The sequence below is a fragment of the Gordionus sp. m RMFG-2023 genome, chromosome 1 (assembly GCF_954871325.1).
Source record: "Gordionus sp. m RMFG-2023 chromosome 1, tfGorSpeb1-WG-v2, whole genome shotgun sequence".
NCBI lineage: Eukaryota > Metazoa > Nematomorpha > Gordioida > Chordodea > Parachordodidae > Gordionus > Gordionus sp. m RMFG-2023.
The window spans coordinates 76,306,850-76,365,952 of NC_088775.1; the positions used below are offsets into that span (position 1 = coordinate 76,306,850).

General features: G+C 27.7%; 3 protein-coding genes across 3 annotated transcripts; 1 reads left to right on the forward strand and 2 right to left on the reverse strand.

The window, feature by feature from the left end:
- Window positions 1-9,022: 9,022 nt before the first annotated feature.
- LOC135931046 (uncharacterized) lies at window positions 9,023-17,415 on the reverse strand. Its single transcript, XM_065467904.1, has 5 exons — window positions 17,259-17,415; window positions 17,101-17,217; window positions 16,966-17,056; window positions 12,440-12,624; window positions 9,023-9,263 (listed from the first exon to the last, which is right to left on the reverse strand). The coding sequence occupies exons 1-5, from the start codon at window positions 17,343-17,345 to the stop codon at window positions 9,129-9,131; spliced, it is 615 nt and encodes a 204-aa protein (XP_065323976.1). The 5' UTR covers window positions 17,346-17,415; the 3' UTR covers window positions 9,023-9,128.
- Window positions 17,416-21,834: 4,419 nt separating this feature from the next.
- LOC135930457 (uncharacterized) lies at window positions 21,835-23,168 on the reverse strand. Its single transcript, XM_065467258.1, has 4 exons — window positions 23,114-23,168; window positions 22,851-22,934; window positions 22,629-22,810; window positions 21,835-22,546 (listed from the first exon to the last, which is right to left on the reverse strand). Exons 3-4 carry the CDS (start codon window positions 22,715-22,717, stop codon window positions 21,835-21,837), a joined length of 801 nt encoding a protein of 266 aa, XP_065323330.1. The 5' UTR covers window positions 22,718-22,810; window positions 22,851-22,934; window positions 23,114-23,168.
- An 11,357-nt stretch (window positions 23,169-34,525) lies between these two features.
- Window positions 34,526-35,311, forward strand: LOC135930464 (GATA zinc finger domain-containing protein 14-like). The gene has a single exon (XM_065467269.1). It carries the CDS (start codon window positions 34,526-34,528, stop codon window positions 35,309-35,311), a length of 786 nt encoding a protein of 261 aa, XP_065323341.1.
- Window positions 35,312-59,103: the final 23,792 nt, after the last annotated feature.

A 59,103-nucleotide genomic window follows, 5' to 3' on the forward strand; every position in this document is an offset into this window, starting at 1 on the left:
TTACCAAATCTGGTCACTTTTATCGGACATTTATATTTTATAATATTAATTAACAGGCGAAGGAATAAGGTAAGTTGAGCTTGGCTTATTTATAATAGAATATAGTAGTCCCATTTAACACAACTATTCGTAATTAAACCAATCGAATAAGAATAGTTTATCTTGCTTCATAATAATGTCATTGTAAAGAAAATATCAAATTCCAAAATTAGATGATTTAAATTACTATATAGGATATTTGTTTTAAAAATTTTCAGCTGACATGCAAGAATGCTTAGTAGTTCAAAGAATTTGCTACATTAACTAGTCCAAAATATATTTGGCGAATCATTTTATTTCAAGAAATTTTTAGAAAATATACAATTTTTTATCTATTATATGGAAAAATTACGATAAAAAATATCCTTTCGATAATTGTCCACTAACACATCGTCGAAAAAATAAAGATATTTCAAAGTCCTGAGGCTTATTCTTTTCTATATTTTTCTGCAAGTTTATTTAAATAGGATATTTTTTTTATTTTGATCCATAAGTGGCTACTAATATATAAATAGGAGATTTTCTTTAATTTGAGTAATATTATTTCTATTTCAAACAAATGCTTATTATCTTCTTTATAAAATTGAAATGCAGTGGTTTTGGGCTTCATATTCTATAGCAGCAGGGATCCAACCCAGAATCTTAACCGTTAAAAATTTTGTGAAACCCAGAACCTTAACCGTTAAAAATTTTATGATCTGAACCGAACCTCTAAAAAGAGGTTTCTGTAAATATATTAATAATTGATTTTGATTGAATGCTAATAAATATTTTGTATATTGTGATTTGTCCCTGTCGACTACAATTACCTAATATAAGTGACTCAACAATCTGGGAATACCGATTAAATTTTAAAAGATATGGTATTATAAAAAAGTTCAAAATAGTTTTAATGGTTCATCTCCACTCTAATTATTAATTCCTAAGAACCGAAACGTTGTTCTGTCTGTACCGATATTAGTTACGATTCGGATCTATATATTGCAAATCAAACAAAAATTGTTATGATGAAAAATATTGGGAAACAAATAATTTTAAAAATACTTGGAAATATTAATGGTATGGCAATATAATGTGAGAGTATTAATGCGTAATAATATTATAAACTTAAAATTAATAATATGGCTTCACTTTATTTTATAAAGTAAAGCTAATATGCATTCGGGCTATTTGATGCTGACAAATAGCAATAATAATTATAGTTAAATTAAAGAAAATTATCTGTTTTGGGAGATAAGGTGTCCACAAAATGCAACTATTATACTATTTAAAGCTAGAAAGAAAGAAAGAAGTCTCAGAACAAAATGTCTTCTAAAAGTTATTTTTTGATAAATTAGTGGAAAATTTAGGAACGAATAGTTTATCATATTTTTTTTTACAAACAAATTTTAAAATAAACGAAAGTTTCACATTTTACTAATTCCCATTTTAAAAAGAGTAAGTTGCGATTTGTGATTTCTAAGATGTGGGGTCAAAATAATTTTTACTTGACATTATTTTATTACCTCAATGTTTTTTTCCGTGAATATTTTTAATCACGTTGTACGTATATTGAAAAATATGTGATAAGTAGTGCTAAAAAGTACCTCAAACAAGTAACGTCGTTACCATTTTTGAAAGGAAAGCCATTAGAGGTAACGAGTAATGCGTTTCTTTTATTTGAGTATAAAATTATTATTTATTTTTTATATTTTATAAATAATTTAAGCCGAGCATTTAAGTCAAATCAACCACCAAATTCCTTTATTTTTGTTGAATATGTTGATCGATGTTATTTTATTATTTATTTTGGCAATTGATTTATTTTATATTATATGTTATATCAATTTATATTTAAATTTAATCGGTGAAAATTTTATATTAACATTTTTATATACATCAATTTGTATTAGTTATTTTTTTTATTATTGTTTAAAAAAAAAGATATATAAAGAGATAAAAAAATGTAATTGTGGTGGGAAAAAATAAAAATGTAATTTATCATATAATAAAATTTAAATTATGACAAAAATAAAATATATAAATCATGATATTATTAATGGAAAACTCTATTTAATTCCAACATGGAGACCAATCTATGTCTGAACTCTGCGTAAGTATTATCTCAAAATTTGAACTTGATTTTGCAATGTATCACTCCTTTATCGATTATAATTCTCTTATGATGGATGCTTTGAACAATTCCACATATATGACTGAATTTGTCAAGGATTTCCCCAAATTTAGTAGCAATGACAGCGCATAGATAGGGAAATTGCTAAATTTCTTCAACACCAGCAAGATCTCCAAAAGGATTCTTTATTTCTCCGAAGTCTTCCTGATGACGAATTCAATAATATTGGGGCAATTTGCACTGAGGAAGACTTCCAAGACCCAATCGCCCGGCTTGGCAAATTCAAGTTGCAACATCCATCGAAGACCGAGAACCCTAAACTATCATTATTTTATGCTGCAACTCAAGGCAAGGATGAGACATTCTCGTCTTGGGTCACGCGTGTAGCACGACTCAACAAAGAATGTAAATTTAATGGCATTCAGAGAATTATTGAGAAAGTGAGAGTATCTTCGTATTCCAAAGATGTCAGAAAGCGGCCAAGAGCTCTATGACCATAGAAGACATTTACCATCTAGGTCTAGAGGAAGACATCGCGGACCCAAGTGGCATCAAGGGCGAGATAAAATTGTTACATTTGAATGAATCATGGTGTACAAGAGGTTAATCACATGAGCAGAGTCAAAAATAGTTACGTAACAACAAAACCCCTTCAGGACTCTCATGCACATGGTAAATCTCTTATCAAGCAACCCCAGTTCATCAATAACAATCGCCCCGCACAGCATTGTTCGAGACTCGTCTTGGCCACCATGTTGGAATTAAATAGTTTTCCATTAAGCAATAATATCATGATTTATATATTTTATTTTTGTCATAATTTAAATTTTATTATATGATAAATTACATTTTTATTTTTTCCCACCACAATTACATTTTTTATCTCTTTATATATCTTTTTTTTTAAACAATAATAAAAAAAATAACTAATACAAATTGATGTATATAAAAATATTAATATAAAATTTTCACCGATTAAATTTAAATACAAATTGATATAATATAAAATAAATCAATTGCCAAAATAAATAATAAAATAACATCGATCAACATATTCAACAATTTTTATTTTAAATCTTCGTTACATTTTTAGTCAAATTGAAATCTAAATATTAATTAATCAAGATATCGTCGCATGTCGCATGAGAATTAGGTTATTTTATATCCACTTTCGTAAATGACTTTTTTACATAAATAATTTTTTATAATTATATCATTCTATTTATATAATAAAAAATCCGAAATATTTATAAAATAACTCAAATTAAATCCGATACTAGAGTTTAACCATCCTACTGCAAATATTAGAAAATTAATTTAATTTCTTTCCTGCATAACTATAAAAAGTGGAGATAGAATATTCTAATTCTTAGGCAACGATATGTTCTTTATATACTTATTCGTTAATATAATTTATTTTATACAGAATATTATGTCAATTTGACATATTTCTTTTGGTGAAGATGATCTAACCTGCCCTGGCCCCAATATGAAATATTTTTTACATATTTTTTACACCAATAAAGAAAATTAAGGGTACAAAATATACACTTTGTAAAATTGTGCCTCAACTTAAATATTTCCTCAATTGGAATAAACATGGGTAGTCTCGAAAGTGGAGCCATTTTTAGGTAAAAAATAAGAAGATATCTGATTAAACCGATTATAAAAGATGGAACTCTTTTTATAACTCCATGAAATTAAGTCTTATTAAGGAGAAGGGCCAATTTGACGAACATAAGTACGAATTATAGAGATTTTTAAATAATGACAAGTCGTTAATAGATATGTTGTATGGTTAGTGTTAAATATATGTATGGAAACTGTTGCTACGGCTCTTTCGATTTTAGAACATTTAGGCTATCTCACTCCCACGATAACTATTATCATTAAAACTTTAAAAAAATTGCTTTAAATAATTTCAAGTTTTTTAGTAACTTACTAATATAATCCTGAAAGATATAGATAAAAGGTTTACAGTGAAATATTGTTTAAATTTATATTTTGATTATATTTATTTTCAATAGATTTAAACACGTCTATAAAGATAAATATTACTATCACCAATAATTCACTCGCTATTTAAATTAGATTGTGTCTGGATAAAATTATAGATCAACTTAGATAGAAAGCTTGAACTTGTTTCCAGTTCGAGAAAATACCTTCGCTAAGAAAAAGCAGACTTACAATACACATACTAGATTATTTTCTGATAAAGATAAAAAAATTGATGAGGATCTGAAAGAAGATTCTTTTGAAGATGATCTATTAATTTTTTTAAAAAAATAAGGATTATTCATTAATTTTTAATAAATTCTCCCAATTAGAATTTTTATTTATATAATATAACTCTGCCATCCTCTGCACAAGTTGAACGTGTTTAGCACGGCGAAAGATGTGTTGCACTCTTAAATTTTGAAAATCAATTGTTAAAAATAAATAACATTATTATATATTATTAAAATATCGTATCTTATAATATGTTACTTTTGTAAAATTTTATTTAGATTTTAGATTTTTGAGGTCTTAGCGAATTTAAGCATTTAAATAATGTTATTGAGGATTTCATATTGTCATAATCAAGATTAATATGAATTTTAAAAAAAATAACTTCACTAAATGTTAACTACTATTATGCGTTAAAAATTATTATTAATATTTACCAGAGTTGGGCAATACCGCAAATACTTGTATCTAAGGTACAAGATATAAGATCCTTTTGTATCTTGTACTCAATATCTTTTTAACATTTTTAAAAAGATACTAGTATCTGTATCTAAGATCCTTTATTCTGAAATTAATATTGTAATATATATTTTCTTGACAAAAGATACAGATATAGGTTCTTCTTAATATTCTTGTTTAAACAATTTACATATCACAGATTATAACCTTATTTTTTTCGACAACCAAAATTAGGTAGAAAATTTACAACTCCTTAAAGATAGATAGATAAAAATTAACAATATCAAAATGAAATAAGTAAAGAATATATTTTATATAAATTAAATGTAACTCGAATGAGTATAATTATCAATTTTATGTAATATTTTTCAATTTGTAGGATGTTTAACACTCATGGTAGTGAAAATAAAATTATGGAAATAAGTTCCCCTGAAAATCCCAATCTTAAAATTTAGATGTCAAATTTTTTAAATAATTTAAGCCAGAAAGGATAATATGAGGCTAAATTCAAACCTGTACAAACAAAAAAATGATAAAAGGTTCAACAAACTATAAAAATTTTGTTAAACATATTAGTATATTATTTATATGATAATTTTATGTTACAATATAATTATATATTATTATTTTTTTAAATTAGCCATTTAGGCATCTACACCCAATATAAATTGTATCTAAAAGAGCAAAGAAAAAAACTAGCTAAATCTACTACCATGAAAAAAATTTCAGCCGGTTCACTTAATACCATTAATAAAATAAAACCAATAATTACACAAAATAAAATTGATATGGCGTAATGGGAAAATGTACAAAATTATGGAATACAAGTGGAAGCCGAAATTTTCTTAAAAGATAAGGGAGATAACAGATGGGAATCAGCTAGAATTTCCGGCATAATCAGATGGAATAGCCTATACGATAGTGTAACTTCACTGTTTAAATATAAATCACATTTTAATTTTTGTTATATTATTGTTGTTTTTTTAAAAGAGGGTAATATTTTATTTTAAAAAAAAAATTTTCACAAATTTTTCATTTACAAATTATAATTAAAAATATTATTAAAAAACAAATAATATATTAAAAATGAATTAAAAAATATATATGTATAAAAGAGAAATGAGATAAAAAAAATAAAATTTAAAAATAAGGGTACAAATCACCTTAGAGAAGAGTGAATGCTTAAAAAATTGGACCGGCAGATTTACCTGGCGAAGGTAATATCCTTCATTGGGGTCCTCTGAGATCTGCCTCATTTTTTTCCCTATAGTTTTGATGAAATTGAGAGCATCACTTCCGAACATGCCTAGGGTATTGGTAACGATTGGGATAAACACGGGATTGGTGAGGCAAGCATATTTGTTTTTTTAGGATTTTTGCCTTTCGATTGCAGAAAATGAGAGGTTGGACTTGGCGACAAAATCGACACAGGTATAGTCCCAAGCTAGTGGGAGACCATTGGTCCAGGGAATGAGAGATATGCCATCGGAACGTATGGCGTTTTCGTTTGAGAGGCCCACTGGTTCGAGGGTGGATGGAATATTAACTTTTTTAAGAGCAGCTAGGAAGATGTTGTTAATAGATTTATGACGCGGTTGTCGTCCATGGGAGAACTTGCAGTACAAGGGATAGTAGGCTTTCGATTCGATGGGATGGCCACAGTCGATGCAAATTGAGGGAACCACGGCATTACAGCCAAGGCGGAGGGCTATGGAAATGTGTAGCTGTTCGCCGGTCAAGAGGAGGCCAAGATTGGAACTGGGGATGGCTTCCAACCATTGGTAACCTGAGTTTGCATATAATACTAAATTATTGGATTGTCCTCAAAGGGCCTGTTCGAAGGTATTTAACGGAACGGGCGATCAGAAAAGCATCCCAGTCTTTCTGAATGCTGGAAGCCGGACGACAGAGGGTGAGTGAGCAGTTACTGTCCCAAAAGGTGAAGGCCTGCAAGAGGTCAGTATCTGAAGGAGTGGATCCATTATCGATGATAGGTTGTGCAGCAAGACGAGATGAGATAAAGGCTGAGAGGGAAAGATGTATAGGGGATCGGATACCAATACCACCAGACTTGCAGGAAAGGGTGGCCTGAAGCCAAGATGAATTGGAAAATTTAAGGTTTAATATGTTTTTAAAAAGACCCTTAATTTGGGTTTCACATGAGAAACGAGCAAGTCGCGGCATTTAAAGATAGGAGAGGATCTCAGGGCGTAAAGGACTTTAGGTATGTTGAAATAAATAATATCTTATTCCTGTTTCAATAATATTATTTTCGATTGGTATTTTAATGTTTACTGTATAAGGCTATATTTTTAGATTGTGATATGTAAATTGGACATTAGTTTTAATTTACTTTGAAAGAAATTTAATTTTGTAAAACTAATTACATACACATATATAGTATATATGAATTGGATGAAAAATGAAATTTTTTTAAATAAAATTTATTTTGAATAAAGTTGAATTTACAGAACCTTTTAATCTCAATTTGCAACAAATTTATAATTTAAAACAATTTGTCCGACAAACTACAAGGGCAGTTAAGAAATTAGTGCCCATATGGTATTTGTGATTTAAAGGGACTTATGTAAACATTAAAATTTAATTGCAATATTGTCTACCTAAGATGGTATGGGCAAAAGATTTGGGAAATATCTTTTCTTATGATGAATATAATGAGGCTTTTTTGGCATTATTATCACATCTATAAGAACTTATGAATTATCCCAATGATAAAAATAAAATTCTTTTATATAATTAAAAGAAGTCCTAAATGTAGTACGAGTATTATATAATTAAGCTCAAACTATACCACCAGGATTTAATATCTAATATTGAAAATGATGATTATTTTTCTTTTGGTGAAACACATGTTGCTGAGCTCTCCGAGTTCAATACATAACATAGAGCTGGAGGTTTTAAATTATTTAAAGACCGTCGAAATACATTAGTTATGCTTAATATCCTTTCATTATGGAAATTTTTAAAAAAATATAATACTATCTTAATCAGCTCCAGTTGAAAGGATATTTAGTTTTGGCACAATGTTAAATGTGCCGAAACGGCCAAGGCTTTAAATTATATAAAAATAATGATTTAATTAATCTACTTTAAATTCTTTTGCAAATTAATATTTCAACTCACCTTAAAAATACTAGCCTCCCTTCCTGACTATGCTATTATAATTAACTCATTATTTATTCTATTAATATTGTAAATATTTATTCTTATGTTATGTTCTTCATCAATGTATTTTATATACTATTCTAAATTGTTAATGATAATTTTATAAAGCATCTTGAATGTAAGATACTCTCATTTGGAAAAAATTTTGAATATGATACTAATATCTGTATCCAAGATTCATTATTTTTATAAAGAATCTGTATGTAGATTCTCTTTCCTGAGGACCTGCCTAACTATGATATTTACTATCATTCTTGACTGCCCTAACTAGTTTAGTTTATAACTATTATAATATTTCATTTATTTGCTTAAAACTTGTTTTAAAAAAATTGTAGACAAGCTATTATCACAGGTAGTGAAGATTTGAGTTTTAAATGTAATCAAGATTAGTCAAGATATATTTTTCTATTTAAATTTATAAATTATATGTGAAATCATCGTATGTTTTGATTTATGAAGTTAAATTTTTATATTTAGATTTATAAATTCTATTTTTGTGAAATCATTCTGCATTTTGATTTTTGAGTCATTTTTAATTTACATAGTTTTATTATTAGTGATAAATATGATTCTTGGTTTTTAATTTTAAAGAAATGTATTTATAAATTGTTATTTTTTTACAATTAGAAGTTCCCCTATAGATAATAATTCATGTTTTTGGTTTAAGTCCTTGTAAAATTTATAATTATTTTTTTTTGGATTCATATTTGGAAATAAAGTATTGGAATTAATTTTGCGTTGAAATTTGATTGGTATTCATTCTCAGAGGTCACAACCAATAGCTAGATTATAAAATTTTATTATACCATTTATATCTTGGATATTTTTTCAGATAGCTACACCATATCGTACCCATACAAATCTCTCATAATATTTTAATTATATACAAAGAATTTCTAGATATGAATAAAAAAAGGAAAGAATAACTTCGAATTATTATTTTTGTTTTCTTTGAAAATCAATCTATCTTAATAAATAATCTCATAAAAAAATTCCATATTTTTTTCAAAATTCATTTTTATTTTGCGCAAAAAATTAGACAATCAATTATTTCTATAAATTTTAAAGAATGTATCAAAAAAAATATTCTTTTTTAAAAATATTTTTATTCTGAAGGATATTCTATATTCGTCATCTCTCCTTTCTCGAGTACTTTGATCTTTATATCCATAATAGTGACGGGTACCTTTGGTTTATCCTCGGGGGTAGTTGGAACGGATTCGATTTTTTTCAGAGTTTCCTTTTTTTGTTTAAATATGGATGAATGATTTAAACATGAATTTTGTGATTATTATATTTATAAAGATTAATACTCTCCTCGAGTATTTATGGCCAGCTAGCTACCTACTAAATCAATATTGAATTTGTTAAAGGAAATTAAAGATAAAAAAAACTATTATCTACCTTCATTTTTATATAACTCATGGTTTAATTATAATCAATGGTATGAATGAAGGTTTTATTTTGATTTAAAAATGATTAATAAAAGATATAAGCTTAAAGCTACTGAAAAATCCAGATTATAAAAATTAACTCATAATTCCAATTTCTTGACTCAATGCATCCATCGATTTCTCCCACTTCTACATTGATCACTTTATTACTCTAACATATGAAGCCATCTATTATTAAAATTGATGTCATTATAATAATGTTTTTTTCTTCTCTTTTTTCAATAAAACTACATTTCCTCTCCTCTTTATCTTTGTTTTTCCAAAAAAATATTTTTTTTCTATATATTCGCATTTCTAAAAAAACCATTTTTCCTCCTCTATATAATATATTCGTTTTTAAAGAAAATCATTTTTTCTTCTATATTCGTTTTTCAAAAAAACTTTATTATCTCTTCTAAATATTCGTTTTTCAAAATAAAAAACATTTTTTCTCTTCTATATATTCGTTTTTCAAATAAAACTTTTTTCTCCTTATTCTTTGATGGTAAATTGACCACATATTTCATATCTCACAACCCTTAGCTATTTACTCAAATTCCATATTCATCTTTGGACACCACATATATTCTCTTGCTTTATTCTTCATTCTTCCTAAATCTTGATGTCGACATTGCTGTTAAAATATCTTTTCTTAAAGACTTCGACATAATTAATCTATCCTCTCATTAAACAATTATCTACTATATCACTTCTTATAATTTTCAAAGTTTTTTCTTCACTCTTCCATTCTTCATCTCCTTTCATATATTCTAAAATTCTCGTAATTTCATTATCTTGCAACGATGTTTTGCCTACTGTTACTAGATATCCTAGTTAGTAATATATTGTTTTGTTTATATGAATATATTTATGTAATGTCAATCATTTGTTAATGACATTTCATGATTATTGTTTTTTGTAAAAGGAATTTTTTAATTCATTATTAGTGATTAAAATTCAAAAACAATTAATTTTTTTTTCTCTAAAAATTTAAATAAATGATAAATTTTTGATGATGTTTTACTATTTAATAAAAAATGATTAATTTTTATATTTTTACTATTTAATAAAGATATAGTTTTGAAATTGTTGCATTATTTTGATTCTTTTTGTCCCCTCATTTGGGTTCCTTTGATAATTTTTAGAGGTAAAGTTGTACGATAATTTTTAAAAGTACTTTTATTATTAGATTTTTGAAAGTAAGTTAGTTTTTTTCTTATTTCTGTTAGTTATTTTCCATTTTTTGTTACTAGAGTAGCTGGGTTTTCTCGTATAACTACTCTCAAGGCTCGTATCATCATGCTATTTATTTCTTTTTCTTCCTCTACTTGATCTATTCTATTAATTTTGTTTTATAATTAGTTGTCTTCTATTTTTTTTAATAGTTTGTATAATTTATTCGGATTCTCTGCTCTTTATCTTATTTCGAAATCAAAACCACCTACTAATAATAACCTATTTGTAATCTAGGTGATAACATTAATTATTTATTATCTTTCTTAAATAAATATACTAACGGCTGACGATCCGTATACACGATAAACTTCTTCCCAACCATGTATTCTCTAAACTTAGTTAGCCCAAACTTAACCTTTGTTATTGTTTTCCTTAGCACTGTTATATTATTTTGATCAGAAAGAAGATAAAACAAACATATAGCAAACAAGATCGAAAAGATGCTGGGTATGTGGAGGAGCGCATTTAAAGAGAGGATGATCAAAAATGACTTTCGCAGTGATAAACGAATCAAACATGATAAGATCCAAAACAACAAGAAAATGATGGAAATACAAGAGAAGTGCATAATGAAAGAAGTAGAGAGCTAAAGGAAAGGGTGTAGAACTAGATTGAAAGAAAATAAGTTTTTGTGAAATTGAGACAATTAATTAGAATATTATATTTGTAAAGATTATTTGAAATGTTTGAATTTTCAACTATACAAGATCGAAATTTGTTGTTAATTAATTATTATTAGAGTTTTTCTGATTTTTGTGATAAAATTAACAATAAATTAGTTTTGTTAATTCTGTTCGTTTTTAATATATTAAAGTTTTGTGTGATTTTCATTAAAAGTTAATTATAACTCTTTAATTTCTTTATAAGGAACATGTGTCATATATTAAACATTCCAGTTATTTTCAAACTCAATATCGGTTCGTTCCAGTTTTCATAAGTTTTGGATTTTTAAATCGGAATGTATTATTTTATTTTAAATAGTCTGGCAAAATTATATTTAATACTTTTAATAATAAAAACCAAAAAATCTTGGAAAATATGTTTGATTTTTTTTATTTTATTACAAAACAGGTATAGGAAATAACAAATTAAGTAATAAAACATAACCACATATAAATTTGTGCTAATTTATTTTTAATAATATATTTTAAATTATGCCAAATTTTTTAAAGAAATAATTATAATTTTAAATGCCGTTATATATAGGGTTAAAAATATTTAAAATTTCTCTATCTCAGTTTTATCAGTAACAATTATGGTTGAGAAATATCAACTGTGATTCAGCCCGACACTAAATTATTATATAATGCAATTAATAATATATTTTCAAAAAATCGCATAAAACTAACAAAAGAATTCAGGTTGGTTTATCTTATTTGACTTTTTAGAAAAAATATATATCTAGAAATTCTGCATTTCCGATATAAAATCCAAATATTAAAATAATATATGGTTAACAATTATGACATGAAACAAACGTTAAACAACTTAATCGTATGACGATGTGAAAATGGAGATTGGGAAAAAAATCTTAAATATTTTATTTTTTTATATTTCATAAAATAAATTCTGTGGTGTCAGCCACAGCAAAAAAATAGTGATACTTGTAGATTCTGGTTAAAATCCTAACAATAAAGAAGGTAAATGACTAGGTTAATATTATAATTATTAATAATATAATTAAAGATATTACTATGATATAATTATTATTCACAGTTAATGAAATTTTTATGAATTATAAATATACCATGCCACCAATAAGGGCCCCGAAAACGACGTGTTTGTTGTCCAACCACGAGGTTTTCGCGGTTGTTATAAAAAATTGAGCTCCATTAGTGTTTGGACCAGAATTGGCCATCGAAAGTACACCTGGCCCATAATGAGGTATTTTAAAATTCTCATCATTGAACTTGGGAGCGTTCCAGGCTTTGCCTATTTTATAAAAAAAATATATTAATTATTTTATAAATATTAATTTGGGATGGAAAATAGTGTGATATAGTCAGATTTTGGCAATACCGCGATAATTTTATCTAAGATACAAGATCGTTTTGTATCTTGTACTCAGTATCTTTTTGACATTTTTAATAATACTAGTATCTGTATCTAAGATCTTTATTCTGAAAAGAATCTTGTATCTTTTGCATTTTCTTGACAAAAGATACAGATTCTTTTTAATTAAAGATGCACCGATATTTTTTATCGGATCGAATCCGGCTGATATTTCACCCATTTTAAAATATCGGTTATCTACCAATATTATAAAATTTTCCGATCCGATCCAATATAAAATGGCGTCTTTAACAAAAATAAAATGTTATAAAATTTAAAAAAAAGTTATATCTAAAATAATTTATTTATATAAATAAATCGAAATCCATTTTTATGTATATTTTTTTAATAATAATAATTAATAAACATTCTGCCATATTGTTATTTTTTTGAGTATTCTGCTTATAAAAGTGTGCGATAATCTCTTCAGAATCTGTTTTAGTGAAGCTGGTGATATTGACAGACCATCGCCTTAGGCTGACCTCTGATAAATTGAAAATTTTGGTATTTCTAAAAAGAAATCTTCGATATATTAATGTAAATATTATTTTAAATATTTATTTCAAATTATAATATATTTGTTTATTACTTATTATGTATATAGATTCATGACTTATTATATAAAAGTGATTTAACAATAAAAATATATTATATACTTTTAGAATTGCAATTGAATTGAATATAAAATATAACTGATCATTATAATATATTTAAATATCATAAGTTATAGTATAGTTAAATTATAAATGTTATAATAGTATATTAAAAATTAAAACCATTGGTATCTTTACAGAATACAAAATTAGATATGATATAGGATCGGTAATCGGCCGATATCAATTTAATATCGGGAATATCGGATCGGCCTCCAAAAAGTGGTATCGGATGTTAAAAAAATTTACATATCAGATTAACCTTAATTTTTTGATAATCAAAATTAGTTGGAAAACTTACAACTCTCATAGATAAAAATTAACAACATCAAAATGAAATAAGTACAGAATATATTTTATATATAAATTAAATGTAACTCGAAAGAATATAATTAGCAATTTTATGTAATATTTTTTAATTTGTATGATAATTAAAACTCATGGTAGCGAAAAAAGTGAAAGGAAAATTATGGAAATAAGTTCCCCTGAATCAAATATCAATATATGTAAAAATTTTTAAATAATTCAAGTCAAAAGAAAATGTATAAGCTGTTAAACCTGTAAACACAAAAAATGATAAAGGGTTCAACATACGTTACTACAAATTTTGCTAAACATATTATAGTTAATTATTTATATGATAATTTTAAGTTATAATGTAATTATATGTATACACTTTTTAAATTATAAATACTATTTAAGAATTTCCCAAAATAAAGCAAATTCTACCAAAATAAAAAAAATAATTCAACCCAGTATATCTTCATTTAATGCTATTAATAAAATAAAACAAATAATTACACAAAATTATGGAATGCAAGTGGAAGGCCCAAATCTTCTGTAAAGATAAGGGAGCTAACAGGTGGTAATAAGCGAAAATTTCCATGCATAATCAGTTGGAATAGCCTACACGATAGTATGACCTCACTGTTAAAATATAAATTACATTTTAATTTATTATTTGAAACAAGATATTGTCCTATTATATAGTGGATATTGTTAAGACAAACTACAAGATCGAGTAGTACAGAATTAGTGCACATGCTATTTGTGGTTAAAAGGGACTTAAGTAAACTTTAAAATTTAAGTTTGCAATATTGTCTACATTAAAAGCTGTACAAGATGTTATAAGCTAAAGAATATAATGAGGCTTTTTTGACTTCATTATCACATCCATATTTTAAGAACTAAATGAATTGAGTTGGATGATTAAAAAATATTCTTCAAAATATATCATTAAAAGAATCCCTAAATAGAAGTATATAATCATGCTCCAACTATAACACCAATAGTTAACTTCTAATAAAGAAGATGATGTTTATTTTTCTTTTGGTGAAACAAATGCTGCTGAGTTCAATAATATGGATAACATTGAGCTGGAGGTTTTAAATTATATTAAAGACCTCGAAATACATTAGAAATGCTTAATTATTATCCTTATTAAGGAAACCTTTTTAAAAGTATAATACTGCAATACCTTAATGTGCTCCAGTTGAAAGGCTATTTAGTTTTGGCATAATGTTAAATACGTCAAAACGGCAAAGGCTTAATGATAAATTATTTGAAAAATTGATTATCTTAAAAATTAATGATTTGATTTCTATTTTAAATACTCTTTTGCAAATTAATATTTCAACTCACCTTAAAAATACTAATCTCCCTTCCCTGATTATGCTATGAATGGGCTAATAATAATGATATGCCTGATTATTATAATTAACTAGTCATTAAATATTCTATTATTGTAAATATTCATTCTTATTTTATGCCTGTTATGCCCGCCATCAAAAATTGTATTTTATACTATTCTAAATTGGTAATGATAATTTTATAAAAGTATCTTGTATTTAAGAAGTATTTAGTAGTTATTTTAAAAAAAATTATGTTATCGCCATTATCTCTACTAATAATAAAAAACATATTGTATAAATAATCGGAATTTTCTTCGTAAAAAATAATAAAATCGGGTTTAAACAAACATTCGTATACAAAATTAATTAAAAATATAAAAGGGAATCCTATTTGTTAGGGGTGTACCGATACCACTTGGAGGTCGACCCGATATTCCTGATATTAAATTGATATCTGCAGATTACCAATCCGATATCATATCTAATTTTGTATTCTGTAAAGATACCAATGGTTTTCATTTTTAATATACTTTTTATTAATATAACATCTATAATTTAATTATACCATAACTTATGTCATTTAAATATATTATAATGATCATAGATTAGTTTATATTCAATTCAATTGCAATTATAAAATATTTTTATTGTTAAATCACTTTTAAATAATAAGTAATAACATTAATCTATATACATAATAAGTAATAAATAATAAAATGATATTTTACATTAATATATCGAAGATTTCTTTTTAGAAATATCAAAATTTACAATTTATCAGAGGTCAGTCTGCAGTGATGGGGACTGTCAATATCAGTAGCATCACTAAAAACAGATTCTAAAGAGATTATTGCACACTTTTATAAACAGAATGCGAAAAAAAATAACAATATGACAGAATGTTTTAACTAATTATTACTATTAAAAAAATTAAACATAAAAATGGATTTTGATTTTATTTATAAAAATAAATGGTTTTTTAGATATAACTTTTTTTATTTTTGTTAAAAACGCCATTTTATATCAGATCGGAAAATTTTATAATATTGACTGATAACCGTTATTTTAAAATGGGTGAAATATGGCCCGATCCGATAAAAGATATCGGTATATTCCTAATATTTGTTAAAATTTAATCAATATTCCCTAAAAAAATAATATTGAAACCATATACAAAGATAATTCCAAAAGATTCTATTCTGTCAAATTATATCAATGAGGAGAAAAAATAATATTGAGACACGATATACAAAAATAATTCCAAAAGATTCTATTCTGTCAAATTATATCAATGAGGAGAAAAAATAAATTCTATGGTTAGAAAGGTTTCTATATATTATAGGCTAACTTGTGTAGCTGGCTGACAAGTGTCAAATAACATTATACACACGTATTTTAAATTGACTACTACGAATATTTATCTAATAAAATTGAAAATTATCTTTAAACCTGTTGATATCAAAAGGTTCAAACCAGATCACATGAGTTATAATCCCTGGTTCAAACAGCCAAGCTAGGCCTATTCAAAAACTAATACAAAATGAATTTTTTGTATTCGATTCTTTTAAACAAATTGAAAGATTATTTATTTTGTATTTATACCATCGATAGAATAGTAAAATGTACTATTCATACAAATACAAATTAAATTGTTCAAAAAATGCTTTTGAATGAGCCTAATTCCAACTATTAATTATGATAAAATATTTGTTTGAGAAGTTTGAATTAAGGCATTTGCCCAAATAAAAAATTAATTAAGCAAGTTTTCAAAAGTGAGGAAAAAAATTAATTTATATAAGGTTTTACATCCAAAAATTGTTTGCAAACTTTAAAAAAGAATTGCATTATAATTTAAAAAAAATTTGGTGTATAAATTTTTTTATTACTTAAAGATAATATACTATTTAAAAAATTATAAACAAAATATTATTATTTACCGCCTGTACCATCTCCCCTCTCATAATCACCACCTTGAATCATGAAATTTTTAATTACACGATGAAAGCTAGAATTAATATATTTTGGCTCCTTTATAAGTGTATTAATTATATGTTAATAAAATGTAATATTACATGATCAAATCCAGAAAGTTTGAGAAAATTTTCAACAGTTTTTGGGGTAGTTTTACCGAACAGCCCTATAACCATTGGTGGAAGTATTTCATCACCCATTTTAACATAAAATTCTACCTATATTCCAATTCATATATATATATAATATTCGTTATAACTTCATGGGTAATCAGCGGTCCTTTTTTAGCAGTAACTAGGCCATTATTATATATAAAAAGAAATATTGCAAAGGAAAGTGCTAACATAATAAATAAAAAATGTGTCAACTTAACGTGGTTAAAAATGATTGATTTATGAATATATGAAATTCTAAATCATAATGATATAATAATACTTCGTGCTAAATGGTAGCGTAACAATATCAAATTAAGTTTGGTCCATTAAGCTAAAAGTAACTTATTTGTAATAAATATATAATATAATACTAAATATTAATTTTTTTTTCTGCTAAAAACATTGAGTTACGTTTGGGTATTTTATATTGATAAAAGGTGTTAGTAATTGATAAAATTTAATTATATCTTTATCAAGATTTAAAAAACATTTGAGGATTCTTCGTGAATTATATTCGTAAGTGTTGCCTTATTAATCAACAACCTTATATCTATTTGAGTTCTAAAAACATCCAAAAGAAGGATAAAGAAATTTATTTTATTAATAAAATGATATAAATTAGCTATTTAGAAAACTACTGTGGATTAAATTATATATTTAATTATCAAATCACATTTATTAATTAAATTAGAATATAGTATTCTTTTTTATAAATATATAATGAAAAACAATTAGTTACATTTAAATAATAAATACAAATTTATTACATATCCTCCAAAAAATTTTAAGTTAAATCTAACCTCTTAACTGCATGTATAAATGGGTTAGATGTTGAATTTAATTTTTACACTGGTGCACAGCGTCATTGATCGTAATTGATATATGGAGAAGAATAAGACGACCAAAAATTAGGCCAACTAGTCCATTGACTTCATATGGTGATCATCCATTATACGTTAAAGGCGAGACCCAAGTCTAGGTTAGGACTGGATCACGGACAAGCCCTATTTGTGGTAATTATGAACATAACTGGGGTGCCTCTTTTCGGATTATCTTACTAGTAGAAAGCCCGTCAAAAATGACGGGGAATGAGATTTTTATTCATTTTTTACGATAGATGTCATGCCAGGTTCACGCTCACAATATTAAGAAGCATCCAAGATCTTATAATTTTAAAAAGGTTTATCAAGCCCAGCTCAACCCTTGATAATTTGTAAAAGATATTACCAAGTCAGGTGCAAGCTAATATTAATTTTGATGTTCCAAGCCCGGTCCTACCCATTATAATTTTGAAAATTTTTTCCCGCCTCGGAGATAGTTTAATTTTTAATATCATCACATGAACGGGGAATATCTGATTTACCAATTAGTCTAATATGGTAAAAAAACATGTAAATTCCGTATTAAGGGAAACTGGGAAGGCCTGGGAACCACTTATTAGAGAATCATGACAAATAAAATAAAAATAACCGACTATTATACTTTTTTTAATATGATCAATTAAAATTATATCTAAAAAATATGTTGTTTATTATATAAAGTTATTGTTGTTTTTCAGATAAATTTAATATATGTCTTCCATTTCTGAAATTATTTGTCAAAGAATTTGATAAGGGATATATATTTTTTTATGTTAAGTGTTATGTTCTACCTCCCCTCCCCCTTTGTCCCGTACAACTTATATCTTTTGTTTTCCCAACTTCCTTTATTTTGTTATGAAATTGATATATTTTACCTTATTTTTATATTGCATTTGAAACTGGTTCTTACCAGTTTCATGAATGATTGTATCGCGATTAAATAACAACTTTTTTTTTCCTTTTTGTTTTAAAAATTATAAAGGTTGAAAACAAAACACCTTTTTGGATCATTAATTATTTTCGTTCGTTTTGTAATTTGAAATTTTTTTGTAATTTTACTTTGTTGAATAAACTTTGAAAATATTATTTTAACTAAGTTGTCCAAGTGATTCCAGGACTAAATCGATAAAACCCGGCCCCCTGGATCCCGTCATCGACCATCCCGGACCCCCGATCACGGACTGTATTTTTCCCATTCAGACTGGGGGCCCATCGGTCCAAATAATACATTAAGTAAAAAAAAATGCTGTCTATTTAAATTACAAAAATGCCCTTAGATACTAATGAAACTTATATGCAAATTATATATATATATTTTTTAAGAAAATATTTTTTATTGACATATAAATTTAGGCTAATTTTTTTTTAAAATAATGAGGAATAATTATTATGTTGTGTATTTGATAAAATTAAAAAAATCCTTGTTGACATTTTAATTTTTGATGGAAAAAGCGACAAAATAAATCTGGGCGGTCATCTGGAGAGGAAATAATTAATATATAATTTTATATCATTTAGGGTTGTAGATGAATGTGATGTCGGATTAACAAAGTGTACAAAACACATTACGTCCTGATAAAGATGATATGCCTATGCCTTGGGATACTGGTAAAAGAAGAACGCAAAACGATATTTCTGTCAATGTCAGCATTGGTATCCCCCTCTAAAATAGAATCATGAACGACAATGTTAACTCAACCATAAAACGGTCGTAAGTATTGTTATAAAGGCCACGACAGAACTACTGCATATATTTCCATTAATAAAGTTGATGAAATTTGCCGTACTGTACATTCAAGTTTGAACACGCAAAACGATATTTCTGTCAATGTCAGCATTGGTATTCCCTTCTAAAATAGAATCATGAACGACAATGTTAACTCAAACATAAAACGGTCGTAGTTTTGTTTTAAATGCCACGACAGAACTCTGCATATTTTTCCATTAATAAAGTTGATGAAATTGGCCGTACTGTACATTCAAGTTTGAACATTCCTCTAAATATTCATGAAAGTTTCTCAGAGAATCGGATAAAGTAATATTTATATTAACTCCTAGTAAAGTGAATGATAGTACAGAATTAAATGTTTATATTTGTTAAAAAATAGGCGGAGGCAGCGTCTACATGGCAGAAAATTTGATGGAGGCAAACCCCTTCAAAATCTACCCATACCCACCTAAAAAAAATCCTGCGGCCTTCGGCCGCTAAATTTACAGACCTACGATGGTATAGGGATTTTATTTAAAAAATCTTATCTGCCACCATTTATAACCTTATAACATAATTCTATTTACAATCTTTCAAGCCTATTTAGGGAAAAAAAATTTAAAAATTTGTAAGTGATAATGAACTTTATTTAAATAATGCAATCTTTTCATAATTTGGTATTCACTTTATTTTCATAAAATATATATAAGTGAATTAAATGAGATAACATATTAATATTTTTATGAAAAAGATCTAAAATATTGTAAAAAATATAAGACGAATAAATTTAAAGAGGTATATTTAGCTTGATTCCACATAATTAAAAACATGTATTGTAAATAGAGCTATTATATAAAATATTAGAATAAAATGAATTATAGTATATTTTGCATTGAAATTATAAAATCTTAAATTAAATATACACTATTTAAAAGCCTATATATTCGCTGTGAAAAAGATACATTAATTATTTTATTAATAATTTGAATAACCTTATTGATGTTAAAGCAAATTGTGTTATAATATCATCAATTGTAAATTTTTCAAAAACATCAATTTCGCTGGATATTAACAGTAAATTTTCCAAAAATGGGTCCGAAATTTTATTCCGCATTCGAGTTTTGTTAATTTTTACTTTACTCATGGCTCTTTCGGCTGAACAGGAAGTTGTAGGAAGGGTTAATAAATATTTATATAATAAATTTAAATTTGAATAAGAATTTAATTGATTTAAAAGTCGGTATGGTAATATAATAGAAAATTTTATCCATTTTTTTATTTTGGTCATGATTTCGCTGTTGATATTTTCTTTGGTAATTTGATCGTTTGCAATACCTTTAATTATATACAATTACAAATAAAATATCAATAAATTACTTTCATCAATATATAACGCGTCATTCTTTTTAACTTTTAAAAGATCTTCGCAAAAAATGATTGATTGAGACTCCAAATATAAAGAGCGAAAATCATTATAATAATCAACAATGTTTTGGACATCCAATTGATAAGTATTACAAATTTCGGATATTTGCCATCCTTCTATTTTTTCATTATCCATAATTCCAGCGGGAGTAAAAATGGATATCTGTGATAAAAAATTTAAACAATCATAATTAAATCGATCATTTAGGTGATTAATTATTGCATTTAGAATAGGGAAAAATATTTCCGTTCTATATTTATAATAAAAAATAATAATTTAAATTTTTTTAATTTATTCAACTTGTTTTTTTTTGTTCAACATAATTATTGAATTCTGTTTGATCCAATTTGAATATTGATTTCATATTATACAAATCAGTTATTCATAAAATTATATAACTCATCTAATATTCCCATTGCCTTTTTCATTTCAATTTTGCATCCACAAACATGAGCAACTACTAAATTTAGCCGATGTGCATGGCACCAAATATAGATGGCTTTTGGAGCCTCTTTCAATATTAAAGCCTGCATTCCTTTGTATACTCCTCTCATATTCCCTGCACCATCCATACTTTGTCCAACCAAATAATCAAGAGGAAGACCAAGATCATTAAACTTAGAAAAAACATGTTTCTTTATATTTTCCCCAGTAGTTTCTGATGTTGTAAAAACATGTATGATCCTTTATACAGGATGTGGATGCAGATCATCTTCTATATACCGTACAAGCAAAGCTATGCATTCTTTTTTAGACACATCATATGTTCCATCTAATATGATGCTATAGGCACGATTCTCTTTAATTGTTTGAATAATGCTTTTTGTTATTTTTATCTTAATAATTTCAGTTATTTTTTTCACGTGGCCATATGACAGTAAATTTATATAAGGTCTCGAAATTTTATCTGATTTTTTTCTCCGCAATTTTTCGTTGTTATCCATGTATGCACGTAAAGTTGGAACCGTTTTTGCCATTAATTTTATGAGACACATAAAATTACCTTCATTCGAATTAGAACCCCAAAAGGCTATATTACATTTTATAAGGTACATAATGGCATTGATAATATTATGAACTATATTACGATTTTCCATGATTATATCAAGCTTATTTGATAGCAAATGATCTTGAATGCGTTTATTTGCAAGCCAAGTCATGTTTGCATATTCACAATCTTTATGAAGAGAAGATGCTTCGTGTCTCTCTAAGTCACGCTTTATGTTTTTCCAATTATTTACCCCATGTTGAGTCCAAAAAGTATTGGACTTAGGGCCACCAAACATAATACAATATAGACAAAAGACTTTGTCTAAAGTAGTGCTATAAGATAGCCAATTTCTGGGGTTGAGGGAACCATCTATATTAACCTTTCTATAATAGGTTATATTCATGCTCCTGTTTAAAAAGTAAAAAAAAATATATTGGTATAGAAATAATGGATGGGTAAAAATTAATAAAAATAAATATTATTTAAAACCTCTTGTTAGTAACAGGATATTGAAATTTATTTGTACATGGCTGACAAGGGCCTACAGCAATTATGAAATTTATCAAAATATTTGTCATCCTAAATAATATAAAGTGAAAAGGGTCATTTGGTTCCTTTTTTTTGTATAGCTGAATAAGACTTGGACTTTGAATATCCTCATAATTTATTCCCTTCAAAAGTCATTATATAAATTTTATTTAAATATAATGCCTCATGCAAAGTAAGTGCCTCACTAGAACCGGGGATTGGATGAGGAGATAATACAATTTGTGAATCTTCAATATTGGAGATTTGCTATAAATAAAGAGTATAATTTGTTTACTTATGAAAATCTATTTTTAATATAATTTCAGCCAAATGGTCATTTTATTCTTAGCTACATTATAATTAAGTTAATCAATAAATGTTGGAAATATTTAAATGTCCTAATTTATTTTCTTCAAAAGTTATCATATCGTATTTAAATTAAATACCTCATCATGCAAAGTAAGCGCCTCACTGGAACTGGGGATTGGATGAGAAGATAATACAATTCAATATTGGAGATTTGCTATAAAGAGTATAATTTGTTTACTTATGAAAAACTATATTTTTAATAAAATTTTAGTCAAATGGTCATTTTATTCTTAACTACATTATAATTAAGTTTTTAATAAAGGTTGGAAATATTTAATTAACCTCATAATCATAATTTCTTTCTTTCAAAAGTTATCATATAATTCGTATTTAAATTAAATACCTCATCATACAAAGTAAACACCTCACTGGAACTGGGGATTGGATGAGGAGATAATACAATTTGTGAATCTTCAATAACTGAGATTTTCTATAAATAAAGAGGAGTTTAATTTCTTTCCTTATGATAACTATATTTTTAATAAATTTTTAGGCAAATGATAATTTTTTTAACTACATTATAATTAAGTTTTTAATAAATGTTTTAATTCTACATGAATACATGATTGAGAAAACAGGTATTAAAATTATTATGAAGTCTAACATAAAGTTATCAGGTTACAATGGAAAGATGATACAAGTAATAGGTAAAGCACAAGTGAATGTAGAATACAAAGGGAATTCACATATTTTGAACGCAATAATCATAAACATCAATATGACTTTGTTAGATCATGTAAAAACATTTTTAAAATATACTTGAAAGATTCATAGGCATGATAGATGCAGATTAATATAAAACTGCGATCACATGAAGAAATCATAAAACAATATTATAATGACTATAAAAATAAAAACAATATTAAGTATAAATAAAATTGTGAAATTCATGATGAAAGTATATTATCTAAAGAAATTCTAATAGCTAAATAAAACAATGATAATAAACATACCTAATATAACACATAATGTAAATAAAGGGCATGAAACTCACACAGATAACATTTTGAAAATAGTTGATTCCAAATCATATTTTATAAGATTTATATTTAAAAAAAGTAAAAGAATTTGAAGTCTTAATTCAATTAAAGATGAAAAGATTTAAATTTAAAAATTCCTAGAAATTAACATTACCTTATTTTACTACATTATATTAACTTAATAAGTTTTTTTAATACTTTGGTTTTAAATTATTATTATTAACTTATTAAACATATTGTTAAATTGAACTTTATAAAGTATATATAGATATAAAAATAGTGTGATAAACAGTTAAAAAACATTAAATAATAATATATATAATTTATTTTCTCTATACCCTGACTACTTTAATATTAATATTATTCTGGTAAAATTTTAAATCAGTTTCTATAAATTCACAAATTTATAGTTACAATAATAAATAAAAATATTACTTTTTGGAAGTAAGATGTTATTGTCTTTTTTTTGCAACTGGGTTTCAACTCCATTTGTGATATTATATGGAATATCACAATTTAAAGATACCCAATTATTATTATCTCTTTTGATGGCTACCTTTGTAAATTTCATATCAGCTGGCTTGACATGAGGATGTTTATGTTTATAATGTTCATGTATCTTGTCACTTCTTATTTTAGAAGTTTTGCAATTTTTAATATTGCACTTAACTTTAAATATGGTTTTGTTACTTGGCATCTAGAAAGAAATAATTATTATAATATAATTTTTTACATATTATGTTTTTTATTATTCTTTGCTTGCTGATATATGTTTTTATGCATGACTCAAAAAATTAAATAAAATTTATCCTGCTAAAATCTATAAATTTATTAAAAAACATAATATAAATATATTAACCTCTAAGAAAAGTACCAAATAGGAAATGTGTAAATATTAACTTGATAAAATGCTAAATGAAAATCGTTGACAAAGAAAATTTATATTATTTATTAATTGACAAATATCTTTACTTTAACTGACATTTTTCAGAAAATCAAACGATAACCATCATAATCGTATCAATTAATGGATTAAAAAAAGATTATAATTCAAATCAAAAATTACCCACCAAAAATCAATACCTACCCCCAAAAAAATAATGCCTACCCCCAAAAAATTATTATCAACCCCTTAAAATCGATACCTACCCCCAAAAATGCTAATATATTTTGGAGGCATTTGTCTCCTACCCTTCCCCCCCCCCCGGCCATGTAGACGCTGGGCGGAGGCATAGGGATTGTGGTAGTGGTGATAGTATAATTTGGAGAACTGGGTGAAAATAAAATAAACATAGATATAAAACATAATATAAAAAAAAATAAACCTCCAGATGAGTTCATTTCAAACGTAGTTCTTTATTATTTTGCCTACCAGTAACTCTAGAATGGGTAAGGCGATTGTTTAATCATCATTATTTTCTTTGCTTATCTTTAATAATAGATTCATCATGTTTTGTAGCAATGTGAGGGATTAGGGTTAGTCTAGACAAATAAAGAAATCAGGCAAAAATATAAATAAACTATTGTTGAAATTAAACAAACATTAAAATAATGTAAAACCGGTATATGGGTCAATATTAGATGCATATTTCTAGTAGTTGGAGGGCTATCATCAAAAAAAATTTTTGGGGGACTTATCAAGCCTATTACGATATTCTAAACATGATGAATGTAATGTTATTAACATTAAGGTTATTTAATTGTAAGGTAATTAAAAAATAAGATTAAAAAAGGGGGGGATAAAAGAAGGTATAAATTATTATATTATAAAAATTAAATTAAATTAAAGGAATTGATAAGGTTTGGCTATCATCAAAAAAAATTTTTGGGGGACTTATCAAGCCTATTATGATATTCTAAAAGTTAAAAAATAACATGATGAAAGTAATGTTATTAAGATTAAGGTTAATTAATTGTAAGGTAATTAAAAAATAAGATTAAAAAAGGGGGGAAAAAGAAGGTATAAATTATTATATTATAAAAATTAAATTAAATTAAATTAAAGGAATTGATAAGGTTTTGAGAAATAGTGGTTAATAGATAATAGAGATAGAAAGAAAAGAATGAGAAAATAAAATTTAGTGATAAATATAAGAAAGAGTTATTTATAAGGATTGGAGATTATAAATATGTTAGGATAAGAATATTTAAATATTTGAATATACTTGGTTATCTTCTTAATTATTGGTTATGAAAGAAAAATATGAGTATAAAAAATTGTAATGTAAGTACTGACAAAAATTGTGAGTATCTTCAAAATATATATACAAGTTGAGTATCTTGTAGAGATTTCATTAATGTGTAATTGATAATATGAGATGAAAATTGATAAGGTAATCTAAAAAATAAAGAAAGGATTAAGTAAAATAAAAAGTTTCATTCATATTTACGAAGTTAGCGAATATTGTTTTTATCAAATCAAAGACGATTTTTCAAATCTCTCAATCCATGTTAGGTATGTGTACACCATCAATTCTCGAAATTCCATTCATCTGTTTGTAAAAATAAATAAATAAAATCAACGAATAAAAAAACAAAAATAAATACGTATCGATGACATGACGTAGCGATGACATGACGTCACGATGCCGTAGTGAGGACATCGGAAAATTATAATATAGATAGCATACAATTTAGGAATGCCTCGTCAAGTTAAGATTATACAAGTGCTCAATTCAGTCAACGCTATTGACCAAAGAAAAAATGTTGCATAGCAGTAGATTCAAGAATTCTAGATTTGGTTAATAAACATCAAGCAATTTTTGATGATAAAATAGGACATATACGTGATTTTTCAGTGTGATAAAATTTAAAAGATACCGCTGTACCAAGATTAATGTATCATTTCCATTAAGCAAATCAATTGAAATGGAATTAGACAAATAGTGGCTGCGGGAATTATAGAAAAGATTGACTCGACTATAACTAACTAGGATACAGTGCAAAGCCAACCAATGGCAAGAATAATGGCTATACTCGAATTTGCGCTGATTTTAAAGTTACGCTTAATTCTGTTTATTGTATCACCATCATATTATTCCTACCTTAGACGATTTGTTAGAGAAAATCTAAGGTGGTGATTAATATGCCGAAAGATCTGAAAGATGCTTATTTACAGATGGAATAAAATCGGAATCATAGGAATTGCTAACGATAAGGAATCATAAAGTGTATTTCAGTTAATGATGATTGCCTAATAGATTGGCAAGTGTACCTTAATATTCCAGAGATATATGGATGAGTTGCTAAAAGATTGCCAATTGACTGGTGCCTACTTAGATGACGTAGTCAAAACGATTAGAGCACATAGAAAATTTGCGAATCATGTTAGACAGATTACAGATGTCTGGTCTTAAGGCTAAATTGAAAAAAGTTAGATTTTTATAAAAATCTATTTTTAATAGTGATAACTGTTAAATTTGATATACATCCTAATCCAGAAAAGGTGAATTCTATTCGATAAGCATAACAATGTACAACAATTTTGATTTTTTCTGAATCTCGTTAATCATCATGAACGTTTTATTCGTAATCTACATAGTAAAGCGGGGCGATTATATAGATTAACGAGCGTGAAAGTACCTTAGCGGTGATTGAAAAGATGAACAAAATTTCTTCGATGAGGTTATTGTCTTCCCAGGATACCATAATTCCTTATAAAGCGTCGTTGCTTATAATTTTGGAATGCGACGCATCTGGTTCAGGATTAGGGGCTGGGTTGTTACATCAATTAGTAGACAGAAAAACACAACCTATTTCGTTCGAGGCACGTACTTTAATAGAATAAGAGAAACATTACTCTCCGATTGATTAAGAATCGAGGACTTTTATTTGGTATTAAAAATTTCATTTATTTATTTATGGTAGAAAAATTTCACTTCAAACTGATCAAACCATTAGAACGATTATTTAGGGAGAAACGTGATCTACTGACACGTTGGCCCTGGAATATGGCTTCTTATGATTTTATAATAGAATTTAGACCTGGTTGTAAAAATGTAATCGCCGACGTTTTATCAAGGCTTCCGATATTAGACATGGAAGAGAATTATGATTGTAAACATGCTTTGGAGATTCGAAGTAAAAAGGTTGACATGCAAAGATAAAATATTATTAAATTCTATAATCGACGGGAAGAGGTGTTTGTCGATGATATTATAGAATAGAATGGGAGATTTGTTATTACTATTAAATTAAGAAATGCAGTGTTTGGAATGATTCACCGGAGACATCCTGGGGAAAATATAAATAAATATATTTTTAGATAGTTTTGTTGGTCAGATGCATTGTCTACATGACAGGATTTTCATTGGATGCAAACCCCCCCCCCCAATACCTATGCCTACCCTTTTAAAATATTTTTCACCTTCTACACAGATCCTATTATTAATTACACCTTTTTAATTATAATGATATTTCTTTCAGAAATTTTAAAAGAATAACTTAAATTATTTTATCTACCAACTAGTGTTGTTAAATGGCTCGTTTTGGCCTATTTTAAAAACGGCTAACTCATTATCCAGAATAATATTACGCAAGCCTGAAGATTTTGTTTATAGAAGGAACAAAGGTTTGGATATCTAAGCGAAACCTCTAGGCTTATGCAATATTTTTCTGGCTAAAGTATTAAGTTAACCGTTTTTAAAAATCGGCTCAAAATGAGCCGTTCAACATTACTATCAACTATCAAAATTTTGTAAATATAAAGGATTCTTTTTTAGATAATGAATTCAATTAAAAACCCCTTCATTTACAATGAATGCATTATTATAGCCTGCTAAGAATCTCTAAAACTTTTAAATTACATTTTAAAGGATAGCAGAAAGTTTTATTTGAAAAATAATGTATATGATTGTTTGCAATATATAGATTAGGTCGATGATCAGCAATATCATTGTATTATAGTAGGTCTATAATAAAAGTATTAATTTTTACAGCAATATATTTTGTCATATTTCATCTCAAAATTTAATAGATAACCCCCCCCCCCCCAAAAAAAAAAAAATTATCCTACCCCATCAAAGGCGCCTATCCCCTACCCCCATCAAGAAAAATTGGATGCAAACATGTAATATTTTATAGAAAAGATAATAATAAATGGATACAAAATATTATACACCTTTTAATTTACCTAAGCTTATTGGACCACTGACTGAGGTTTACATAGAGAGAGTACTTGACTACATTTTGACCAACACATCATCGGACTCCGTTAAAGTAAATACTTTACTTGCTAATTTATCTGATGATGTGTTTGACAATATTAAATCAATTTGCTCAAATACTGAGATTTTAGACCTTAATATAGTGATTAAAAAATTAGGATACCTTTTACCAATACAGGATAAAAATATTTCAATTAACAAATTTAGCATGCCAAAATCCTAACGAAATTTATTTAGGATGGTATGTTAGGCTATCCAAATTAAATAAAAATGTTATTTTTTTGATGAAAGTAGGAAAAAAGAAAAGTTAAGAACATCTACCTTAAACGACAAAATAAAATATAAATTAAGTGAAAATATTAATTTAACCTTATATGAAATGGTGGAGATAGGAAGTAGATTAGATTGCATTAATAATAGATCAGATACTTATAATATAAGTTATGTTAATTACAGTGGCGTATCCAAAATTTTCTTATGGGGGGGGGGGGGGAAATTTTTGGGCCGGGTCTTATGTTTTAGCTATTCCATTTAATTATTTATAATTTAATAATAATTATATTTCTATTTGTAACTATTATTTACTAATTCGTGCTAATGGATATTACAAGCCTATTTTTTATTATTTTTAGTTAGGTATGTTATATTTAATAAAGTTTTTTAAATGTAAAGTTGAAATAAAGTTTAATGTCATTTTTTTTATTACATTTGCTTTAAAAACTAGCCTCAGCTTAAACATACAATATAAGTATAATATAATTTTTTTATTGAAAATACTAATAGTAGTGTGTATAAAATATTAATGTTGTTAAACGGCTCGTTTTGAGCCGATTTTTAAAAACGGCTAACTCAATATTTTCTCCAGAAAAATATTAACTAAGCCTCGAAATTTCGATACTATATGTCTAGACCTTTGCTCCTTCTATGAGCAAAATTTTCAGGCTTGCATAATATTTTTCTGGATAAATAACTGAGTTAGCCGTTTTTAAAAATCGGCTCAAAAACGAGGCGTTCAACAACACTATAAAATATTGACTAGAAAATAATTTAAACAACAAGTTTTTTTAAACTTCTTATCAAATACAATATTATACAAATTTTTTTATTAAATACTATAATTATAATGTGATTTTTAATTTTCGTGGGAATTTTGCCAATTCATCAAGAATTTTGTTTGTCTTTGGAATCAAATCTTTGTGGATATTTAACAGAGCTAACCCATTTAGCCGAGATTCGGAAGTAGTACTTCATAAATATGTTTTCAACCTTCTTAAGTTGGAAAGTACTTTCATTCGTACATGTTATAATAGGCAAACATGGTAGAATGTAAAACAACTTCAAAATATTAGGAATTTGAGCCAAGGTTTCTTTACACCGATTGAGCGCATCAATAGCATGCTCAGGTAAAATAGCTAAACGTAGTAAATATTTATACCACAATTCGAATTCACTGATTAAATTTATTTCAGTATATCATAGGAATAAAATTTTGCTAAATATTTAATTTTACCAATAGTGGCATTAGAAAACGAAGATGGATCTTTGGGTATTAAAACTTGAAGATTGCTAAGCAATTGTTTTTTATCTAAAAACCGTACTTTTATTTGCGATAAAAAAGTATCTAAAAATGGGATGAAAGTGGATATTTTATAATATTCTTCAGTGCCAATATTTATTTAACATCTCAATAATTGCCCAGGTGCTAGACGAGGTTTAATTAGTGTTATATCATAAAATTTAGCCTTCGATTCAACGTCTATATAAATATTATGAAAATATTCATATATTTTCCGCCAAATCAATAACCTGAACCAAATCTAAATTTTGTAAATTTCTACAAAGTAGTGAGCTATAGGAAAATAATTTATTGATGCAACTAGCAGCAATGATAAACTCTGATTGATCAATTGAATTCAATAATGATATCGCTTCTGATGACATATTACTTTTTTTCATGCTCAGCCTTATTTAACTTCTGTATTTCTATTTCTTCTGTTCTACAAAATCGAAGTAAAATTAAAATATTTAAAAAATTATAGATATTTATTAATAATTAATATTAAAAAAACAAATGATCCTTTATTTTCAATTTTCAAATAATAAATAATATAAAGTAATAAAAAAAACGAAAATATAATATTTTATGTTTTAATATATTTAAAAATGTTTGAAAAATATATGATAATACTATAAAAAAAGAATGAACGGAGATGGTGTGACGCAGGGAAACAAAAATGAAAAAGGGACGTAAGTGCTGTCTAGGATAGCTATTTGGCTAGAAGACTACCATTGAAACTGATATAATTAGCTTTGAGAATCGCTATGGATAATCGTTGACGAAGAAAAAAACCCTCTCGAGGTTCTTCTGAGAGTTTGCTGATTTGTGATCCTAAGTTTTTGAAAAATGCTAAGGCGAGTTTGCCGAAGGTGCCAAGAGTGGTTGATATGATTGGGATGAAGCAATGATCGTTCATTATTTCTGTGTATTTAGAGGTTTTAAGTTGTTCCTTCTAGTCAAGGATGTTGATGGCGTGGTTGGATGGGTCCAAGGGGTCAATACAGGAATAGTCCCATACCAAAAGTTGGCCTCCATGGGATTTGAGAGATCCCGTCAGGACGTTTACCGTCAGATCTAAAAAGACCTTGTGGTTCTAGAGTGGAAGGAATTTGGGCGGATTTCAGTGCATGTTGGATGATTGTGTTACATTGCTTGTGTCTGATGAATCGTCCAAATGTAAACTATGTCTACCCTTCGAGTCAACTGGCGAGTTGCACCCTGAGCAGATGTGAGGGTGAGTGATGGAACAATTTAGACGAATGCCGATGGCGTGGGTTAATTCATGGTTGGATAGTTGAAGCTGAAGATTGATAGATGGGATGGCCTCCAGAAACTCATGTCCCGTGCCATTGAGCAGGGAAGAGAATAGGGTGCGGTCGGTAGATTGCATGCTAGATAAGAGAGTTTCAACGCAGCGAGAAACCACTGGTGCATCCCAGTCTTTCTGTCTATGGGTTGTGGGGGGATGAGAATCAGCATTGATCCAGGTTTTCCAAATATCCATAGCCACGATTAAGGAAAGGTCTTCTTTAGAATTATGGGCGGTGGTTATTGGCTTTGTCAAGAGACTACTCGATATGAAAGTAGTTTTTGCTAAGTCATGTGGAGATCTGATGCCGAGACCACCAGATTTGGTTGGAAGAGTTGCTTGGGCCCAAGCGGTTTCGTTGAATCTGATATTTACTATTTTTTCGGTTAAGTCCTTTATTCCTTTTTCGTAAGTTTGGAGAGGAATAGGATATTTAATAATTGGTGTTGATCGAAGTGCGTAAAGAATCCTTGGTATAAAAAAGAAATTTTTTAGCACAAAAAAGGACTTGTGTGATGGAAGAAGTGTAAAGATATCCTCCAGTTTAAGGAGTATGTCGAGTGTGGAATGAAGAAAGGTGCTTATTGCCTCGTGTCCTCCTACAGGCGATCCTAGATGTGTTAATTCAACGCTTGATGTGAATTTGAAATCGTGAGTGTTGGGAGCATTAGAATTTAAATGTGAGAATTCAGATTTGCTCTGGTTAAGCGAAAGTCCAATGGCTGTGCCCATTTCTTTAATTATGTTGACTGCTTTGGCGATTTCACTAGAGGGACCACTCAAGATTCCATCATCAATATACCAAGCGTGGAGCGATAGAATACATGAAGAGTTTATTGATTTTATCATGTCATTGATTCCAAGACTAAAGAGAAGGGATCCGAGAGGGTCACCCTGTTGGATACCCTCGACAGAAAGTATCTTTTCTTTGTTGAATTGTAAGATTGTTGGTGATTGGTAGCAAGAGAAAAGAAATTTGGTGTAAGCGGGGAAATGGAAGCAAGTTGAATGTAGGAACGTGTTGCGCGAAAGAGTGTTGTAGGCGTTAGAGAAGTCAATTTTTATTAGGGATTCGTTTTTTGGGTTATTTTCAAGGTGAATTCTTGTTAAGTGCACAGCAGCTTCACACCCACCAGGTATCCCTACACCAAGTTGGTAGGGGCTTAGAATGTGTGCGGCATCGTGTTTGATTTTAGATGCGATTAATTTAGCTACCAATCTACGGTAAGTTGAACCAATAACGATGGGCCGAATGTCCTTGTTTAGTTTTTGGAGTGCGATGAGTTTGGCACCGAAAAGTAAGGGGGTAATAAAGCTGGGTACGTCTCCATTTAGGATTTTGTTGACTAAGTTTGTGATTTTAGTGAGAATTGAAACCTGAGTACAGATCACAGGAGAGGTAATGTCCTGTAAAAAAATTGGTCTAATCCCATCTAGACCATGAGCCGAATCTCGATGAAAAGATAGGATTGCTTTCCTTACTTCTTCCTGTGTGAAGTCTGCTGCACAATGGGAGTAGGGTTGGGGCAATATTGGCATAAATGTTGTTGTGGGATGCTTTGATCGAAGCTTAATTAAGGTATCTAAATTGGATTCCGCCAGAGTGTCATTGGTTGAAATGAGTTTGAGGGTTCCATATTAAGACTGTCGATTTTCTTCTTTTTGTTGAAGTGGGGTTATTTTATTTTTTTTTGGATGTCTGGTGATTTGGGACTCATGAAGATGAGTGTTGATGTTTAAACAGGCATCTTTTATTTGTTGAGTTAAGGATTTTTGGAGTGATATGTTAGGTATTTTGAAAGTATTGTACCCGAAGTTTAGAAATTTTAACCATTCTTCTTCATTGTTAAAATTTTGCAAAAGAGAAGATATGCAGTTGCTGAGAGATTTAGCTACTTGTATTCTCGCTCCTTTGGGTATTCTCGTTATGATAATTGGTTTTGTGGAGTTAAGAAAAATATCTGAGAATGAGGCACCAATTACTTGGTTTAGGGGGGGATCTATGAGAGGGAGGGGAAGCGAGTAAGTGATCTGAGAAAGAGGCATGTGTTTTGAATGCTGACACCTGTTAGAGATTGGTCCATGAACAAAAAATTCTCCATCATTTGTTAAATGTATTGGTTTCAGGCAGGATGGGCAGATTTTGCGTTCATGGGGGATGGCCATAGGTAAAAAAAAATGCTGCCAATAATAAAGCAAAAGCGTACTTATTAATTCTAACTTACTAATAATTTTGAATTTAATATAATAATTATATATAATAATAAAATAAATTACCATTTGATTTCAATCTCTTTGACTTAAAATTTTTCCATTTTATTAATATTTTTGAATAATGTTAATGTACTCACAAGGAAAGGAAATTTTAATAAAATTTATTTATAAAAAATCAATTTTATGTTGGAAAATTGATATTCAAATATTTATAAAATTTTGATTGAGGGGGGGGGGGAGGGTAAAATTTTTATTAGCTTAAAATGATATTTATGAAAACAGTCAAATTTGGCGCCTGGACGATAAAGTATGATAAAGATCGAAACTTTAATATTAAAAACAATGAGCACAAAGATTTAGTTAACCAAAGCTCTTCCGATAACACTTTTCCTAGATATAATTGCAGGAATGATAATAATAATTATTTCAGACCTAATAATAATTTTAGAAATAATTTTAGACAAAATTATGATAATAGAGATAATAATTATAATAGGAATAGAAATAGGAATTACGATAATAATAATTTTAGATGCTATGATAGGAATTACTGTAATAATAATTTTAGATATCATTATAATTATAATAACTATAACTACAACAATTATCGCTACAACAATAATAACCAATCTAATTACGGTAGAAATAATACATGGCATGATAATAATCAGAGGAAACATATCCAATATGGTGATCAAAATCGCAATAATTATCAATCCTATAGTAACAATTCAAATAATTATAGAGGTAGCGACAACTATCAGAGAAAGCAAATACAATATAACAACAACGACCATAATATGAATATTGAAAAAATTGTTAAAGAGAAAGTCGATTCTACAAAAAACAAAGATGATAACAATTTTAACATTAACAATTTATCTGGGGACATGCTTAATGATAAAGATAAGGCATTTATGACTACTTTAAAAGTGAATGATATTATAACAACTATGCAAGTTGACAAGGGTTCCAAATACACCATTATACTTCATGAACAGGGTTGCCATGTCTCCCCCCATCAGCGAGAGACTTCCGTAATTTATTAGTTTACACGCAGACATCTCTCTCCCGCAAAACTACCGCAATTGGAAATCTCCCGCATAAATCTACCGCAATTTTTTAATTTCTCCCTCAATTTTTTTAAATAGTATTTTAACGTTTTTAACATATAAATAATAATTTTGAGAGACGTTAATTGATTATTTTTATATTTTTAAAATATTAAATATTTATTCGAAAAACATGTCTAGTTTGTAAATTTCTTTCTATCCTGTTTTATTTTTAACCAATGATAAATCTTTCATTCATATAAGTCAGTACAGGGGAGTATATCAACATCGATTGCAATACAAAATTATTCCCAAAAATAATAAATAATAAAGATGCAACTACATTTGAGGAAATCGTATACATCTATCATGTAGTTCAACATTCACAGAGCTAATCATCACAATGTGGGTCGAATCTTTTTCTCATGATATATAACGACTCCATATAAGTGCAAACCTTACTTGTGGCAGAACAAAAATGAGCAAGGGTTTCACAAGTGTTTTAGTATCTGAATCCTAGAGGTCAATTCTAGCGTCTACATGACAAGATTTTTACTGGATGAAAACCCCCTTCAAAAACCTTTGCCTACCCCCCTATTATTATTTTCACCTATTTATTTATTGATACTCTTTTCAAAGAATTTATAAAGGATAACTTAAATTAATGTATCTCTACTACCAACTATCGATATTTTGTGAATATAAAGAATATATTTTTTAGATAATAAATTCAATTAAAACCTCCATTATTTACAATGAATTAATTATTATAGCATTATGAGCTTGCTGAAATATCTAAACCTTTTAAATTACATTTAAAAGGATAGTTTATTTGGAAAACAATGTGTATGAATTGTTTGCAATATATAGATTTGGTCGATGAATTGTATTATAATAATACTAATAGTATTAATTTTTACAGCATTAAATTTTGTCCTATTTCATCTCAAAATTTAATAGATAACACGCCAAAAAATTTATCCTACCCCCATTAAAGCAGCTTACCCCCTACCCCCTCCAAAAAATATGATGCGAACTGTTCCTACGTTGCCAGGTCAAAATTTTCAAATTGCGGGAGAAATTTGATATTTTGCGGGAGAAATATGGAAATTGCGGGAGAAATATAAAAATTACGGTAGAAATAAAAAATTTGCTAAAAAAGGCCCGCAAGATCCCGGCTGGGCCGGGATTTTGAATTGACTTAATTATCCACCTATTGTTTTTTATAATTAGTTTATGTTGTAATTGTGGTAACATGCAAATTTTCTAGATTAAGAAAAACGCCAGACAGGCAAATTACTTTTAAACAAAATTACGAAGCCGAAAGATATTCAAATCTACTCAAGAAAAAAGAATTAAATTTCGATACAAATTGAGACTATGCAAATGTTGATTAAAGAAAAAAGGATATATAATGGAAAAATTATGATGCGAAAGACAAAGATTAAATTATGATTTTACGAACTTAATTTTTTTAATCTTTAATTTTAATTTATATTAATTTATTTTATTATGATTATGTTTTTATCTTATTATTCAATAAAGATTTAGTATCATTTTAATTCTAACCTTTCTTTATTTGACGAATATTATAGAAAAGTATATATAATCGAGGATATTTGTCTGATTTAGTATCATTTTAGTTCTAACCTTTCTTTATTTAACAACGGTTCTAATCACCCAATCCTTCTAAATTCTTCAAAATGTTACATTGGTGTTGGAGAGCGGAGGAGACCGGGCCATTACAATAATTCAGTCTAATTAACTCTGAAAAGAGATTCTAAATAAAGGGGGAAGGGGATGTATGAAATGACTATCGACACAAAGACAAAATATGAGGTCAATGAAACATGGTGTCAATATCAATGGTCGTAATTCGAAAAAGAATAGAATTAGTCGTTTAATTAAAAGGAATTCGTCACAAGAGATCGTTATACGTACAAATGATCGATGTAGCTAAAAGAAATTCGTTATAAATTGTTATTTAAGTTGATAATATTTAGCAAAATATCAGGTTGTTGATTAACCAAAATCTTCATAAAGAGAAACGGCTTTTCGTCATTAGAAAATTTATGCCGCAATCGAGCTCAATTAGAGATCGGATTTTTTATTTTGGATCAAAAGATACAAGAAATCATTATCGTATAAGAGATCTTAAGAAAACGTGGATATCTTGACAAGCGACTAGGTAGAACAAGTGGTCAAGACCAGGATGCTATCGTTAATCGTTGACAAATTATCGCCAGTTGCTTATCAAAACTTTAGTATAGGATAAAAAATCGATGATCTTAGAAACAAGAAGTCGTGGAAACCATCGTTACTCGCAGACAAATTATCGGCAGTCGTTTACCGTCATTAGTTACTAGAAATCGTTAGAAACAAGCAAAGACTAGGATAATTTGGGATTAAAACGAAATATAATTAAAAGAGCTAGAAGAATGTATCGGGAATCATGATAACAGATTCGTCAATGGCCTATAAAGATCAAGAGATATTACAAGGGGCTGACAAGAAACAGAAGGAATCAAGAATTTCAGAGTGTAATCTGATACAAACAGTCCTTAGAAGTGAAGAATATTAGACAATAGACCGCCGTCGTTAGAAACTAGAAGACATTAAAGATTAAGACGAATAGATTTGGTGGAGAAACAAGATCAGTAAAGTCAAAATCGGAAGAAAGGAGATCATTCGCAGAATGGTGGGACTAATCTAAGTGAAAAGGTGTTGTAATTGTGGTAACATGCAAATTTACTAGATTAAGAAAAACGCCAGACAGGCAAATTACTTTTAAACAAAATTACGAAGCCGAAAGATATTCAAATCTACTCAAGAAAAAAGAATTAAATTTCGATACAAATTGAGACTATGCAAATGTTGATTAAAGAAAAAGGATATATAATGGAAAATTATGATGCGAAAAACAATGATTAAATTATGATTTTACGAACTTAATTTTTTTAATCTTTAATTTTTAATTTTAATTTATATTAATTTATTTTATGTCACAATGAAGCGATTTGTCATTGTGAATCAAAACCTAAATATAAAAATAGAAAACAAATATATATATATATAAAAGAAATTAATAATAATTAGGAATCACGAAATCAATTTAATGCTTTATTCAAAATTATAACATTATCAAATTAACAAATTATAAAGATAAAAATAAAATACAAAAAGTTAATAATTAAAAAAGATCTTTTTGTATGGTAAAAATTGGCCTTTTTATATTCTTCTCAATCTTCTTAAAACTAATATTCATAACTATTCAAATATAATATTTTTATCACGCGTTATAATAATAAATCCAAAAGAATTCTTTATGCAAATTAAATATAAAGTACAACAAAATCCAAAATAATTCTTTATGCAATGTTGTAAATCTAACATTTACAACATTTTGATTATGTTTTTATCTTATTATTTAATAAAGATTTAGTATCATTTTAGTTTTAACCTTTCTTTATTTGACGAATATTATAGAAAAGTATATATAATCGAGGATATTAGTCTGATTTAGTATCATTTTAGTTCCAACCTTTCTTTATTTGACAACGGTTCTAATCACCCAATCCTTCTAAATTCTTCAAAATGTTACAGTTTAAATAAATACAAATTCGGTAACTATTTTTCAAAATAAAATAACATCTTGATTTATTAAAATATTAATTTATAAAAAATAACCAATGATCCTTTTTAAATATAAAAGAATTAAACAAGATAAAATTTCATAAAAAAAACAAACGATTTTAATTTTACAATGTAAAAAATATATTTTATGCAAATTTCCCGCAAAACATCCGCAATTGGAAATCTACCTTGTGTGTGTGTATAACGTTATACGGATAGGCGCTTAATTATCACGTATCACGTTTAAATACATAATAAAGTAATATTGTACTCATTTTAATGATAATTATTTTCTTTATTTTTGTTCATTCACATATAATCAGTGGAGGAGAGTGTATCTACATCCATTGCAAAACAAAAATATTCTCCAAAAATAAGAAATAATACAGATGCAACTACAGTTGAAGCAATTGTAATCACTTATCTTGTAGTACAACATTCACAGAGCTACTTATCATTACAATGTGGGTAGAATCTTTCCCCATAATATTTAACGACTCCAAGATAAATGAAAACCTTACTTGTAGAACAAAAATGAGCAAGGATATCATCAATGTTTTAGTACCTGAATTCAGGAGGTCAATTCTTGACGATTGAAAGATGGGCATATATATGCAATTCTAACAGATGCATCTAATAAGGGAAATATTAAAATGTTTCTTTTGATCCTTCGCTATTTTAACAAAATTAAGGACGTTTCAAGAAAACTATTAAATTTTTTCCCCTCATATAGTGAAAAATCCAAAGACATAGCTAACCATATAATGGTAAATACAGCAGATTCGTGATTTTCAATAAATTGCATGTTAACTTTCTGATCTGATAATGCCTCAGTGAATTTGGAAAAAACCAGAGTGTATTTACAGAATTGAGTCAGCACAATGTTGGTTGCGATATGTTCCTAATACCCTCCATCTATAGAATTTTAAAATTTTATAAACCTTTAAGTATTTCTTAAATAAAGATTATAAAAGCTGTCCTGACATTTTGAAAATTTTTTTCAGTAATGAATAACAGAGGTATATTTAGGAATGATTTTCCATGTAGGAAATCTACTACATGCTGTTAATGTGTAGTTGCAATCAGAAGAATCTTAACAAAGATTCACAAAATTATGCTGCAGATATGTTCATCTTTACAGTTAATAATTGACAATAAATTTTATGGCGCCATTGCTATAACTTAATTATATTTTATTTGAGATTTTTAAATAATAGAACTAAATGTTTACAGTCGATATAGGGATATTTATAAAATTCCTGGCATGAAATATTATATATTTGTTATTAGCTCGGCCTCTAATGTTTCTAATATGTCATCCTTGCTTATAAATAACTCAAGGCTTTAATTAATTTGCATAATTATTTCTTCCAAAGATTCTTAGTGTTTTTATTTTATCAATTTATCCAACATAATAAATTATGACATTAGTTTACATCGTGAATGTCATGTCTATGACTGCAAATTAACCACCATCTATTATTTGTGTTATGTAATTTAAGATTATTACTATAGCGTTGTGAGCATATTTTATTTAGATAAGCAATAATGTTCAACTGTGTAGTCATTTGTATATCACTAAAGATGGAAGATAATCTTTTAGAAATATATCTCACAATAATTTCCTCGATTACTTATCTAGCTTCCATTATGTCATCATAGAGGAAGCTCTAACCACCATATAGTTTTATGATTTGGATTGGTTTTTTTTATTCTCTTCTTCAAGAATTGTTATTTTGATTAGGCCTATAAATTTTTCCTTATTGATCCATTCTATAAACATTGTGTAAAATAATAATAGAGAGTTATATTAGTTTAATGACCTTTTGTCAATGTAAGTTGCTAAGAATTATATTGCCTTATGTGATTTTATAAAACTATTATCAATTGAGGCATATGTACAGGGTTGCCAGGTCAAAATTTTTAAATTGCGGGAGAAATATGAAAATTGCGGGAGAAATATGAAAATTTGCTAAAAAAGGCCCGGATTTTGAATTGACTTTATCCGCCTATTATTTTTTATAATTAGTTTATGTAAATACAAATTCGGTAACTATTTTTCAAAATAAAATAACATCTTGATTTATTAAAATATATTAATTTATAAAAAAGAATGTAAACAAGATAAAATTTTATAAAAAAAACAAACGATTTTATTTTTACAATGTAAAAAATATATTTTATGCGAATGTCCCGCAAAACACCCGCAATTCAAAATCTACCTTGTGTGTGTGTATAACATTATAGGGATAGGCGCTTAATTATCACGTATCACGTTTAAATATATAATAAAGTAATATTGTACTCATTTCAATGATAATTATTTTATTTATTATTGTTCAATCACATTATTATAATCAGTGCAGGGGAGTGTATCTACATTCATTGCAAAACAAAAATATTCTCCATAAATAAGAAATAATACAGATGCAACTACAGTTGCGGCAATTGTAATCACTTATCTTGTAGTACAACATTCACAGAGATACTTATCATTACAATGTAGGTAGAATCTTTCCCCATAATATTTAACTGCTCCAAGATAAATTAAAACTTTTGTAGAACAAAAATGAGCAAGTGTATCATCAATGTTTTAGAACCTGAATTCAGGAGGTTAATTCTTGACGATTTGAAAGATGGGCATACATATGCAATTCTAACAGATGCATCTAATAAGGGAAATATTAAAATGTTTCTTTTGATCCTTCGCTATTTCAACAAAATTAAGGACGTTTCAAGAAAACTATTAAATTTTTTCCCCTCAAATAGTGAAAATTTCAAAGTCATAGCTAACCATATAATGGTAAATATAGCAGATTAGGGATTATCAATAAATTACATGTCAACTTTATGATCTGATAATGCCTCAGTGAATTTGAAAAAAACCAGAGTGTATTTACAGAATTGAGTCAGCACAATGTTGGTTGCGATATGTTCCTAATACCCGCCATCTATAGAATTTTAAAATTTTATAAACCTATAAATATTTCTTAAATAAAGATTATAAAAGCTGTCCTAACATTTTGAAAATTTTTTTCAGTAATGAATGGCAGAGGTATATTTAGATATGATTTCACATGTAGGAAATCTACTATATACTGTTAATGTGCAGTTGCAATCAGAAACAAAGATTCACAAAATTATGCTGCAGATATGTTATCTCTATTTTTGATTTACAATGTAAAAAATATATTTATTTTATGCGAATGTATAAATAAAAAAATATAATAAAATAATGGAACTAAACGTTTACAGTCGTTATTGAGATATTTATAAAATTTCTGGCATTATTATAAATTTGTTTAACCATTAGCTCGGCCTCTAATGTTGTTAAAGCAATCCTTTTTACAGGCAGTCCTCATCAGGCTAAAAATGCGCTCGGGTGAGGCATTAGAATGAGGTAAAGAAGACGAACTAGCAATTTTTATCCAAGCATGGGGATTTATTGTTATTACGGAAAAATTCTATCCGTTTCTTCTCTGCTTTTAGACAATCTAACTTTAAGTATTCTGGCGAATCATAAAAAATAGAGAGAATTACAATCTCCTCAAACAAGACATCAATGTCTTTCGGTATTTTTATTATATTTATTAAATTACAAAAACTATCAATTGACGGTTTCTGTTCCAAGGTCATAATATTTATACATTTGTAAATAGAGTTATTAAATCAAATTTTGATCGTAAATATTCTAAAATTGTCTTAATAAAAATATCTGCTTCATTTAAAAATGTAATATTTAGAGTATTATTTGAACATTTAATATTTTTAGCAATAGCGTCATAAAATTTATTATCAATTTTTAACTGTAGAGATGAACAGAGCTGTAGCATGATTTTGTGAATCTTTATTAATAAAGAATATTCTGATTGCAACTGAATATTAACTTCATGAAGTAGATTTCCTACATGTGAAACTAATCCCAAATATGCTTCTGTTATTTCATACTTGAAAAAATTTTTCAAAATTTTAGGACAGCTTTTAAAATCTTTATTTAAAAAGTATTTTTTTAAGGGTTTGTAAAATTTAAAAATTCTATCGATGGCATATATATCACCTGATAGGTACATATCGCAACAACTCACATCATTCCAAGTCAAACCACTTCACAAACTCTTTTAATTCATTAACTCTTTTAGTTGATGAACTAAATTCGTTAAAACATTTCATCACAATTATTTCGACATCCACAGATAGTACATTCATTGACTTCTTGCAAGAATTATGTAGTATATGGCATATACAGCCAATTGGTATTAATTCATTATTGTGCTGCCTCAATTCGGTAACTTTGGTTTTTGCCAAAATTTACAGAGGCATTATCAGTGCAAAAAGCTGACATGCAAATCATTGATAATTTTGAATCAGCTATATTTACCATTATGTGCTTATCTACATCGTTGGATTTTTCACTATCCGAGGAAAAAAGTTTTAACAGTTTTATTGAAATGTTCTTATTATTGTTGAAATAGTGAAAGAGAAGAGAAGAGAAGAGAAGAGAAGAGAAGAGAAGAGAAGAAAGAAAGAAAGAAAGAACCTTCCTTCCTTCCTTCCTTCCTTCCTTCCTTCCTTCCTTCCTTCCTTCCTTCCTTCCTTCCTTCCTTCCTTCCTTCCTTCCTTCCTTCCTTCCTTCCTTCCTTCCTTCCTTCCTTCCTTCCTTCCTTCCTTCCTTCCTTCCTTCCTTCCTTCCTTCCTTCCTTCCTTCCTTCCTTCCTTCCTTCCTTCCAAAGAAAGAAAGAAAGAAAGAAAGAAAGAAAGAAAGAAAGAAAGAGAGAAGAGAAGAGAAGAGAAGAGAAGAGAAGAGAAGAGAAGAGAAGAATCAAGGGAAATGTTTAATGGTGTGAGTTGTTGCGATATGTACCTATCAGGTGGTTATCAATAATACCTGCCATCGATATAATTTTAAAATTTTACAAACCCTTAAAAATATACTTCTTAAATAAACATTTTAAAAGCTGTCCTAAAATTTTAAAAAAATTTTTCAAGTATGAAATGGCAGAAGCATATTTGGGATTAGTTTCACATGTAGGAAATTTATGCAGTTAATATTCAGTTGCAATCAGAATATTCTTTATTAATAAAGATTCACATAATCATGCTACAGCTCTTTTCATCTCTACAGTTAAAAATTTATTATAAATTTTATGGCGCTATTGCTTAAAATATTAAATGTTCAAATAATACTCTAATTAATATAAATGAAGCAGATATTTTTATTAAGACAATTTTAGAATATTTAAAAATTTGATTTTAATAACTCTATTTACAAATGTATAAATATGACCTTGGAACAGAAACCGTCAATTGATGGTTTTTGTAATTTAATGAATATATTAAAAATACCGAAAGAAATTGATGTCTTGTTTGAGGAGATTGTGATTCTCTCTATTTTTTATGATTCGCCAGAATACTTAAAGTTATGCTTGGAAAAAAATTGCGAGTATGTCTTCTCCTTAGCTCATTCTAATGCCTCATCCGAGCGTTTTTTTAGCCTGATGAGGACTGTCTGGAAAACGGATTGCTTTAACAACATTAGAGGCCGAGCTAATGGTTAAAAAAATTTATAATATGTCATGCCAGGAATTTTATAAATATCTCAATAACGACGGTAAACGTTTAGTTCCATTATTTAAATCTCAAATAAAATATAATTAACATTATATTTAATTTTCCATAATTTTTAATTTATAAATTGGCATAAAATAAATATATTTTTTACATTGTAAATCAAAAATAGAGAGCATTACAATATCCTCAAACAAGACATCAATGTCTATCGGTATTTTTAAAATATTTGAACATTTTAAGTTTTAGTAATGGCGCCATAAAATTTATTGTCAATTTTTAACTGTAAAGATTAACACATCTGCCATAATTTGGTGAGTCTTTGGTAAGATTCTTCTGATTGCAACTGCACATTAACAGTATGTAGTAGATTTCCTACATGTGAAATCATTCCTAAATATACCTCTGTTATTCATTACTGAAAAAAATTTTCAAAATGTCAGGACAGCTTTTATAATCTTTATTTAAGAAATACTTAAAGGTTTATAAAATTTTAAAATTCTACGATGGCGGGTATTAGGAACATATCGCAACCAACATTGTGCTGACTCAATTCTGTAAATACGATCTGTTTTTACAAAATTCACTGAGGCATTATCAGATCAGAAAACTGACATGCAATTTATTAATAATCTCGAATCTGCTATATTTACCATTATATGGTTAGCTATGTCTTTGGATTTTTCACTATTTGAGGGGAAAAATTTTAATAGTTTTATTGAAACGACCTTAATTTTGTTGAAATAGCGGAGGATGGAAATATTTTAATATTTCCCTTATTAGATGCATCTGTTAGAATTGCATATGTATGCCCATCTTAAATCGTCAAGAATTGACCTCCTATTTAGGTCCTAAAACATTGATGATAGCCTTGCTCATTTTTGTTCTACAAATATAGTTTTCATTTATATTAGAGTTGTTAAATATTATGAAAAAAAGATTCTACCAACATTGTGATGATAAGTATCTCTGTGAAGGTTGTACTACAAGATACAGTGTTGTGATGATTTAATGAAACATATCGACGATTAAATTAAAACCCATCCATATAAAATTATAATCTTTGCAAAAATAATTAAAATATAGACAAAGCATTATTGAAATTTCTTTTATTTATTCCTTTTGTTATTTTAATTATTTTTGCAAAGATTATAATTTTATATGGATGGGTTTTAATTTAATCGTCAATATGTTTCATTAAATCATCACAACACTGTAAGTGATTACAATTGCCGCAACTGTAGTTGCATCTGTATTATTTCTTATTTTTGGAGTACCTTATTATGTATTTAAACGTGATAAGTGATAATTAAGCGCCTATCCCTATAATGTTATACACACACACACGGTAGATTTCGAATTGCGGTAGTTTTGCGGGACATTCACAAATAATATATTTTTAATTGTAAAATTAAAATCGTTTTTTTTATAAAATTGTATCTTGTTTACATTCTTTTATATTTAAAAAAGATCGTTGGTTTTTTTTATAAATTAATATATTTTAATAAATCATTTTGAAAAATAGTTACCGACTTTGTATTTATATAAACTAATTATAAAAAATATTTGGCGGATAGGCCCGCAAAAAATTTTTTTTAGCAATTTTTATATTTCTACCGCAGTTTTCTTATTTCTCCCGCATAATACCAAATTTCTCCCGCAATTTAAAAATTTTGACCTGGCAACCCTGCTCATGAATTGGCTAAAAAACTTTGTATTAGAGATGTTAAAAGATCCGAGTTACAACTTACCGCCTATGACGGAAATTTAATTAAGATCATCGGTATTATGCAAGTTAAAGTGACTTATGTAGGTATCTCAAAATATTTACAAGCGGTAGTCGTTGAGTCAAGAAAAAATGCCTTGTTGGGACGTACATGGATTAACTCCTTCAAAAATATTTTAAATAAAATTATAACAAATATTGACCCAAATTACGAAGATGAAATTAAAAAATTGATTGAAGAGTACGAATCCAAATTGACTAACGGACCAATCAACAAAGCAAACGTTAAACTACATTTAAGAAGAGATACTCAACCTAAAATTATACCACCTATGCGTATATTTTATTCAAAAATTGATCTTGTGAGCAAAAAACTTAAAAAATGGATACTTGAGGAAATTATTGAGCCGGTGGATGATGTTCGGTGGGCAAGTCCTATTACCGCCGTCTACAAAGATGATAGAGCATTAGGCTTTGCGCTGATTTTAAGGACATCGTAAACCCAGCTCTAGAAGATTTCAGATACCCTCTTCCACGAAATAACGATCTAATAGCTAAACTTTCAGAAGTAAAGAAATTTACGAAGATCGATAAAAATGCTTTCTTACAGGTCCCGATTGATAAAGGTTGCAGAAATATTTTAACTATATCTACGCACAAAGGATATTACCGATTTACTAGACTTCCTTTTGGGCTAAAGACCTCATCTGCAATTTTCCAACAGATCATATACCAAATCTTCGGTGACATGAAAGATGTCATATTTTATATTGATGATTTACATATAACCGGAAAAAACGATGAAGCTCACCTAAATAACATAAAAAAAGTGTTTGATAGAATATCATCGTTTGGGCTAATATCTAACTTCAACAAAAGTATGTTCTTTAAAAATAAAGTGAGGTTCCTGGGTCATGATATTGTCGCCAAGGGGATTCATGCTAATCACGACTGTTATATTTATGTGTATTCCATTTTTTTATTTACGCTATAATTTGAATAAGAATTATTTTATTATATAATTAGTGGGTTTTTGAATATTGTTAATCGAGTATCGATGATTGTAAATTAATATTTAGAGATATTTGAATATTTAGTTTTTGTGAAGAGATTATTATTGTTGAACTTTAATGTACTTGGAATTTTTTTTGCATATTAAAAAAATGTATATAAATAGACATAAAACTTTAAAATAAATAAGTTTTTTGTTTTGTGTTTCAGTGTTATTTGTTGAAATACGGAATAGTAACAGTGTGATAAATCGTTCTAGTGAAAAAAAGTCGCAAGAATTATTATTAAATTAATTAATTATATTAATCTTTTTCTTATTATTTATTCCAGGTTTCATTTTGATTTTATTAAAAGTCTCTCCCTTAAAGCCTTGGACAAATATATAACAATTAAAATACGGAATTGTAACAACGACAAAATTAAAGCAATAATTAAAATGCCAGAACCAAAATTAGCTGCTGAATTATCAACATATCTGGGAATGGCTGGCTACTAGAGAAAATTTTTGAACAATTTTGCAGAAATAGCTGATCCTCTATATAAAATCGTCAATAAAGATAAATGGGCTTGGAACTTAGAACACTCTAGAAGTTTTAACGATCTAAAAAAGTTGATTAGTCTTCCTCCTGCCTTGACTTATTTTAACCCTGAATTACCTATAGGAATTGCCACTGACACATCTAAATGTGGTTTAGGAGCTGTATTATAATACTGAAAAAGACGGCAAAGAAAAACCAATAGCTTTCGCTTCGAGAACCTTATTAAAATCCGAAATGAACTATACCAATATTGAGCGTGAGGCTCTCGCTATTATGTTCGCTATAAAGAGGTTCCAGGAATACTTAATCGGCACAAAATTTACAATTATTACGGACCATAAACCTCTTGTTCAAATCTTTACCAAGGGTCTTAAGGACAATAGTACTATGTCCTTAAGGCTCCAGAAATTGAATATAACATTAGGAGGATATGATTTTAATATAAAGTATAAAGCCGGTAAATATAATGTTGTTCCTGATTGTCTCTAGAGATTGCCACAAGAATGTCACGATGAAGTTGTTGAAAATATCACAATTATAAATGACTTTGGGGATTTACCTATCAATTTTAATCCAATACGTAATAAAACTTTCAAAGATATTGAGTTAAAACAAGTCATAAATGATATTAAGAACAACGTGCCTATAAAGAATAATATCTATAAAAATAATGAATTGGAATTAAGTATAATTAAGGATTGTCTTTACAAAAGCAACAAAATCATAATTCCGTCTTCTATGAGAAAAAATGTAGTACAGTCATTACATGAAGGTCATTTGGGAGGAGGAAGAATCAAATCCTTAGCCAAAGATTATATGTGGTGGTCTGGTATAAATAATGACATAGACATGGAAGTGAAAAGTTGTGACGATTGTAACATATATCATGACAATCCTAAAAAGATACAAAAACCATGGGTTTCGGCAACCAAACCATTTGAAAAAATACACATAGATTATGCGGGTCCGTTTTTCACAATAAATTGGTTGATAATAGTCGATGCCTATAGCAAATTTCCAATTACGACCGATATTACTTTAAAAGAAATTTTCAAAACTATTTCGCTATAGGGAATACTGAAACTATAGTTACTGATAACGGCACTAACTTCACAAGTAATGATTTTGAAAAATTTTACAATGATTATGGTATCAAACATGTGCTCACATCCGCATATCACCAGCAATCCAATGGCCAGGTAGAACACATGGTGAGAACGTTCAAAACACATATGAAAAGGAATATCAAAATTGACTTAGACATTGCACTTGACAAATTTTTATTTAATTATAGAAACACGCGTAATGACACTACAGGAGTTACTCCTTCTAAGAGAATGTTCAATCGCGATTAGAGTTAAATGGGATTTATTAAAACCGTTGGAAGAAAACGAGAACAAAATCAACGTTACTTTACCAAAATATAGAACCTTTAACGTAGGAGATTTTGTTTGGTACAAAGTACAAGGTGATGACAAATAGTGTAAAGACATGGTCACACACAAAGAAAGTGACATGATATTCCAAATTAAGACAGATAAAGGTATTTTGAGAAGACACTTAGATCAATTAAGAATGAGAAATTGTTTTAACACACTTATTAATTATGAATCTAATTCTAAGGATTCTTTTAAGGAGGGAAGTGTGGACAGAAATATAAAAACTACTAATAAAAATAATGTTTTTACAATACCGTATTTTAATTGTAATATATTTGTCGAAGGCTTTAAGGGAGAGACTTTTAATAAAATTAAAATGAAACTGGAATAAGAAAAAGATTAATATAATTAATTAATTTAATAATAATTCTTACGACTTTTTTTCACTAGAACGATTTATCACACTGTTACTATTCCATATTTTAACAAATAACACTGAAACTTTAATAAATCACAAAACAAAAATCTTATTTATTTAAAAATTTTATGTCTATTTATATACATTTTTTTAATATGCAAAAAAAATTCAAAGTACATTAAAGTTCATCAAATAATAATCTCTTCCCAAAAACTAAATATTCAAATATCTCTAAATATTAATTTACAATCGTCGATACTCGATTAACAATATTCAAAAACCAATATATAATAAAATAATTCTTATTCAAATTATCGCGTAATTATAGAAAAATGGAATACATAAAAATATAACATCTCCCCCATTGAAAATTAACTTTCTACCGCGTTTTTCGTCTGCTCCTCATTTTCCCACACTGGTAACGTTGCGTTGTTATCTGACGTCTCCACTGCAATGGGACAAAATCTTAACTTGTGCATCCCTCCACAAGACCAACATTCTAAACGGCTTTTCCTTACCCACTATGGTTCAGTCCTACGTTCAAATCGTTGCCTCCTGGGTACCTCCTGCAGTAATTCTCCATATCGTTGTTGGGCCTCTGTTCTTGCAGCCTCAATCCATTTGTTTGACTCTAACGATCCATCCATCTCTCTAATTTCAATCTTTATGATCTTATTTCCTATTCGGAAGTATGAAGCCATCTACAAAAAAATTACTATATAAATATATACATATGCCTCAATCTTCTAATGATCTATAATCCATTGTATTCTATCAACATGATAATTCTCGTAACCGTTTTATTCCTTTATAAATTATGATTCTCATAATTAGGTCTAATCATCAATTTATTCCTTTATAAATAATGATTCTCCTAATTATGTCTATCCATCTTCAAATTCATTTTATCAGAAAATATGAATCTCATAATTTTCTTAATGCCAACGGAATCACTAAACAATATCCTCTCATGATACAATTGTCTTCCATGTTTAATTCATTCTCAACCTTTTTGAATGCTTTATCATCATTTTTCCATTCTATGTCTTCTTTCAAACATACTTTAATTCTTATTAATTCATCTTGTTTAGATACGTTATCTACTAGTTCTAAAGTTATCGGTTTCTCTCTAGTATCTACTTTCAAAGATCTATAATCATATTATTTACTTCCTCTTCTGCAAAAAATCTTTCTAAACTATTAATTTTGGATTCACTTTCTTCCTCTTCTGTTTCTTTTTTGAACAATCTTGATAAAATATGTGGTAAACAATTTAATTTACCTAATCTGTATCTTATTTCAAAATCAAAATTACCTACCAATAACAACCATTTTTGCAGCCTGGGCGATAACATTAACTCCTTATTTTCTTTCTTAAATAAATAAACTAACGGTTTGTGCGTATATAATCCAAACTTTCTTTCAATCAGATATTTTTTGCACTTCGCTAGCCCGAATTTCACAGCCAGAGCCCTTCTCGATCGTGGAGTAGTTTTTCTAAGTGCTACTAAATCGTCTCGATAAAAATAAAATCGGGTTCTCAACATTATCGGTCATCTGTAGTAAAGCTCCTCCTATACCTTCATTAGATGCATTAACTGCTAGTATAATATCTAAATTCTTATTAAAACAATTTAAAATAGGTTTCTCTACCATCTTTATTTTTAATTTTTCAAAACTTTCCTCCTGTGCTTCTCCCCATTCAAACCTTTTATTTTTCTTTAATAAATCATACAAAGGTGTGTCAATTTCTGCAAAATTTTGAACAAACCGATGACAATAATTCGTAGCTCCTAAAAACGCCTGTACTTCAGTTTTATTATTTGATGCTCTCATGTTCATTATCTTATCTATATTCTTTGCAATTGGAGTAATTTCATTTCCCTTTATAATATGTCCTAAATACCTTATTTCTCTTACCCCCAAAACACTCTTATTCATATTAGCTCTTAAACCATTTTCTAATATTATATCTAACAATTTAACTAATCTAGTATTGGGTTTTTCTTCTGTCCTGCCAGATATCAAAACATCGTCTAAATAATACATTATTCCCTTTATTCCTTGAAATAACGCCGCCATAGTTCTTTGAAATATTGGAGCCGATACTTTCAAAACAAATGCAATCGGCAGAATGCAAACAAACCTCTATGCGTTGTATTCGTTAATATCTTACTTGTCTTCTCACTCGCCTTAATTTGCAAGTAAGCTTTAGAAAAATCTATTTTCGAAAAAATTGTTGCTCCTCTTAAATTAGCCAGTAATTGTTCTACTCTAGATAATGAATATTTTTCATTTATTAACCAACCGATATTCTATAGTCTATACATAGTCTTAAACTGTTATCCGGTTTTCTTAGGGATCTAAAAGTGTTGCCCAAACACTATGCACTATTGATCTTATTATTACTTCTTTTAGCCATTTGTCTAATTCTTTATCTATCTCTTCTATCCACGAAAACGGTAATCTTCTTACACCGCAAAATTTAGGTCGATAATTTTCTTCTAATCGAATTCAAAATCTTTAAGAGTACCTAATTCTTCTTTAAAGATTACCTTATACCTATTCAATATAATCTTTATTTCTTTGTTAAAATTATCCTCAACAACATTCAGTTCTACCATATTATTAATTCCTTGTTGTTTGACTTCGACTGAATTTACCTCTATTGTCCTTATATCTCCTGTTTCCTTATTTTCTTCTAAGTTGCTTCTATATCTAATTAAAAATTCTGGTGTTCGATTTTTGAATTCATCGAGAACTACATCCTGTTTGACACTTAAACAAGGTAACTCAGTCTTCTCCTTATCCACACTTCTTATTATCTCTTTAGTTATTTTGTTGTTCTCACGGACATTTTCAAACAAAGACCACCAATTATAATCAAGACCTATCTTCTTAATGTCATTCAACCTAAAATAAGCTTCATTTTTAGTGTCCTAATCCATAACTTTATTTCCTTATTTATATCTAACAATTTTATCACATAAAATCCTAGAAATTTAAACATACTACCGTCTGTCTAACTTTTATTCTCTTTGCAATGAATCTTTCTTTTGAAAAATATTTATTAAATTCTTTTACACTCATTAAACTAATCTCGGCTCCTGTATCCAATAAAAAGCTAATTTTAATTTCACCTATCTTTATTAATCCTAGGGCATTTATTTTTCCTTATTATTTTTTCTAAATCAATTTTACGTACGTTTTCTATTTCAACTTTTTTCTTTATACCAATATTATCATCAACATTATATTTATTCATACCTTTTAAATCATTAACATTATTATCATTTATTCCTAAATTATAACTAAAATTATAAAAATCAAATATACTATTAATATTATAATTTATAACATCATTCTCATCCTTATATAGTCATATATTACATGCTTCTTGAGCATGTCCTCTTAGACCGCATTTTAAACATACTAAATTATTGTCCACGAAACTTTTACAATGGTCACTATGTGGCCTTTACGTCCACATCTCACGCAATTCAGATGTTCGGATAATTAACATTGCCTCGAAATGTGTTCATATCTTCCACAACTGTAACACTTAATTGACAACATTAGATAAATGACTTATCTTATTTTCATTTTTTATAACATCCTTAATCTTTTCTAACTCTTCATTTTCTAATCTTATAAACGATGTATTTCTTCCCACTATTAATCCTAACGTAAAACTTAAAATTAGCAACAAAAATATAATTATACTTATATTTTCAAGTATTAAACTTAAAAAATTTATTCGTGTAATAAACATTATAACGTACTCAATAACTACTTAATTAAAATAATCTTGACTAATCTTAAAAAATTAAATATATATAAAAATATGAATAAATCAAATAATATGATAAGAAATTTATATAACATAAAAAAAAATTTCCTTTTTAAATGAAATATATATAAAAATTTATATATAAATATATTATTTATTTTTTTTACCTTAGTTTTAAATTTTTATGGAAAAGTATAAATTATACTGACCTTCGATCTTCTAAAGCCTGGATATAATCAATACGACACCACTGTTACAATTCTGTATTTTAATTGTAATATATTTGTCGAAGGCTTTAAGGGAGAGACTTAGAGACCTTTAATAAAATCAAAATGAAACCTGGAATAAATAATAAGAAAAAGATTAATATAATTACTTAATTTAATAATAATTCTTACGACTTTTTTTCACTGGAACGATTTACCACACTGTTACTATTCCGTATTTTAACAAATAACACTGAAACTTTAATAAATCACAAAACAAAAAACTTATTTATTTAAAAATTTTATGTATATTTATATACATTTTTTTAATATGCAAAAAAAATTCAAAGTACATTAAAGTTCAAGAAATAATAATCTCTTCCCAAAAACTAAATATTCATAAATCTCTAAATATTAATTTACAATCGTTGATACTCGATTAACAATATTCAAAAACCAATATATAATAAAATAATTCTTATTCAAATTATCGCTATAACAGTCGTGATTAGCATGAATCCCCTTGGCGTTAATATCATGACCCAGGAACCTCACTTTATTTTTAAAGAACATACTTTTGTTGAAGTTAGGTACTAGCCCAAACGATGATATTCTATCAAACACTTTTTTTATGTTATTTAGGTGAGCTTCATCGTTTTTTCCAGTTATAAGTAAATCATCAATATAAAATATGACATCTTTCATGTCACCGAAGATTTGGACCATGATCTGTTGGAAGATTGCAGATGAGGTCTTTAGCCCAAAAGGAAGTCTAGTAAATCGGTAATATCCTTTGTGCGTAGATATAGTTAAAATATTTCTGCAACTTTTATCAATCGGGACCTGTAAGAAAGCATTTTTTAAATCGATCTTCGTAAATTTCTTCTGAAAGTTTAGCTATTAGATCGTTAATTCGTGGAAGAGGGTATCTGAAATCTTTTAGTGCTGGGTTTACGGTTTCCTTGAAATCAGCGCAAAGCCTAATGCTCCCATCATCTTTGTAGACGGCGGCAATAGGACTTGCCCATCGATCATCATTCACGGCTTAATAATTTCATAATGTATCCATTTTTTAAGTTCTTTGCTCACAAGTTTAATTTTTGAATAAAGTATACGTCTAGGTGGTATAATTTTAGGTTGAGGATCTCTTCTTAAATGTAGTTTAACGCTTGCTTTGTTGATTGGTCCGTTTGTAAATAATTTGAGACACCTTCATAAGTCACTTTAACTTGCGTAATACCGATGATCTTAATTAAATTTCCGTCATAGGCGGTAAGTTGTAATTCGGATCTTTTAACATCTCTAATACAAAGTTTTTTAGCCAATTCATGAGGTATAATGGTGTATTTGGAACCCGTGTCAACTTGCATAGTTGTTATAATATCATTCACTTTTAAAGTAGTCATAAATGCCTAATCTCACCCCAGATAAATTGTTAATGTTAAAATCGTTATCATCTTTGTTTTTTGTAGAGTCGACTTTCTCTTCAACAATTTCTTCAATATTCATATTATGGTCGTTGTTGTCATATTGTATTTGATTACTCTAATAGTTGTCGCTACCTCTATAATTACTTGAATGGCTACTATAGGATTGGTAATTATTGCGATTTTGATCACCTTATTGGATATGTTTCCTCTGATTATCATGCCATGTATTATTTCTACCGTAATTAGATTGGTTATTATTGTTGTAGTTATAGTTATTATAATTCATGGTATCTAGAATTATTACAGTAATTCCTATCATAGTATCTAAAATTATTGTTATCGTAATTCTTATTTCTATTCTTATTATAATTATTATCTATATTATCATAATTTTGTTTAAATTTATCTAAAATTATTATTAGGTCTAAAATAATTATTATTGTCATTCCTGCAATTATATCTAGCAATGTTATTGGAAAAGCTTTGGTTAACTAAATCTTTGTGCTCATTGTTTTTAATATTAAAGTTTCTATCTTTATCCTTCTTTTTATCGTAATTAACATAACTTATATTATCAGTATCTGATTTATTATTAATTCAATCTAATCTACTTCCTATCTCCACCATTTCATTTAAGGTTAAATTAATATTTTCACTTAATTTATATTTTATTTTGTCGTTTAAGGTAGATGTTCTTAACTTTTCTTTTAATTTGGATAGCCTAACATACCATTCTAAATAAATTTCTAGATTTTAGCATGCTATATTTGTTAATTGAAATATTTTTATCCTGTAGGTAAAAGGTATCCTAATTTTTTAATCACTATATTAAGATTTAAAATCTCAGTATTTGAACAAATAGATTTAATATTGTCAAACACATCATCAGATAAATTAGCAAGTAAAGTATTTACTTTAACGGAGTCCGATGATGTGCTGGTCAAAATGTAGTCAAGTACCCTCTCTATATAAACCTCAGTCAGTGGTCCAATAAGCTTAGGTAAATTAAAAGGTGTATAATATTTTGTATCCATTTATTATTATCTTTTCTATAAAATATTACATGTTTGCATCCAATTTTTCTTGATGGGGGTAGGGGATAGGCGCCTTTGATGGGGGTAGGATAATTTTTTTTTGGGGGGGGGGGGTTATCTAATTAATTTTGAGATGAAATATGACAAAATATATTGCTGTAAAAATTAATACTTTTATTATAGACCTACTATAATACAATGATATTGCTGATCATCGACCTAATCTATATATTGCAAACAATCATATACATTATTTTTCAAATAAAATTATCCTTTAAAATGTAATTTAAAAGTTTTAGAGATTCTTAGCAGGCTATAATAATACATTCATTGTAAATAAAGGGGTTTTTAATAGAATTCATTATCTAAAAAAGAATTTCTTTATATTTACAAAATTTTTATAGTTGATAGTAATGTTGTTAAACGGCTCATTTTGAGCCGACTTTTAAAAACGGTTAACTTAATATTTTAGCCAGAAAAATATTGCATAAGCCTAGAGGTTTCGCTTAGATATCCAAACCTTTGTTCCTTCAATAGACAAAATCTTCAGGCTTGCGTAATATTATTCTGGATGAATAATTGAGTTAGCCGTTTTTAAAAATCGGCTAAAACGAGCCATTTAACAACACTAATTGGTAGTAGAGATAAAATAATTTAAGTTATTTTTTTAAAATTTATGAAATATTATTATAAAGGTGTAATTAATAATAGGATCGGTGCCGAAGGCGGCTAAAAATTTTTAAGATGGTAGGCATAGGTTTTAGAGGGGGGGTTGCATCCAATGAAAATCCTGTCTTGTAGATAATGCATCTGAGTGGCCAACAAAACTATCTAAAAATATATTTATTTATATTTTTCCCAGGATGTCTCCGGTGAATCATTCCAAACACTGCATTTCTTAATTTAATAGTAATAACCAATCTCCCATTCTATTCTATAATATCATCGACAAACACCTCTTCCCGTCGATTATAGAAATTAATAATATTTTATCTTTACGACGATCAAAGTTTCGTCAACTTTACTGAATGTGCATTGCTATCTTTATAATATTAAATCTTGCTTCGACTCTTTTTGTAGAATATTTACTGACAATTGTATGTCAACCTTTTTACTTCGAATCTCCACAACATGTTTACAATCATAATTCTCTTCCATGTCTAATATCGGAAGCCTTGATAATGCGTCGGCGATTACATTTTTACAACCAGGTCTAAATTCTATTATAAAATCATAAGAAGCCATATTCCAGGGCCAACGTGTCAGTAGATCACGTTTCTCCCTAAATAATCGTTCTAATGGTTTGATCAGTTCAAAGTGAAATTTTTCTACCATAAATAAATTAATGAAATTTTTAATACCAAATAAAAGTCCTCGATTCTTTATCAATCGGAAAGTAATGTTTCTCTTATTCTATTAAAGTACGTGATGCGAACGAAATAGGTTTTGTTCTTCCGTCTACTAATTGATGTAACAACCCAGCCCCTAATCCTGAACTAGATGCGTTGCATTCCAAAATTATAAGCAACTACGCTTTATAAGGAATTATGGTATCCTGGGAAGACAATAACCTAATCGAAGAAATTTTGTTCATCTTTCATTCACCGCTTAGGTACTTTCACTCTCGTTAATCTATATAATCGCCCCGCTTTACTATGTAGATTACGAATAAAACGTTCATGATTAACGAGTCTTAGAAAAATCAAAATTGTTGTACATTGTTATGTCTAGGTGCATTTCGGACAGAATACACCTTTTCTTGATTAGGATGTATACCGAATTTAACAATTATCACTACTAAAAATGAGATTTTTATAAAAATCTAACTTTCGTCAATTTAGCCTTAAGGCCAGTCATCTGTAACCTGTCTAACACGATTCGCAAATTTTCTATGTTCTCTAATCGTTTCGACTACGTCATCTAAGTAGGCACCAGTCAATTGGCAACCTTTTAACAACTCATCCATATATCACTGGAATATAGTAGGTACACTTGCCAATCCATTAGGCAATCATTATTAACTGAAATACCCTTTATGATTCATTATCGTTAGGAATCATGACATTTGCACATCATATGCCTGGCCTATTATATTCAATGAATTAATTCATTAAGTTGTTTTAAAATACAATTAGAAATGCTTTTAGCAGAAAAATATTGTAAATTAATGATTCATATTAAATTTGTTGGATTTATCCACAAAAAATATAATGAAAAATATGCTCAGGTTTTCACAGCTTATTGTTAATTTGTATAAATAAAATAATTTCAAAAAATTCTGTTCAATATTCATTTATATTTAATCGTGAACGGTGTATTAAATTTAAAAACGAAATATTTTTTTTAAAATTTGGGTTTCAAAAATCTCTCCGAGGGGCCCCGTTTGAGAGCCAAAAATTGGGGAGGGGGGGGGACTGCCTCCTACCTAGAACTTTGTATTATTGTAGGTTTTACACTAAAACCACATTTAGAAATTAAAATACTCAGTAGCGTGATTAGGGGGGGGCGCAGGGGCTTGAGACCCCTTAAAAATTTGAAGAATCCTCGGAACATTTTAAATTTTTTTATGCCATTAAAAAAAAGAAGGAATTTTGAAAATTATTTTAAAAAAATCCTGAGATTGTAAAGACTAGTGACACCCCTGAAAATACTTCAACAAAAGATCTTTTATTTTAACATTTAAATGAAATTTATAATTATCCAACAAGTTTGTTTAATAAATTTAAAAAATCAACATTGATTTGCAATTTATTATAAAAATTAATAATTTAATTGCACTTATAAAATAATAATGATATAAATTTACATTAACCAATTTATCAAATTAATTACAATCATTTTAATTTTTTATAATATTTAATCCAAAAAGTAACCCATCAAACAAAAGTAAAAATGCCAAAACTATATTTTATTTACATAATTTCTCGTATTTTATTTAAATTAAAATATCTAGAAAATTGGATTTTATTTTACATGTGTTTTTGTCCCATTATTTTACGTTCTAAAATCGATAAACCGGATAAACTACGCTTTTATATTATTATTTATAGAATACTAA

Coding starts and splice junctions, on each gene's coding strand:
- LOC135931046 (XM_065467904.1), bottom strand. CDS start 17,345: ATGTTAGCACTTTCCTTTGCAATATTTCTTTTTATATATAATAATGGC. Junction 17,057..17,100: donor AACTTTCTGGATTTGATCAT/GTAATATTACAT, acceptor ACACTTATAAAG/GAGCCAAAATATATTAATTC. Junction 9,264..12,439: donor GGGCCCTTATTGGTGGCATG/GTATATTTATAA, acceptor AAACAAAAAAAG/GAAACTCTGAAAAAAATCGA.
- LOC135930457 (XM_065467258.1), bottom strand. CDS start 22,717: ATGACAAATATTTTGATAAATTTCATAATTGCTGTAGGCCCTTGTCAG. Junction 22,547..22,628: donor TATCCTGTTACTAACAAGAG/GTTTTAAATAAT, acceptor CTTTTTAAACAG/GAGCATGAATATAACCTATT.
- LOC135930464 (XM_065467269.1), top strand. CDS start 34,526: ATGATATTTATGAAAACAGTCAAATTTGGCGCCTGGACGATAAAGTAT.